The sequence below is a fragment of the Stenella coeruleoalba genome, assembly GCF_951394435.1.
Source record: "Stenella coeruleoalba genome assembly, chromosome: 1".
Taxonomy (NCBI): domain Eukaryota; kingdom Metazoa; phylum Chordata; class Mammalia; order Artiodactyla; family Delphinidae; genus Stenella; species Stenella coeruleoalba.
In genome coordinates, this window is record NC_137169.1 from 78,098,244 (window position 1) to 78,154,863 (window position 56,620).

General features: G+C 39.6%; 1 protein-coding gene and 1 pseudogene across 2 annotated transcripts; both read right to left on the reverse strand.

The window, feature by feature from the left end:
* Window positions 1-2,469: 2,469 nt before the first annotated feature.
* LOC307197742 (guanylate-binding protein 7-like) lies at window positions 2,470-20,311 on the reverse strand (the record flags this gene model as incomplete). The annotated part of the gene is made up of 11 exons (XM_079944024.1): window positions 19,613-20,311; window positions 15,989-16,184; window positions 12,660-12,787; window positions 10,728-10,837; window positions 10,327-10,523; window positions 8,696-8,941; window positions 7,533-7,813; window positions 6,081-6,293; window positions 4,104-4,206; window positions 3,583-3,776; window positions 2,470-2,709 (listed from the first exon to the last, which is right to left on the reverse strand). Exons 2-11 carry the CDS (start codon window positions 16,176-16,178, stop codon window positions 2,470-2,472), a joined length of 1,902 nt encoding a protein of 633 aa, XP_079800150.1. The 5' UTR covers window positions 16,179-16,184; window positions 19,613-20,311.
* LOC307192229 (guanylate-binding protein 2-like) lies at window positions 19,309-38,588 on the reverse strand (annotated as a pseudogene). Its single transcript has 11 exons — window positions 38,399-38,588; window positions 37,749-37,876; window positions 36,704-36,824; window positions 33,450-33,635; window positions 32,857-33,099; window positions 29,738-30,015; window positions 28,185-28,411; window positions 26,194-26,292; window positions 25,702-25,894; window positions 20,382-20,462; window positions 19,309-19,540 (listed from the first exon to the last, which is right to left on the reverse strand). The product of its transcript is annotated as a guanylate-binding protein 2-like (transcript).
* Window positions 38,589-56,620: the final 18,032 nt, after the last annotated feature.

Genomic DNA, 56,620 nt, shown 5'->3' on the forward strand with positions numbered 1-56,620 from the left:
GTGACACCAGAGGGCCTTTGGGGACTGGACCAGCTGCAGGACTTATTCCAGAGAAATGGCAACTGAGCATAACTCACAACCCTTAAGAAAGCAGAGCCGTCCTATAGATTCCACAGTCTGTCAGCCTGTGGGTGTCATGTTCAGTGAGAAATTGATCCTCGTACCGAAAGCTTAGCTTTCTTTCAACGGAAGCTCCTTGAACAGGTGACAATTATGGTGACAATGAGAGCTTTGCCAATTACTGGCTCTTTCTTTACTCTTTTAAACAATATCATTGTTCTGTGAGCCAAAGGTGCTGGCTTCATTGCTGGCTAAGTTTCCTGGGAGAAAAGTTTATGTAACTCAGAGCACATGGAGTGTCCCTCTCTCAAGGAGAAGAGCAGCAGGTTCAGACAGGCATGCATGTGCTTTCTTCCCGATTCCTCTTAGTACTAGTTCCTAAAACTGTGTACTTCATCTTGAGAACCCTAGGCAGCAGTTAATAGAGGAAGGAAATGGCAATTTGGGGCCCTGATGGGTGGAAGCTCATGTATTTATTCACGTGCATTGTTTGAACACCTGGGGCTTATGTGGTGGACTTTGTGGTGGGAGCTAAATATACAGTGAGGATCATCAAGTAGATGAGATCATGACTCGGTAGGGGAGACAAAATGTAAATAGGTCATTTCAGTTTCACAACTATATAAAAAGTCCTGTGGTCAGAGGGAAACATGGTACAATGGCAGCCCAGAGGAGGGACACCACACCCAGTCTCAGGAAATCAGAGACCGTAAGGAATAACAGATGTTAGCAAATAAGGGGCACAGGGGGAGGAAGCCAGGGTGTCTAGTGAAGTCTGTGTCCTGTGTGCAATATCCCTGAATCAAGAGAATTTGTCCAATCGTGGAATTATAAGCAGTTTATTCTAAGTACAAGCGTCAAGCATTAGACAGCTGAGAAGAATTCCTAAAATGCTGAATTGAACTTGAAGAGAAATTTTCCTTTGAAATCACCATCTTTATAAACCTGAGTATTTAGGGAACATTTTAGCCAACATCCCAGGGGACGTTTTATCTGTAAATAAATTAGGGACTAGAATTTCCAGGCCTTACCAAGAGCCCCAAATGACAAGAAAATTAGGATGCACATCTTATACTTTTTGTTTCTGGCTGTAATAAGTAGATTTTTCCTGTTGAGCTGGCATGTTATTTCTAGTAGTGTTTAATACTTTCATCCTGGGACTTCCCTGGTGGCACAGTGCTTAAGAATACACCTGCCAATGCAGGGGACACTGGTTCGAGCCCTGGTTATGTTCATGGATACCAATTTCTTTTGTATTTTCCAAAGATAGATGATAATATGTGCATATACTCATTATTATTATTTTTATTTATTTATTTTTATTTTTTGGTATGCGGGCTTCTCACTGTTGTGGCTTCTCCCGTTGCGGAGCACAGGCTCCGGATGTGCAGGCTCAGCGGCCATGGCTCACGGGCCCAGCCGCTCCGCGGCATGTGGGATCTTCCCGGACTGGGGCACGAACCCATGTCCCCTGCATCAGCAGGCGGACTCTCAACCACTGCGCCACCAGGGAAGCCCCCTCATTATTTTTTTAAATTGGTAATACAACTATACACACTTTCTGCATCTTGAGATTTTCTCATGTTAGCACAAATAAGAGTTTCCCTTTCCATTTCAGTGACTGTAGAGTATTCCTTTGTAAGTGTGTCTCAGGATTTACTTCACCAGTATGTGACAGAGAGACTTGAAAGTTGTTTCCAATCTTCTGGAATTACAACAATCCTTCAACAAATATACTACTACATAAGCCATTTTTAACTTGGGTAAATAAATCTGTAAGATAAATTCCTAAATGTGGACTTCTGTATCAGCAGTATTTGCATTTAAATTTTTGGTATATATTTGCATCAGTTTGCACTCTCCCTAGCAAATATCAGAGACCGCCAACTTCCTGGAACTCTTGCTAGCTGGTGCCCTGTCCAAACTGTACTTCCTGGCCCATCTGAGAGGCGACACAGGTACCTCCTAATTTTACCTTGTACATCATTTATAATCAGTAAAATTGAACACATTTATTCTCTTGGTATATTTTTGCACATTTAAAATATTGTGTTTGTTGCTCTTTCCTCACTGATTTATAAGGGCTCCTTATAACTTAATGAATTGATCTCTATGACTGTATCATAGATTACGACTGTTCTTCCTCTTACCATTTGTTTTTTAGCTCTTCTTAACACTTTTCTATAATTAATCATTATCCTCCAACTTGTTTTCCATTTCTTTAACTTAACTAATTCTCAAAATTGTTTGTTCTTTTTGCATTTCAGGCCCTGGTAATCACTTTAGTAATTCTTTGGTAATCAGTTTTTATTTTTAAACTCCTCTTCAACAAAACTGTCATGAAAACATATTTAAAAAATGAGCTACAGTGTTACACTATTAAAACATAAGAAGCCTTTCAAGATATACTTAATAGGGATTCTCAGCCCTTTTCATAGCCTCACTGAGAAATTTCGTTCCCATACCAAATAATTTATAATGCCCAGGTAGTACTGCAACTAATGCCATACTAGCCACATCAAGGACCTCTGAAATATTTATGGACTTATTATTTTTAGTTATGTCAATGGCTTCGTTTAGTTGTTCTATCTCTTTATTTAACTCTTCAGCTTGCTTTTTAAACCCTTCTGTAAGTAGTTCTTCTTGCATCTGTAAAAAGGAGAGTCCCTTTTGAAAATAGCCCAAATCAAGATTTTGTATCAAACAACTACAGCAGATAAGTACGTGTGTCTACTTCTATAATACCTTAGATGCTTTTTGACATTTGTCTAACATTTGCAAATGTTTGGACCTGGGTAGTGAAAGCATCCAGGGTTTAGAGCTTCCCAAGTTCCCTCAACACCATCTCCCTGGGCACAGAAAAGATGGGCCTAGGTCAGACCTGAAAACTACCCCAGGACTGTGTTCCAGCCCTAATAATGCACTTTGGGAGGGAATGTAGGTGAATTCTAAATATTTGTCAGTTTCATTGAGGTAGGATGACCACACATATGTCACAAAAATGGCACTGCTGACTGTCTTTAGGACACTGTCTATCAAACTCCAGGTTGAGGCAAAGAATGCATTTACTCTAGGTATTTAAAATGAATCAGGCAGACCTGGAAATGAATGCAGCAAATTTTAGAGCTTTCAGAATCCAGTATTTCATACCAGGCACAATCTGATACTTTCAAGAGCAGATGGAACTATTCCAGGTTTCTGATGGTTGTACCAAAATTTCTAAGGACTCTAGGACTGAGGTGCTATTCACTTGGGGGCAAATGCGAGCCTATAATCACCACAAACAGCAGTCCAGGAGCCTGGGCCATGTTATTTGTATGCGCCAAACCCTAACACTACAGAAGGTGCTGAGTCTTACAGAGGTAAGTCTTCAGTGCGACCCACATCTCTTTGATGTTACAGAGAATCATATGTCTTTGGATTTCCCTCTGGGATCTGACTTAAGGTCAAATTTCTGTTCTTTTATTCCTGAGAGGCTAGCATTTTGTCCATCAGGCCCTGCCCAGGCCCATCCAGACTTACCTTCAGCTTGTGGTTCAGCCTTGTTTCCAGCTCTCCTAGAAGGTATTCTTTTTCCCTAGCCATCTTCTCTTCCAGTTGGATCATGTTTTCCTTGAAGCTTCTCTCTTGTGCTGCCATTTTTTGCTCCTCTTCATTCTGTTTCTCTCTTAGCAGCTGCTGGTCCCTCTCAGCTGCATGCTTCTTAGCACACTCAACTGTTTCACAAGAGTTTTAAAGAGGGAAGAATATAACAGTTATGCTGAGCTGTCACCTCCTTAGCTCAGAGATAAAATGACTTTAAAATGGTGAGAAGGAATCTGAATATTCCTACTACCACATCAGAAAACATGCTTTAGCATGTGATGCAAAGGCACTGATTGGATGTACATGCAACCCAAACTCCCCTGGTTATTTCCAGATGTAGCAGAGAGGTTCCACAGAAGGAGAGGAAGCTGCCGTGTGAGGAAGTGTTTGCTTTCACACCTGCCAAAGGGAAGCACAAGAGCCACCTTTCCCTTTGTGAGCTCAGCCCTCCCCTGTACCTGCCAAGGCCTTGTCCCGATCAGTGAGGGCTTTGTCTGCCTGCAGGATGGCTTCCTCTACTCCTGCCTGGGACTGCAGGAAGCTCTGGAGGACTTCATTTGCCTGAGGACACAACAAGGAGCAAAGACTTGTCAGGCAGCAAAAGATGTAGTGTCTTGCTGAGGAAATTATTGTTCAGTAAACCTACAGATTGGACCCTTTAACTTCTCCATCCTTTGTAGGATCCCAAAATGGTTACAGACGCCAGAATTATGTGCAATTCTACAAACACCCACCCTCCATTGTGTGCAACTCCTATATCTGCACATTGTTTGGCTTCCGACTAATGCTCATCTACTCTTTCTTTATTACAATTTCATTTATGGATACTTCAACTTGTAGCTTCTATCGCCTCTTCCAGGAAGCTTTCCTAAGCTTTATTCTGAGTTTTGAATGACTGCCAAGACCTTACATTTGCCCTATCAGCCCTACCACTTGATGACTGTGTGATCTTAGGCAACTTAGTAAATTTTCCACACCTCATATTTCTCAGTTTTATAGTGGGGATGACAGCAGTACCTAATTCATTTTTTGGGGGGAACTAAATTGATTATCTTGGCAATATGGTAGAGCAGAAAGATCCTGAGCTCTCCTCCTCTCACAGGCACACTGAAGTCACAACTATTTGCAGAACAACCATTGGTGAAAAAGACAGAACCTATCAGAAAAGATCTCCTACAATTGAAGATATAAAGAAGGAACCACAGTGAGATGGGTAGGAGAGGTGGAGTCTCAATATAGTCAAATTCCATACCCCCGGGTGGGTTATTCACAATCCAGAGAATGATTACAACCTCAGAGGTTCTCCCAGAGAAGTGAGAGGTCCGAGCTCCACACTGGGCGCCGCAGCCAGGGATCCAGCACCAGGAAGACAATCCTCCAGACCCTTTGGCTCTGAAAGCCAATGGGGCTAACTTTCAGGCGTCCCAGAGGGCTGTGGGAAATAAAGTCTTAACCCTCATAGGGTGCACTCTAAATCTCACATGCTCCGGGACCCAGAGAAGAAGCAGTAATTTGATAGGAGCCTGCGTCAGACCTACCTGCTGACCCTGGAGAGTCCCCTAGAGAGGCAGAAGGCAACTGCCGCTCACCCCAGAGACATAGACACTGGCAGCAGCCATTTTTGGGAGCTTCTTCTACCACATGGACATTGGTGCTGGCATTCGCCATTTTGGAATATTTCCCCTAGCTTATTAGCCCCAAGACCCAGCCCTGCCCTGGTCCAGTGGTCTGCAGGCGCCAGTGCTGGGATGCTTCAGGCTAAGCAACTAACTGGGCATGGACAGAGCCGCACCCACCAGCAGACCTCCTGAGCCCACCGTCGCCTCTGGACATGGCCTTGCCCACCAGAGGGCCAGGGACCTGGTCCCACTCACCAGGCCACAGGCACTAGGCCTGAAACCCCCAGGGCCCTTTAGCCAGAGACCCTGGGACCCAGCTCTACACACCAGGAGGAAGATACCAGTTGCAATAAAACCTCAGTTTCAGTCTGCAGGGCCAGCCCACCCACTAGCAGGCTATATCCTGCCTTGGGACCAGCTGGGCTCAGGCCTGGACCAACATGAGGCCAACAGAAGCTTCAAGACACCCCAGATCCAGCAGCCCAACTGGCTGTACCCAACTGTGATCCAACACATGCTCTTGGACTCCTGGGCCCTGCAACTGGACTCCAGGATCTGGCTCTGTCCTCCAGAAAGTTGGCACTAGCCCTAGGACCTGGCCTCACCCACCAGTGCGCAGGCAACAGTCCTGGGGTCTCCTGGACACTTACTCTGCTCACCAGAAATGCAGCACTAGACCCAGAGCCCCCCGGGGTTCCACAGTCAGCCTCCTTGTGACCAGCAGCCTCTGCACAAAGCAGGACCTGGCAACCAAATGAACCAAAAAGACCCTCTGACTCCAATCTCCTGTTCTTTCCCACTCCCATTACCCCTCACCTTAACTCCTTTCCTGGGAACCAGTTTATAGTCCTGTTCAAACTTGCTCCTTGCTTCTAAGTAGAGACTGTGTCCTCCAGGGACAAAGAAAGTTCCTCCTGAAATACTTGTCATCAAGGATTCTGAAAGCTTCTTAAGCTCAGCCTGACAATGTTTGACAGAGGCCTCTTCATTTTGGATCATGAAAACGTCCTTCTTTTTCTCCATGATGTCCTGTCAGGGAAATATGGGGAAATCCAATAGAAAGAAGCTGTTAGAGGGAAGGTCCAACTGTGATCCTCTTGGAAGAAGTAGTCTGACAGCATCAGGTACATGAGACACAGAATAATAGATGTGGAGTCAGGAGTCTAGTTTTAGTTCCAGTTCTGACAAACTCTTTGTGTGATTTGTATGAAGTCCCTTAAATCCCCTGGGCTCAGTCTCAACATGTGTGCAATGATGCAGTTGGCAGAGGCAAACTACTACTTTGACAGTAGTAGCACTAATAGTGATCCATCCATCAACAATGAACAATGAAAGTACAATTATGAATGGAAGTAGGGTTTCCTCTTCAAATTTGGGTGCTATGGATAAAAATATGTACCTAGCAAATCAACTTCCTACTAATGAATTAAGTATACACTGAACAGAGTTTTGAACTCTTTCTGAATTCTTGTTTCATTGAGGATTTGAGTGTGTGAAATTATAGGAACAGAAATTTTTTTGCTTGTACTTCTAAATTACAATTGAGCTGGTTTTACTCTGTATGTACTAAGAGATCTTTGTAAATTATAGGATGGTCAAGGGAGACTGAAAGTCAAACTTTCAGTGAAGGTGCCAATGGTAAGCAGAATTATGATCTCCAAGAGCTCTCTCTGCTGGTGTCCACACTCCGCATAGTTCCTAGACTTGTGAAGATGATGAACAATTATTCTGTGTTTAGACTATATTACATGGAACAGGTTGACTTTAAGAAATGGAGATTACCTAGGTGGGCCTTACCTAATCACAAGCCCCTTAAAAGATGTTTTCTCCAGTTGGTGGCAGAAGAGGTAGTCGGAGAGATTAGAAACAAAAGAAGGAAACCATGCACCACTGCTGGGTTGCAGATGGAGAGGGGTTCCCCAGAGCGTCCATGTGAGTACCAAGCCCACTTGAACCTTGTTTTCAGCTATGGTACAGGGAGCAGAATACCCATAGACCCTGGGCTGGTATCTGACCTGAAGAACTATAAGCTAATAGATGTGTGTTGTTTCAAGCTGCTAAGCACAGTGTAATTTGTTTTGCCACAACAGAAACTAAAAGCCCAACTTTTAGAAAAGAGATGGACTGTAGCCTGTAGAGCCCTATCACTCACTAGAATCTAAACTCCTTATATGATGAGAAGCACATGAACCATGGTGTCAAAAGGGGGAGTCTAGGTATCATTCCAGAAGAAAGGAATCAGGAAGGATATATTCCAGAGCACATTACCACCAGCTTCTTCTGGAATGTCTGCTTGTCATCCTTGAAGGAGCACTCCATGAAGATTGCAATGGCTTCCGTCTCACAAGCTGCGTGCACCTCCAGAAGCTCCTGGAGCGTGTCCGTGGGGAGCCTCAGTCGCTGGGCCATCTGCTCACTGTAGTGGTCGGCTGCCTTCTGCACGGCCGCTGAGTTCTCACGCTCAGCCAGAGTTATCACTGCGTTCTCCAAACAAGGAACTCCTCCACTGTTGATGGCATCTATGTAGGCCACCACCAGAGTCCCCAACCCTGATTGAGACATGATATTTATGAAATGGAGAGAGAATTCTCACCTGTTTTAATAGCTTTAGAGATTAGCATTCTAAAAATCACTAAAATTTTATTGAATTTGAAGTTTTCTTTTCTTCTATCTATTCTTCTCCTCATTTTCTTCATTCTTGTAGCCTCCTCCTTTTTGTTCTATGAACCCCTTCTTTATAATAACATCACTGTGTCTCCTATTCACTCTACCTTTTATGGTTCTCAAATTCATCCCATTACAATATTAGCCAGATGATTTCAAACGATATGCCCAAGGGTCTCCCAGAACACTTTTCCCATTTTTATACAATAAACCTGTAAGTAAATTACATTACTTGTGGGCACTATTTGTAAATGAAAATGCCTTGATGAAAATGTCATCAAGAATTTCAGGGCAGTGACACAAACATTAAACCAAGCAGGGCCCATCTCAGCACATTACACTGTGACTGTCCAGGTTTCATGTCCGTGAAGCCAGCCCTGTACATAAGATTGTATTTACATTTGTTTCTCAGACTCTCAATGAGCTTACATGGATTCATGGACTACTATTCATTTTCCGATTCATGTAAATTCACAAAATATCTTGCATATCCTCACTCGAAACACTTATCCCGTCAGACACCTCATCACCATGAAGATTTCAATCTTTAACTTTTACATCGTTAGTGTAATACTTTCATGAGATTTGGTAGCCTTACATAGGCTTCTTTTAATGAAGAAACATGCATTTACATGTGTTGCATGAACATACATCTTTCCAAGTTACACAGAGAAGAAATCACAATTGCTGACAAACCCAGAGTGCAATCACAACTTCATCACACACACTGAACCACAGAGAGACATGCTGTAGCAAAGGAGACTCACCTCCTCCTGTGACAGTGATTCTTTCTCTTAGGGTCTTGGGCTTTGCATGGGTAAAGATATATGAGCAGAAATGGTTTGATTGCTTCTGGAAATTCTCATCCAGTTGTTTATCTGGCACTTCCTCAATATGGAGTAATAATGTTTTGTCACTTGTAGGCCGGTCAAAGACAAAGCACTTTCTTTTCGGAAAAAACTTCCTGATACATTCTCTGGGCATGTTGGAATTTTGAATTTGGGGACTCCTGCCTGCAGGAGTGGAAAGAGAGCAATCACTGAAGGAACAGCTTTCAGGTGAGGGGGCTGAGGACTTTCATTTCTGTGGATCTTTGCATCACTGTAACTACTGTGCCTGTGTATCTCCTATTATTGAATCACGCAAATCAACCTTATGCTAATCTATTCAGGACATGGAAAATCTCCCGCCTCCCGCTTTATTTTTGTACAGAGCTAAGAGTGAAGGAAGTACTTCTGAGGACGAAGGGGAGGAATCCATTCCAAGTGAAGAAACTACTGATTATTTTCCTTACCCTTCCATGGCGTGCAGTGTATCAACTATTTATTAGATGTTTCTTGAATGATAGACTAATCCAAGAAATTGTCAGAAATATTTTTCTGACATTACAGTCCCCATGTCAGAAATGGCATGTAATGTAATGTAATGTCAGTAATGTAATGGTAGACATAAAGATATTTATGATATTGCTGATAAAATAACCCGTGGAAGACAAATGATACTCAGGACAGTAAAGAGAAGATTTATATATCAGAGTAAAAATGTACACATACTATGAATATGTTTGGAGATTACTTTAGCATACACCATCTCATGGTAAGGTTAGCTTAAATGAAACTAGGAGACCTCATCCAACCTCTGCATCATTTTACATTGGACGTGACTATCATACAAAGGGATTCTGGGCATATATCAGTAGTTCAACAAATATTTCTTGAAACAATGAATAAATGATTCAATTTAAAAATGAGTATTGCTTCTAGGTATCACCCATTATCCTCTCTGCTAAAATAATCTGAGTAACTAATTTATTATATTAACATGACATATACGGTGTTAGGTTCTAGAATGAAGAGTGTGATACTATGAGGAAGAACATATTATGGGTCTGACAGTCTTACTGGAAGGACATGGCAATGCTTTTTTTTCTGAACTCTTTATTGTATAAATAGCCTATCTATCAATATGAAGGATGTAGCTACGTATGCTGGTAAGATACACTGTGTTAAAGGTATTTCAAAAATTAGTTCTTTTGTTTATCTTGTGATTCTGTGTTTCCAATTTGATGGGTTATATTTCTCAAATAGGAAAGGAGAAGCACTTAGACTTAATATGTAATATAAGTATGTGAGCCTTTTTTTCCCATGGTGTCCATTTTTCTAAAATCATTTGGTCTAATATTGGATTATAAATTTCCTCTGTGAGCTTAAGCTCTGGTCACTGGGGTTTTCCCAGTAACAATAACGACTGAAGCCACACCCACCAGTCATTCACCAAGCACCATTAGCATGGCCTCAATCCAACCCCAAATCAAGATTGACATCAAGTGCTGAATGTCAGAGCTCTGTTGATCCCATCTCCTACTGAACCTTCCCCCACCCTGGCCCTACTCTGATACCTGGAATCAACTTCAAGGCGTTCTCCAAGTACTCATCTTCAGTGATGGGGTATCCATCTAACTCCAGCTCCAGCATGAAATCCCGTACAGCCCAAACAAAGTCTGGAAAGAAACTCACAAACTGGGCTGAGTTCTGTACTTCATCAGAGCTGGCAGAGGCTGTTGTCCTGATTAGCTCTGTTAGTTCAGTCACGTAGCTGGGATCTTAGCTAAGGAATGAGAAGTGCCCTCCAACACAATTTCCAGATCTCAACCCCAAACAAGTTTTATCAACATTCCCTTTTGCTCCATTTTCCCTTCTCATCAGCCATGAGAAAGGAGTCATGGGAAAGAAGAAACAGTGTCAGTTGCTATTCCCATAAACTCAATGAAACATGGTGGTTCAGTTCCTGGAAGGATACTGCAGCTGCTCCAGGGCCTGGTGGTTGATGGTGTTCATGCTGTTGTAGACAAAGACGCTGCTCAGAAGCACGGCCAGGGCAAAGATCCACGAGTCATTCTTGGAGTCACCCTAGAAAGTACATTGCATCAGGGGACTGAGGACACCCTTCCTCATTCTCTCATTCAGTTGTTCATTTACTATAACATCTGTCTTGTAACTCAATAGTAAGGCAAATAACATACATTTTCAAGACAGTGCTAAATGCAAATCTTTCTGGTGTTGACACTGACACCTCTCAGGGCCTCAGTTTCATTAGCTGTTAACAGAAGGGAGCGACGTGAAATGTGTCAACTGTTTAATACAGTGCCTGGAACACAGAAGTTATGCAGTAATAAGTGGGCCATGATTCCTTTGCACTTGTTTTCTTGATCATGGGCTATAATAGGGACTAGTGCTATTCAATTAAATTCATCATCTATTCTTTGTGCATTTAGAAAACAGCAGATACTGCATCTGCTTGTGTGGATATAGAGTTTCATATGAGAGTCCCTGCCCTAGAGAGATGGAGGGGCAGATATACCTGGGAACATTTAAATACATTCAAGATGATAAACCACCAGGCATGGAACCAAGTATTATAATGTAAAAGACAAAGGGGCAATTCCCAAAAAACAGAAAAAGTACTCTGTGCATTCAGAGCAAGAAGTGAATATGTCTGACAGTGATACGATGGTATTAAGACGAAAATAGCTGGGCTTTAAAGATTTGACAGAATGTGGATTTGTGGAGCTATAGGGATCATGCAGGTAGAAGGACCCACCGAAGCCAATCACAATTGCCAGAAAGTGTGGTCATATAGAGGTATTATAAGGTTACTTTATTTGACTGAAGTAGTGGTTACCCATGTGGTAATCGGTGATGAGGCTGAAAATGTGATTCAGGACAAGTCATGAGTGACTTTGGAACAGATGATATATACTACCAAAATACACTACATGTAGTAAGGACAGCACGCAGTTCCTCTCTGTCAGTTTGCAATCTGGTGTGCTTTAGTTCCCTGACAAATGCAGTTAGATAACAAGAAGAAGATTATACAAACTAAAATCTAGTAGGAATCAGTAGACCATCTTGGGCTGACACTGAGGTGATTATCGAATATTTCAAATCTGGATTTTAAAATTCACAATTTCTTGATGCATGCCCCAACCCTTGCCTGCAGTGATGAAAGCCAAAGATTCACTGCTACTACTTTAATTTAGACGCAGATTAATAGAAATAAGGAGAAAAGACTGATTGCAAGTAACACTGTGAAGACAAAATACCTACTATTATCCCATTTACATTTTTATGGTGGGTCTAGCTCATGTTTTTATAGAATTCATTGAAGGATTCATCTTCAGAGCCCCGAAACTCAGAATAAAATGTTCCTGGTATAGTGGAAGCTTTTCTGGAGATTTTAAAAATAGTTTATTCACTGAAAACATATTTTCATGATTCCTACCTCTAACCCCATATACCTTAACCTGTAGAGCCAGTGGACTCCATGGATTATAGCTTCTACCAGGATGTCTTCCTGAACCTGAACAGCTGGGGTAAGGTCTCACTTTTTTTGTCCATGGCTCCCTGTACTGATACGACTGCATATTTCTTATGTTCCCAACTCAGCTCTGGGCCCATACCTCACTCACTGTGGTAGAAAAGCCCTGGAATTCAGATGCCCAATAAATATTTGTTAACTTGTATCTTTCACCCCACTGTTAAAAATAAGGCGATCTATCCCCAATAACGAAAGTATTGATCTTATTAAAGAATAAATTCAAGGTAAGAGATTTTAGCCTCATTATTCTTAATTGGATTTGCAGTTTATAGGAACATGTTATAAAAGTTGAATTGAGGTGGGAAATTGAGGCGTCAGTGGAGTATCAAGAGCTTACTGGACTCCCCGCCTTACCTTTTCCACATCACCCAGGCCCTCGGTGTCCAGAAGGACCAGGGTGTGGCTCTCCTTGGAGGGGTGGGGCACGCACCACATCCAGATGCCCTTAGTTTCAGACCTCACTGTGGAGCCCAGACGGAAACCTGCAAAGAAAGAAGAGAAAGCAGTACACAGTAAGAGCAGATAGTCCAGGCTGCCCAGCGGTTACTTTGGGTAAACTTGTCGGAAGGTGAGTGCCTGTCTCAGAGGAAGGTGCTTCCATTTCAACAAGGACAGAAAATCCAACCTCTGTACACATTCAGAACCTTCTCAAGAAGCACTTTGTGTCCCCTATTCACCTCCTAATATTAATGGCTCCAACTGTGTCACATTCCAGAAATAATGTTAGCTCTATTAACCTTTCTATATTTATCTGCCACTGAAGAGCTCCCTTCTCCCCCACTTTCTGATGGACTTTTGCCAGTGAGAGGTACAAGCAGGAGATCAGAAGTCAGCCTCCTGTCCCCCTGGCTTCCACCCTGGTGAGCCACAGTGTCCCAGTGTCTCTGTTCCTCTACTTTGGTCACATGTCCTTTCATTTAGCTCCAACCGGTAACTCTGGTCTCTGCCACATTCTGGAATCTACACATTGCCTCTTCACACTACAGGAGTTATAAAGGCTACCTGGCCATTGCTCCTGCCACTCTCTGGCTACTCTGTACCTTCATTGGTTCCCTCTGGCCTGCTGGTGCCCTTGTAATTGTCCCTCCGTTAAACATCTTCAGTTATCCTTTAAATGGATTATCTGTGTCCTTTCAGGACGTGGACTGATAGATCAGTTGTTTTTAGTTTCTTTTCCTCCACTTCCTCCTTGTATTTTCCTCCTTTCTGTTCTCCTCTTCAAAAAAGGATGAATTCTTTGTTCACTGACTCACGTGGTGATATAATAGAAGGGAAAGCAGAAAAGACCTGTGAGAACTGCTTGCTTTTCTTTCCAAAGGCTTAAGCCCACAGGGGAAGAGGATATGAGGTATGTGCCTTGGAAGCTGCAGGTAATGGATCTCGTCCAACAGTCCAAGATTTTGACCATATGCCATGTGCCAATGCTCCCTTCAACTGAGAATGGAAATGGACATGATGAAATACCTAGGGGAGCATTGTTCAGCATGGCTCAGGCCCCTCGATTGCCACATCCTGTGCGTTCTGCTCAGAGAGGGTGTAAGACCTGAGATGATCTGCACTCTTCTACATCGTGATGGTATTTGACTGCTTGCTGATTAATACAGAAAAATCTGAACTTCCCCAGGTAGAAAAGACAAGGTGTAACTGGAGCTCATCAGTGCAAGTTATGTGGGGTGAAGAACAGGCAAGAAGTCATCACAAGGAGAAAGAGTAGTGACCTGGTTCTGCTAGCCAACTTTGGGTGCTAACTTTGTTTGCTTGTTTTTGTTCTTCCTGTAATATGACTGGGGTGGTGAGTCACAATTCAGGTGTTTTAAAACAAAACTAGGTTAGGTATTTCCTCAGTAAGGGAAATCACCTCCTTGTTACCTGATGTAATCTCAAGTAGAAAAACAAGAATGTTGTCGAAACCCCTTGTATGTATCTTTTTCTTAGAGTTCTCCAATCTTTAATCCCTCCAAAAATGACCCATTTATTAATTTAGGCTGTCAAGGAAAAGTGTCCTCCCTGATTGGTGATCAAGTTCCTCTCAAAGAAAGACAAACATAAAATGTTTTGTTTGAAGCCAATAAGAGATTACGAAGCAAAAAAGAGAGAGGGAGAAAGAAAGAAAAAAGAGAGATGGGGGAGAGAGAGATACAGAGACAGAGATAGTTTGAGGGAGAGAGACAATGAGATATTCCCAAGGATCCTTAGAGTTTAGTGGACTGAGGTTCTACCCACTAATTGTGCTGAGCCGCTGGGCCACAGAGGAAGGCATTAAGAAAGAAATGGTGTGTGGTCTTCTTAGAACTGCCCAACAGGACATAGGCGGATTGTCCTAAAAATCAACAAGAAACAAGTCAGGCAACTTGGTAGGAAAAAAAAACCCTTTTGAAATAGGAAATGCAAATAGCAAATATGTGACAAGGTGCTTAAGCTTATCTGTAGTGAGGCAAATAACATGCAACTACACAGACACCAGATCAGCAAAAGTTAAAAAGTGTTTTTACCAAAATTTTGGAAGGATGTGGATAATTCTAAATTACTGCTAATAAGCATATAAACTGACATAAAGCATAAACGGCTTTAAATGTTTGATAAAGCTTAAAAGGTTTAAAAAGCTTAAAAGGTTTGATATTATCTAGAAAGGCTGAAGACATAAATACTTCTTGATTCAGCAATTCCACTTCTGGGTATAACATAAGGAAGTTAGTGTACACGTGCACCAGGATATAGATGGAAGAATAATCATGAGAACACCATTTGTTGTTCATCAGCAACAAATGGATGAATAAACTGTGGTATCCTCTGTCAGTTGCAAAGTACAAACGAGTGAAAATAATTGCAGACACATAGGACAAGCTAGATGAACCTCATAAACTTCTTATTGAGAATATGAAGCAAGATCCCAATGAATATCAGAATGAAATTCCCTATATAAAGATTAAGGTATTTTTAAGAAATGTTTACATAGATTGTAAAACCATGTTTAAATAGGAAGAGCGAAAGAATGCACCATGAAAATCAAAACATTGGTGAGCTCTAGGGAGGGTGTGAGAGGGTGTGATTTGTGCTTTTGGGTGCTGGTGATGTTTTATTTTTTGATCTGGGCGGTGATTGAACAGATGATCGCTTCATATTTATCAACTTTATTATATGTATATATATTTTTATGCACTCTTCCATATGTTTTAGAGTTCACATATTACAAAAGACTAGTTAGACAAAGAGAAGGGGTATAGTTTATCAAAGTTTTGCTGTGAAATTAAGCCAAAAAGAATGCATGAGATATGGGATATAGGGATTTTACTGTCTGTTCTTCCTTCCATCCCTTTTTAAAAATAAGACATGTTGAACAATATTTGTGTGCTGCTTGGAATGACTCTGGTTTAAAGCCAAAGTGAGGAAGGAGAAAGGAAGGGAATAACGGTTGAAGATGAGCCCCTGAGCAGATGGCAATGGATCAGGACGAATGAGGTGGCTGTTTCCATGGGGTTGGGAACACTTGATTACTGGACAAAAGAGTGAACATTGTGGGGAGATGGGTTTGAAGTTATAAATTTGGTGGTGAGAATTTGAAGTTTTCTTCAGTGGGAGGGGTTAGGCTCTTTCTTAACATGACACTAGAGGAGGATGATCCACAGCCTGTGTTATCACTGCTTCCAAGCAAATGGTCCTGAACAACACTAAACGACACTCACCGTGGTTCTGCCCTGCCAGGCGGTTCATCAGGAAGGATTTTCCCGTCCGATACAGCCCTGCAATGGCCACCACCACCACAGGCTGAGAAATCTGGTCAAGAATCTTCAGTGCTTTTGGATTTACTGTCAGCTGATTGTTCTGGTTTTCCACCAGACGGATGGGGTCCATTATGGTGGATCCAGATGCCATGGGAAGCTGTAACCCAGAGGAACGACTCAGTAAAACACAAGATCCACAAGTTATCTCTCACGATGCACATCAGGCTTCTGCGTTTGGAACTTATATATCAATTTTCTATGTTTTGTATGCTTCTAAAAGGTAAGTATTTAGCCTAGTGTGCCAAGGTCTGTACAGATACATTATGTACATCATCTTATCGATCCTTACATGAACCCTAAAGCAACCTTATCCATGTGATGCAGTGAATAGAATGAGAGAACAAAGCATTGATGATGGAGCCATGAGAACACTAACATTTTGGGGGTATGCAGAGGCAGAATGGAACATGAAGGAGATGAGGAATGACCAGAGACAATTTCTGGAGTTCCAGAATGATTTGGTCACTCATCAGTTGCACAAACATTTATTGAGAACCTACCATGTGCTGGAGATTGCTTTAGGGGCTCAGTATCAAACAGTGAACAAAATAGGTCCAAATCCCTGCTTCATGGAGATCTAATCTAGTGGAGAAGACAGATAATATAGAAAGTGGAAAAGCAAAATACATGTATGTATATTAGAGGATGGTAAATGATCAGAAGGAAATGAGAGGGAATGGTGTTTAGAGTGTTGGGGGTTGAATTCACATAGAGGTGAATCAGGGAAAAACTTGCCAACAAAGGAAAAATGAATGTGATTGGTGACCTTGATGAGGATAGATGCACTGAATCGGTGGGAACAGGCTGGAAGAGGAGTTACTGTGAGGGAAAGGAGACACAAAGAATGCAGCTCTCCCTCAAACACAACAGGACAGACCTTAAAGGTACCTAACAAAGTTGTGCATGCAAGCATGAATTTATTAACTGAAATTACAGGACATTTCTTTTTATTTAAGCTGACAGGGAAGAGAGGCAAGCAACCAGGGTGTTTTTAAGGTCTGCCTACATATTTTCCAGTCTCACATCTGGGCCAGGCTCTACTTTAAATGATTTCGTCACAATGATTGGGTGTTTCATGATCTCAAGAGACAGACAGCAGTCAGAGAGTTTTAACTGTCCCTTTATTTTCTCAGACAATACTAAGCAACATCCACATGTTCCCATACTTTACTAGCTGTGTGACGAATGGAAAGATTAATTTCTCTGTGCCTCAGGTTTCTCTTCTGTAAAATGGTAACCCTAAAAGTAAAATTCAGTGTGTCATTAGGGTCATTAGGAGGGTTAAATATCTCATAATGCTTACAATGCTCTTAAAATTATGCTGGTACATAGTAAGTTCTATATAAGTATTGTTTTAAAATTAAGTGTCTCTGAAGACAGACAGGGTAATTTCTGAATGAAAGTGGAGGATTAACTTTGGCCTGAAACAGTGACACTTCCCTCCCTGGTTGCAAGCAAGTGGGAGGACACAGTCCATGAGGAAGATGAGCAGGTAGGGGAGGACCAGTGATAACAGCTGAGAAGTGATAACACGGATGGAGGGAGAGACAGGCTGGAAGAACTCAGAGCTGCCCTGGGATGTCCAAGTACAGGTTCTGGAGTCCGGCTGCCAGGGTTCAAACCGGAGGGTTTAAGTCACTATTGTCTGTTGAGACCTTGAAAAAGGAAGTTACCTCCACAGCCTGCATTTTCTTATCAGTTTATAGGTAAAGCAACAATTCTTGCCTGATTCATTACGGTATAGCTGGTAACAGATAGGCTATCAATTATGAAAAAAGAATTTTCCTGGATTCATGTACTATTTCAATAATCAGCAATTAGACATTGCATTATAAAGTGTCAATGAATTCTGTAAGCTGCAAATTGCCAAGAAATATAAGGTACTGTATCTAAAATCTTTTTATTAGAAAAAACATGAATTTATTTAACAGCCTTCCTCTGTACAATTTCTTGTCTTTTTCTATAGTGGATTGGGAGCAGAGATGGGGGAGTAAAACATGACCTTTTACAACTGTGTTATATGTTAATTAATAAAGGGAAACCTGGGGAATTCCCTGGCAGTCCAGTGGTTGAGACTCCGAGCTCTCACTGAGGAGGGTGCTGGTTCCGTCCCTAGTCAGGGAACTAAGATCCCACAAGCTCGGGAGGTGCCCCACCCATGCCCATCACAAGGAAACCTCACTCACATGGAGTCAGCAGGCCAGAAGGGGGAGGTCTCATGCAGAACTACTGCCTGGAGGTCAGTTACAGGAAGAATTGTCAATTACAGACCCCAGGGGAAAAATCTTCCACCGAAAGGAGTCATCAGGGACAGTCCCCTATAGGAAAAGGTGTACATTGCATCTCCTACAAGAATTGACTACGGGGCAACTCAGTCAATGAGAATCTGTCATCACCCTGAACTCTGACTTTTCTTTACAAACCAACCTTCCCAGCCCCTTCCTTTTCTCTATAAAATAATGTTCTTCTTTGTTGGACTTGCCTGTGGCTTTTTCTATAGTTTGCTTGTCCCAAGTTGCAATTCCTCTGCTATTCCCAAATAAACTCACTTTTGCTGGTAAAATAACTGTTTTATTTTTAAGCTGAATAGCTATAAGCAAGAGAAATTGTAGAGCTTATTTCTGAGATTGAATATTGATAAAGCTTTGTGTAAGTCAATGAGTCTACAAAGATTCTTTTTTAATTCAAAGTATACTGAGGTACCAAAACCAGAAGGTTTTAACTTCAAAACTAAACAAGTGGAAAAGAACAGTGCTACTAGATGGCAGAGGCAATCAACAGTTTCCAAAGGTTACTGTTCAGGAGAATTATCTAAAGTGATAGTTAACATACCCCAATCCCTGTATTTTCAGCAAGTCCAGAAATTATTCTGATGCGATTAATGTTTGGGCCACACATGAAAAACAATGTATAATAAACAAACATGATTAGACCTTAACAGTTATTAATCGTTTTTTTTTAGTGAGCGTGAGATTGAATTATTCCGTATAATACAGTTCTGTAGTATTCGGAAAATCAAATGTTAAGACAAAAATAATGCAGGGTCAGTTTAGGATTTAAATTGTCTCTACGTCAGGGACCATCTTTTCCCTGTTTCTCCAGTGCCCAGCGAGGCGCAGTCAGGATATGTCCGAGGAGGGGAGGAGGGGCTAGAGGAAGGGACCGCACCCAGCGCCCCTGCAAGGGGCCGGGGGTTTGGGCCTTCAATTCCGAAAAGTACTTCAGCCCCCTTTCCTCAGAAGATATAGCATGCACTCCTCCCTCTCCCATGCAGGGCTTTTTGCTGCAGCCCTGCGTAGATGCTCGAGGAGGAGCTGCGCATCCCGGCGACACGCCTGGCAGCCGCCCCGGATCCAAAAGGAGACGCTGAGCTGCCCAAGCAACGCGCCCGCCGGGGCGCACACCCTCCGCGCGGCGCTGGCCTCCGCGGCCTCCCCTCCTGCAGTGTGGAACCTGCGCTGGGGGATTTATTGTTGTTATTTAGTGGAAATGTGCTTGGAAGGTAAAGTTTAGCGGCAAACTTACGTGCCGCGGTTGCGTCCGGGGTCAAGTTAGCTGCTCCGGCTTGCCCCTAGGGTTCCTCCTGCGTCTGGCTCCTCTGGAAACCGACTCTTATTTAGAAGCTGAAAAACCAGCCGATTATAAAATGCCTTTCTGTTATGGGTTGGGTTTATGAGAAATAAAATCGAAATCGAAAGGACATAAGGACACGGCTTTTTTTCTTTTTTTTCCTTTAATGGAAGCAGGAACCCGAATGAAGTCGGGGAAAGACAGGGAGACAGGGATTCCTCCACACCTGGCTGGGTAAACCCAACTTTGTCCCTTCTCCACAGGTGGCTTAGGTGTCCTTGACCCCATGGTGAACGTGGCCCAAATAATGGTAGGATGAGAGAGTTCAACAGACTGTCTCTCAGGGGCGTCTTTGTGAGAGAAGAGGTTTCTTTATGAATTTTTCTTCACTTGAAAAATGTTTCATTTGTTCATTTCCTTTCTCTTTCCTTTTTAAAAAAGTGTTGTTTTTTTTTTTAACCGCGGTGATTTTTTTTCCTTAGCAAGAAAATTACGTGTGTGTATAAAATCCATGATTTTATAGCCCAGACATATTCACTATTATTTTGTTACAGTTCTTCTTTTCTTTTCTTTTCCTTTCTTTTACTAGGGTGCATCCAGATTTGGGGGTTGGGGGTTGGGGGGAGGACTGTTTATAATTTGAGGGTGGATGCAAATTTGGGGGTTGAGAGTTGATTCAGATTCCTTCCATCCTGTTCTGTATCCTTTAAGGCATTGTACTTACCTACAACTTAAAAACTTGACTGCTGCTGTTAGGGAACCAGGTTCTTTTGCTCGAGGAGCTGCAAGCCAAAACACTGAGACGCTGAGGTTTGCAACAGGGAAAAATTTTATTTGTGAGGCAACCCAGTGAAGAGGCAGGAGAACAAGTCTCAGGTCTGCCTCCCAGAAGGAGAGGTGTTTGGAATACTTAGGGGACAAAGAAGCAAGGTGGTCTTAGACCTTGGGGAAAGGTGATCGGAGGTAGGGAAAAGGTGAGGTAATTGGAGTTCTGTGCAGGCTTATCTGAGTTGCATGCTTCTTCATGGGATGCCTGTGCAAGTTCAGGGAGATTTGGTTTGAAATAGGTTGGAGAATTTGGGGCTGTGAAATAGGTTGGAGAATTTGGGGCTGTGTTGACAAAATTCACCTATGGGACAAGCAAGTATATTCTGTGCAGACTCTGGTTTCACCTTGTTTCAGCCAGTTTTGTTGTATTACAAGAGGAGGGATTTTCGATCTGTTCCCTTATCTGCTGTTCTGTAACATAAGCTCAAGAATTTGTTAGTCACCAGTTTCTGTTACAGGTTTTTAACCCTATGGAGCAGGGTTTCACTACCACATCTGTATTTCAGACTGTAGTGAGGGGAAGGAAGGACAGCGAGAGTGTAGTCTCAAAGTTCTATGGCCAAGACTCCCCAAGAGCAAGTGCTTTGACGCATATTCCATATGCAGACTTATCTAGCTTCAAAAGCAGCTAGAAAAGTATAATAATCCTTAGCCAGATTGCCCTAAGCTTATTCTGTAAAATAGAATGATACCCTATTTGAAGGTGTAAAGCATGTTATAATTCTAAAAGTATATGCAACAATATTGGGGACAGATTTTTCTAGAATCTTGAGATGAAACTTGGCAGATTCAAGACAAACCCAAGCTGGGAAAATTAGCGTGACCTCATAATTCCTGAGCCACCGAGATTGATTTAGGGGGAGATTGAGCACATGACCTAAGGCCAGATAAAGTTAATCCTTTCTCAGTTACCTGGATCCAAGAAATTTCTCTCTTTTTCTGTATCACTCTTGGTCTTCTTCTGACTCTCTTGATCTCCTGTCTTCTGTTTTCATTAACTTTTTGTTGTTGTCAATGAGGGTATAAAGACGTGTGTTTCAAGATAAAGACTGTAAGGCCACTTAGGTATGTTTGGCTCTGAAACATGATATATATTATTACTTACAAAGGGGTAGAATACATTTGGAGTCTCACTTCCAGCTTCCATGATTGTAATTGCTTCAGGAAAAATCCAATAATATTGGAAAAGGAAGAATGATTAAAATGGGTTCCTAAACTGAAGGCAGTCACTGAGACTTGATTTAACTGAAATGAAGTGTTTTTCAGTTTCTATTAATTTAACTCCAGAAAAAGTGGTCTAGCATCTTGTTTTCGAAATTGTGCTTATTTGTCACCTAGTGTACTCAGCTTTGGGTCTAGTGAAAACTCTGAGAGGAAGAGTCTCATTTTCACATCCTGCTACTCAGATGTTAGTGAAAGACCACAGCTGTGGATGGACCAGAGTTCTAAGCAGCTCAAACAAAGGCCAAGCATACAATAAACATGGAGTCAAGCAAAAAACAAAACAAACAAAAATACATACCAGTTAAAACTATGCATTATAATGAGATAAGACAAGGAACAGAACAAAAATCAGGGATAAACCTAATGTTGGAACAATCAGACAGGGCGTTTGAAATTGCTATTATTATTATGTTGAAGGATCTAGTGGAAAGGTGAATAACACACATGAACATATGTAAAATTTTTCAAAGAATGGACACTATTAATAGAGTTAAATGGAAATGCCATAAGACTAAAGCACAGTATAAGTGATTAAGACTTATTTTAATGGAATTAATGCCTTCTCTAACTATCTCAGTCCCTCTGATTAATTTTTGTAAATGATAAGATTTAAATTTTATCTTGTTTATGAATGTAAAATTCTGGTATCCATTTTGGAAAAATACCAGAGACTTTATTTCCTATTAATATAAGTGAAATTAAAAGTAAAAGTAGAGCAAGGCTACTTTGAAATAGGACTAAAGTTCAGAGTCAGCTCCTTTTACTCTGACCAAGAAAATCCAGTTATTATCAGGGAACCAAAATTAGTTCCGGGGACAATTGAACCTCAAAATTTTTTTGTATGAAGTAACCAAATTTCCTGCTTATCTTTTTTTTATATAAATTAATTTTTGTTGGAGTATAGCTGCTTTACAACATTGTGTTAGTTTCTATTGTACAGCAAAATGAATTAGCCATGGGCTTCCCTGGTGGCGCAGTGGTTGAGAGTTCGCCTGCCGATGCAGGGGACACGGGTTCATGCCCCGGTCCGGGAGGATCCCACATGCCGCGGAGTGGCTGGGCCCATGAGCCGTGGCCACTGAGCCTGCGCGTCTGGAGCCTGTAAAAAAAGAATCAGCCATACATATACCTATATCCCCTCCCTTTTGAACATCCTTCCCATTGAGTTCACCACAGTGCTTTAAGTAGAGTTCCCTGTGCTATAGGTATGTAGTCTTTTGTTATCTAATTTATACATAGTATCAATAGTGTGTATGTGTCAATCTCAATCTCCCAATTCCTCCCATCCTCCCTTTCTCCCTTGGTATCCATACATTTGTTCTCTATGTCTGTGTCATTATTTCTGCTTTGCAAACAGGATGATCTATACCATTTTTCTAGATTCCACATATATGCGTCAATACACAATATTACAATACATTGTTGTTTACTATAGGAACGATGCCGTACAGCAGATTCCTAGAATGTATTCCTCTTGCTCACCTGAAACTTTATACTCATTGGTTGGTAACTTCCAATTTCCCCCTCCCTACGGTGCATGGCATCACCATTCTACTCTTTGATTTTATGAATTTGAATATTTTTGATACCTCATATAAGTGAATCATGCAATCATGCAATAATCATGCAATATTTGCCTCACTGTGACTGGATTATTTCATTTGACTGGACATTTCATAATGTCCTCAAGATTCATTCACGTTGTTCCATATTGCAAAATTTTCTCCTTTTTTAAAAGACTAAATAGCATTCCATTGCATGCATATACCATCTTTATCCACTAATCTGTTTATGGCCATTTAGATATTTCCACAATTGGTTATTGTGAACAGTGCTGCAATGAACATGGGACTGCTGATACCACTTTGATGTCCTTATTTCTACTCTTTCAGGTAAATAATGAGAAGTGGGATTGCTGGATCATATGGTAGCTCTACTTTGAATTTTTTGAAGGTACACCACACTGTTTTCCATAGTGCTGAGACATTTTGTATTCCTGCCAATGGTGTGCAAGAGTTTTCTTTTCTTCACAGTCTCACCAATATTTGTTGTCTTTTGTTTTTTTGATAACAGCCATTCTAACAGGTATAAGGTGATATTTCATTGTGCTTTTGATTTATATTTCCCTAATGATCTGTGATGTTGTATATGTTTTCATACTTGTTGGCCATTTGTACATCTTTGGAGAACTGTCTACTTAAGTTCTTAGGCCATTTTTCTATTGGGTTAGTAGTTTTTTTGCTATTTAGTAGTAAGAGTTCTTATATATTTTGGAGGTTAACCCCTTATCGGTATATTGTTTGGAAATACTTTCTACTATTCTATAGGCTGCCTTTTCACTCTGTTGATTATTTTCTTTACTGTACAGAAGCTTTTTAGTTTGATGTAGTCCCAATTATTTATTTTTGTTTTTGTTGCCTATGATTTTGGTGTCATAGCTATGAAATCTTGCCAAAACCAATGTTGTGAAACTTTATGTTTTGTTTTAGGAGTTTAACAATTACAGGTCTCCCATTTAAATCTTTATTTCACGTTGAATTGATTTTTGTTTATGGTGTAAGAAAAGGGTCCAAATTCATTCTTTTAAATGTGGTTCTCTATGATCTCCAACATCATTTGTGGAAGAGATTATCATTTTCCCATTGTGTATTATTGGCAACCTTGTCAAAGATCACTTGATTGTATATGTGTAGATTTATTTCTGGGCTTTCTATTTTGTTCCATCGGTCTACATGTTCTCTTCATGCCAGTCCCATACTGTTGTGAATAGTGTAGCTTTGTAATATGTTCTGAAATCAGGAAATGTGATGCATCCAGCTTCGTTCTTCTTTCTTAGGATTGCTGCGGCTATTTGAGGTCTTTTGTGGTTGTATATGAATTGTAGAATTGCTTTTTCTATTTTTGTAAAAAATACTATCAGAATTTTGATAGAGATGACATTGAATCTGTAGATCAGTTTGTTTTGTAAGAATATTTTAACAATATTAATTTTTCCAATCCTTGAACATAGGATGTTTTTGCATTTGTGTCTTTTTTACTTTCTTTTATCAATATTTTGTAGGTTCCAGTATTCAAGTCTTTCACCTCTTTGGTTAACTGTATTCTTTTTGATGCTATTATAAGTGGGATTGTTTTTTTAATTTCATTTTCAGGTAATTTATTGTTAGTGCATGGAAATGCAACTGATTTTTTTTTTTTTTTTTGCAATACGCGGGCTTCTCACCACTGTGGCCTCTCCCGTGCGGAGCACAGGCTCCGGACGCGCAGGCTCAGTGGCCATGGCTCACGGGCCCAGCCACTCCGCGGCATGTGGGATCTTCCCGGACCGGGACACGAACCCGTGTCCCCTGCATCGGCAGGTGGACTCTCAACCACTGCGCCACCAGGGAAGCCCCACAGCAGATTTTTGATCATGGACTTTAGTACAAGTCTCCAAAATTTGGTGGCAGAGGTAACAGAAATAAGCTGAGAAGATCAAGCCTGCACTGGTTGATACTGTATTACTGCGTAGACATCCTGACTCAGCATAGACTTGGAGTAAGGCCTGGAGAACAGGAAGGTACTGGCAGCCTAGGTATTTAATTATGTGGTTAATTGTGTAGACGGTCATGAAGTCTTCCTACTCATTAGGACGCTTCCAGACATAAAGTTATATCTCTGAAATGACAATTTCCTCTTTTGAAAAATGACAATATAATGGTACCCATAACATAACGTACGGATTTGCTCACAGAATATCTGTAAAGCCACTGTTCAGTGCCTGGCAATGAATAGCTATGGTTTATTAGTGATTTAATTCTATGAGATTTTATCCTGCAAGTAGATAGCCTTTAGTAACCAGAGATGGTCAGGGGTAGAAGCAATAAGAGAATGAAATGTCTACTAGTGTTCGGGCTAGAAAAGTCCTTCAACTGACCTAATGCTCTAAATTCTAAGCAGTGCTTTTTATTCAGCACAATGGTAGAAAGAATGGAGATGACACAATTGAATACCTGAAGTTTAGGGCTAGAACCCTCTCCTGCTCTGCCATTAACTGGGCCCTCTCCTTTTCCATCTTCTCAGTCAGTTCTTTCACATGTTCCTGATAACCGTTTTCTCTCTCTTGCATCACCTGGTCATTCTTCTTTTGCATTTCCTCCAACATTTTGTTTGCAGCTTCTGCAGATTTAGACTTTATACATTCCACGTAAGAAGAAAAATAAGCGGAGAAATATGAGGATCTTAATTTATTGTTAGAGCTTTATTTTCACACTTTTTGCTTGTTTGTTTGCTTATTTCATGAAGATAACTTCTTGTGGTTATTTTTGCACTGAGGAATCAGGGGACAGATTGACATAAATATTAGTTAAGAAAAGAATCCCCTAAAACTAAGAACTATACTTGCTATTTTTTGCTCTATAGTAATATTCCAGGTGGACTAATGTGGCTAACATTAACATTTCTAGCGCTTTCCAACTATGTAGAGGGTTTTCAGTTATTCTCACCTTCAATCTCTTTTTCTTTTTCCGTAAGTGACTGATCAGTATGTTGAAGTGCATCAGCCACATCTTCCTTGGAATCCAAATATTTCTTCAGTGTGTCTTCTGCTTATTGATGCAGAAGAAGTTAGAATTAGGAAATAGAGACTATGGGTTAAAGTAAAACCTAGCAGCACATCTCTTAATTCAACTTCATTTTACCACCCATTTTAAAATTTAAATACCTTTTCAAACTAAGCTTTCTTATACTTCAAAATAAAACTAACCAGGGCCCGTCAATTGTCACCTGCTCCTCCCAAACACCCTGGTCCAAGACATCATCACTTCTTGCCTGGACCACGGCATTAGCTTCATAACTGGTCTCCCTGCTTCCTTCCACTCTTGCTCCCCTATAGCCTGTTTTCCTCAAGGCAGCTAGTGTTGTGTTATATTACTTTAAGAAAGATCACTTCAATTTGATGCACCAAATCCTCTGCTGATTTTCCAACTCCTTCCAAGTAAAATTGAAACTTCTCTCAGTGGCCTCCAGGATACTACTTTGTTTAGCCTCTGGCCCCTGAGCATCTCTCTGACCTCACCTCCTGCCACCTCTTCCTTTGCTCACTGCCTTCTTAATGCTTTTCCTGCCATTCCTAGAACATCAACCAATTTATCCTTCTGGATGTTTCTGTCGTTTGAAATTTTCATCCTCTAGATGCCCACTTGGCTCACTCCCTGACTCCTTTGAAGATTCTGCTGAAACAGTACCCCACGATAGAGGCCTTCTCTAAAAACCTACATATAAAATAGTACCACATATCCTTCCTCTCCCATGCCTGTAGTCTACTTTGTGTTTCTTCAGGGCACTTTTTTCACTGTGATAGTGACTTCTCGAGTCACTGTAGTAGTATTCTCTCCTTTGCCTTAGTAACAGGACGCTTAATTTTTTCCACCAGGGCACATTGTGGGCCTTGATACAATGTTGCACTTTCTAGTCAACCTCCCGGTAGCTGAAGTGACCATATGATTAAAATATAGCTAATACCACTTATGTGGAATGTTACATAGTACTTTTTGCAGATCGCCTTAAAGAGAGTTGACCCAGAGACTTTTAACTCTTCTGTTTTTCCCTTTTCTTTCCATCTGTAATATGGAAGTAGTGGGTGAAATTCCAGTAGCCATCCTAGACCGTAAGTTGACCTTGAAGATGTAGGCTGGGTGCTAAGGTGCTGGAGCAGAGCAAAGAAGTGGCCTGGGAACAGGGTGATTGTGGAGTTGTCATAGCAGCATGGACTCCCTCTGCCATACTTCTTGTACATAAGACAGAAAATTTTGTCCTTTTTAAGCCACTCTTGTCTTGTTTTATTTTATTTTTAAATAATATGTACCCAAACCTAATTCTAACTGATATAACCTGAGTATACCAGCACAGAAGTATAGTTAAGAGCAGAGAGTCTGCTACAAGGATTTCTATTCCAGCTGTACCACTTATTACCTGTACATCTTAGGTGAGTTATTTTACTTCCCTGTGCCTCAATTTTCTTATTTATAAAATGAGGACATTAATAACATGTACTTCATAGGGGTGTTGTGAGGATTGAATGAGTTAAGCCCATTTGTTTCCTGAAACAAAATAAGGTCTATATGTGTTAACTCTTATTATTATTAGTTTTTTCTGTAAGCTATAATTTGTTGATTGCTGATACTTTGAAAGAACTTGTTTTCTTTTAATTGCACTAACCACAGAAATTTGACAAGGTCTAGCATATAGTTAGGACTAAGTAGATAATTGTTGGATGATTGAATGACTAAATTATTGAAGAAATTCTACAAACATTTTGGGGGGCTCCATCTGTGCTTCCAAGAAGGAATCTGTTATTCATCCCATGGTAGTCTCTCCTATTGGATAAATCAGTGAATGGATCAATGAAAAGCACAGGCACTGTTTACCAATCACATTTTGGTTGATTCCACTGTAGTTTGAAAGTGTCACCTCAGCAAGTCCCCAGAAATGGTACTCAGTAGGTAGTTTACCTGTATCCCCTTTCTGGGGGACTGGTAGTACTTATTCTTTAGCTCCTGCTTCTTCCAAATAGAGATGATAACCTCCTGGTTTAGAAAATATTCCTTGCTTCACATCTTCATATACAGGGCCAAAAATATCCTGAATTAAAGCCATGCAATAAACTGAGGATGCTTTCATGTTCTGCTTACAAAAGTCATCTCACTTTGCTTCTAACCCTTCCTGTGAAGTGAAAAAATAGTACAGAAGGTACAGTAAGCCATTATGAGGTTGTTAACCACACACAGATTACTGGAAATGCTGCTTCTGCAGAGAATGTGGCATATAAACATTACACACCTCTCATCATGCTGGGAGATTCTAGAATACCCCTAAATAGAGCGCTGGTTTAAAAAAATACATCTACTTCTCTTTGTGATTATCTGAAGCTTTTTCCCCATGCTTTTTTAGCTTCAGAGAATGATTCTCAAAGCATAGACGCTGTTCCATATAGAAACTTCTCTTTTCAAGTCCCTAATTTAGGAATAGTTTACCACACAAATGTTCAGTAAGACAGGCTTGCAGGGAGTTCCTGGTTCCACTACTTCGTGACTTAGTGACATTCAACTTTCATGAAATGAGGTTTCCTTTTTGTAAAACACAGGAAATTTTATCTATGTCATAGATTCCACGTCAGGATTATATGCAGTGGTTCAAAGTATTAAACCAGTGACTTTTTCATGAGTGCTCAAAAGGGTCAATGATTAGTGGTACATTCTTTAAAATGATAATACTTTTGCATATTTTCTCAATACAAGACTAACGAAGGTAATGGAGATTGTACTGCAGGTATTTTCGGTATGGAGAAAGCTTAACAAACAGCATTTTCACCTACATCAAATTATTGAAGAGAACTTGTATATCAAGTGTTTCTTTAGTCTAGAAAGATGTCCATTGTCTGCTGACCTTCACTATTTAGTTTCATCAGAACCCCTGAAAACAGGAAGGTGTAATTTGAAAACTCCTGCCCTTCAAGCCAGAGAAGGGATTGTCATCTGTCAAGTGATTATTTGTCATACAACAATCCTTCCTTAATTTGAAAGGACTCAGACTTGAGTCCTCAAATAGCATTCTTATAATCGATTTCTCTTCCCTGTCTTTCTGAATATTTTACTGTTGCTTTACATTAAACACAATACGTTTTTAGGGTTTTCACAAAGAAGTGAATCCTCCTGGATAATTAGCAGAGAACATGAAAACACTGTGTCTTTACTAACTTTAAATGAAAAAATAAATTAAAATAATCTTAGGTAAATATAATTTTACAGTTTACTTTTTGCTTAAAATGTGGCATCCATAGGGTGGAAATTAACAGAAGAGGGTATCTGTAATAACCATAGTTGGTCATGGTACCATAGTCTCTAGGACTAAGTCTAAAGGAAGTCTATTCTTTCAGTAAAGATTGCAAATGAGTACACATAACGGAGGTCTGCTGTCTTTGGGAGGACTACTCATATCAAGAAAGGCCCAGATTTTTCTGCCTCTCATTAACCAGAATAGCAAATATACCCCTAATTTTTTCTGGAACACTCAGTCCACATCCTTGAAAGAGTTCTTCAAGATTTCAGTGACCTCTTTCTCACTGACCCTGTGCAGGTCCTGCAGCTCCTGGAGGGTTTCCGTGGGCAGCTGCACCTTCTGGCCCATCCATTGGTCATAGTGGGCAATGGCCTTTTGCACTGCGGCCAAGTTCTTAATCTGGGCCAAGGCCAAGACTGCATTCTCCATGCAGGGCAGATCCCCACTACTGATGGCATTGATGTAGGTCAGCACCAGGCTCTCTAGACCTACAAAAGAGAATTTTAAAAAATAGTGACTATTAGTTGGTGAGAGAGAGAGGAACAACTGTATTCCGTTTAGTCCTGAGCATATAAATTTTATTATTTTGTATCAACGGCTAGAGTATTTTTTTTATGCTTTTCAAGTGTCACAAACAATAGTTTTAAGGATTTTTTGAGAAGAATAGTGATGGAATATTTTGTTAACCTCTAGTTTCAGAGGAGTTTAAAGCTTCCCTTTCCTCCTCCTTCCCTCACCCAAATGGAAGATGTTGGAATGAATGGGTTAGAGTAAGGATATTTTGGGGACAAGATAGTAAGTCTTGATCTTTTCTTAGCCTTACTGTATCTCTCTTTTATATACTGTACTGTATCTCCCTTCTAATATATAAAAAAGATCAAGAAGACAATTTAGCATACACAAGCATTTGTGTGTGTGAGTGTAGGGGTACACGTGGTACCGGCCACTAGTCCTGGGTCTGGCCTAAATAAGAGGATCTTTCTAGATAGTCTCTCATCCAAGCTCCATGCAGTGTGATCAGTTCATCCACATTTGCTAGGGATTTATGGTTTTAGCATTGAAAATCTCATATACCAGGAAATGCCAGCCTCGGGCAAACTGTAGTTGTTGATCACCCTACAACTACCAGTTTTTGGCTACAATAATGTATCACCTCACACTGATCAGAATGGCCATCATCAAAAAGTCTACAAATAATAAATGTTGGAGATGGTGTGGAGAAAAGGGGATCCTCCTACACTGTTGGTGGGAATGAAAATTGGTGCAGCCACTATGGAGAACAGTATGGAGGTTCCTTAAAAAACTAAAAATAGAGTTATTTTATGATCCTGCAATACTACTTCTGGGTGTATATCCAGAGAAAACTGGAATTCAAAAAGATACATGCACCCCAATATTCATAGTAGCACTATTTACAATAGCCAAGACATGGAAGCAACCTAAATGTCCATTAACAGATGAATGGATAAAGCAGATACGGTACATATATACAATGAAATATTACTCAGCAATGCAAATGAAATAATGCCATTTGCAGCAACATGGATGGACCGAGAGGTTATCATATTAAGTGAGGTAAGTCAGACAGAGAAGGACAAATATCATATGATATCACTTATATGATGAATCTTAAAAAATGATACAAATGAACTTATTTACAAAACAGAAATAGACTCACAGACAGAGAAAACAAACTTATGGTTACCAAAGGGGAAGGGAGAGGAGGAATAAATTAGGAATTTGGGATAAACAGATACACAGTACTACATTTAAAGTTGATAAAAAACAAGGACCTACTGTACAGCACAGGGAACTGTATTCAATGTCTTATGATAACTTATAATGGAAAAGAATCTGAAAAAGTATACATATATATATATATATATATATATATATATATATAACTGAATCACTGCTGTACACCTGAAACATTGTAAATCAACTGTTCTTCAATTAAAAAAAGACAACTAGCAATTTTGGGGCACTCAATCCTGGGCCTTCTCTTTCTATAGTTTTAAGTAGTGCCATCTATGTTTTAACTTCCTGCTTTGAGTTGATTTTTAAGCTTTCGATTTGTATATTGAAATATCTGGATGATACTCCTTCTTGTATACATCAGAGAAAAATCAATACTAAATGATCCAAATCTAAACAACTTCACCAACTCTGGAAAACTATTCTTCCTCCAAGTATTTCTTTTAGTAAATGACATCTGTTCAAGCAGTTGCTTAAGCTCAGAACGCTGGAGTCGGACTTGACACTTCCTTATCATTCCTTCCACACACCACGCCCATATGCCCTCCATCATCAAGGTTTATGGATTTGACATTCAAAATATGTGTGGATTCTGTCCATGTTGACAATCTCAATTGCCACTATCTTAGCCTAGCATAATCCCTATTTATTATTAAAATATTGCAGTATCATTCATCTTCTCATTGCTTCATGTACATCCCTCCAGCATGGTATCTACAAAATACTCAGAAGGATTTTTTTAAGTATAAACATAACCAGTCCTTTTAGGTATGGTTCCCTGAATACTTCTCCAACCATGACGCCGCTCTTATTCACTCTACTCTTGTTCAAATCGCACTTTCTTTTACATTCTTGAAGTCGCAGAGATCTTTACTGTCTTCGAACTTCTCACGTGGTATTACCTCTGTCTGCAAAGCTATTCGAACTGTTCTTCTAATTAACTCCTACTCATTTTCAAGTTCTCATTTTACATGTCACTTTCAGAGACAAATATTCTCTGTCTTCGAATCCAAAGCAGCTATCATTTTAATTTATTGTGCTTATCATTGTTTATCATTAGAGTTAAATAAATTATTTTAGTACCTTTTGATCCCACCGTGCTAGAATGAAGATAGAGCTAAAATATTTTAATCCACCATTACGCCCAGTGGTTGGTGCATTGCAGGCACTCCTAATCAATTCACATATTTTTTGCATTGATAAACAAGAGAATTGTGTTAAGGTTAGTGGCAAAGCTTTGCAAACATGGAGTATTTGCCTTTTCCTGACTTTGTCAATCATACAACTTTCCTGGAAGGAAATTTCATAAATAAGGAGAGAAGTTGGTAGAGAAGGTTACTACACCAGGATTAGATTCTAGTTTGTTTCCTTTATTTACCTTGCTCATGTGAATATTAGATAACACCAGAAATACTTTTAGTTCCCATATAAAATTCACAAAGTGACACTTGTGGTGTGTTTTCCTTGGCATCATTAGACTCTGTATTTGTCAGAAGTAACCCTCATGGTTCCCACTTCTATTGTCTACAGTGGGCAATAGGAAAGTCCAAGTATGGACAGTGAGAGGGACTCATGAGGCCCATTGACTGTGATGCCCCCTGAGAGAGTCTTGGCCTTGGAATGGCTGAGGATGTAGAAGCAGAAGTCTTCAAATTGTTCTCTGAATTCAGGGTTCAGATCTTCCTCCTGTAGCTGCTCCTGGCGGGTGAGGTACTTCCTCTGAGAAGGGTGGTCAAAGATGAAGCACTTGTTCTCTGGGAAGAACTTTCGGATACATAACCAAGGTTCATTAAAGCTTTTAGTTTTTTTATCAGTACCTGGAGGAATGAAAATTTGAGGTAGTACAATTTCAGGCTGATTGCTTCAAATATATGACCCTTCAACTTAGTAATTTGCACAAATCCTATATTAAGAGGTAAATATTAACTAATCATGGATCAGACCAAAAAAATTAAAGGGATAGAGAAATGAAATTTCTTTTCTTCTCCAAGAAGGAGGTAACTTAAAATTAGACCCAATTGATTCATCTAAAGAATGTTTCATTTCCTCTAACAGAACAGCCAGGATAACAAAGTTACGAAATTATAATTTTCAGCACCTACATAGAAATGGTCATTGTGATATTGTTTTCTCTTTTTTTTGTTAGCCAACCATCAGGCCCAGTAACCTTGCTTTAGCTGCAGTGAAAGCTTCCGGTACTCATCAGCAGTGATGGGTTGCCCATTTGCTTCCAGCTCCAGGGAGAAATCTCTCAGAGCCCACACCAAGTCTGGAAAGAAGCTCACAAAGTCAGCTGAGTCTTTGGCCTCACGTTTACCAGGTGAGGATTTTGCCCTGATTCAATCTGTCAGTTCTGTCACATAGCTGAGATGATAACATAGGAAAACTGCAGAAAAGGAGTAGCACCTTTTATGCTGTATTTTCTCCCAAAGCTTATCTAAAATAATTTTTCTTAATCAGTTTATTCATTCATTCCACAATTTATTGAGCAACTGCTATGAACCAGGCACTGTCTTAGAACCAATAACATTGCAATGAGTGGGACAATTCTACCGTACACATTCTAGTGAGGGAGATAGATGATAAATGAATAAACAAAAATGTAATAAAATCTGAGTCTTGTTAATAATTGTCTTGAAGGAAAATGAACCCAAGCTAAAGGTTAGAGAATAACTGTGTATGTCTGCATGTTGTACTGGTTTATGTAGTGGTTCAGGTAAATTCATCCTGAGATGATCATTGAGCAGAGATCTGAATGAACTGAGGGAGCCAGCCATGCACTAATTCATTGGAGGAATATTCCTGGCAGAGGAAATAGCTCCTACAAACGCTCAGATAGGAAATCACTGAGTGTGTCAAACATATAGCAGGGAGACCAGCATGGCTAGGGCAGAAGTCCTAGAACGGATAGGGTCCAGACTATGTCAGCCCTGTAAGCCATAGAGAGTGTTTGAATTTTAATCTAAATTTAATGGGAAGCTATTGAGAAGCTTTGAGCTGAGAGGGGATATGACCTGATGTTTGTTTTTAAAAGATCATTCTGGCTGATGTTGTATCTGTAAGAGACAAGAGTATAAGCAGAAGCATTAGGCAGTTAAGAGGTAACCCAGAGGAGAGAAGATGGAAGTTTAGACTGGAGTTATCACTGAGGAAGTGGTGGAAATTAGCCAGCCTGGGAAAATACCTATGACAGTGGAGCTGACAGGACTTGTGACTAATAGTTTGCAGGTTATAAAGAAAGGAATCATCCAAGATGAATCCTAAGTTTTTTGAGGTTTTTTTGTTTGTTTGTAGTACGCGGGCCTCTCACTGTTGTGATCGCTCCCGCTGCGGAGCACAGGCTCCGGACGCGCAGGCTCAGCAGCCGTGGCTCACGGGTCCAGCCGCTCCGCGGCATGTGGGATCCTCCCGGACCGGGGCACGAACCCGTGTCCCCTGAATTGGCAGGCAGACTCCCAACCACTGCGCCACCAGGGAAGCCCGAATCCTAAGTCTCTGATCCAAAACTGTGATGGTGAAGGAGTGCTTTTGGTCAAAAAAATTAAGAGTTCTGTTTTTTGACACACTAAGTTTCAGTTGTTTCTTATACATCTAAATGGAGACTTGTAACTAGATACACAATTTTGTGCCTGAGAGCAGTGGTCATGATTACTTATACAAATGTTATGGTGATTGACATAAAGGTGTTAGTGGACTCCTTGAGGCTAGAAGAGATGGCCTAGGGACTGAGAAAAGAATAGAAACCCAAGAATCAGAGAGCTATAATACTTAGAAGCCAATAAGAGAAAGAAGATGCAACAAAGTAAGCAGAAAAGATATAGCCAATAAGGAAAGTGGAATATTAGGTAACTGTGGTGTTTTAGACACCAAAAGAACCAAGTGTTTCAGAAAAGAAAAGCCATCAACTTTATCGAACGCTCCTGAGAGGTCAGTGAGTATGAGAGCCAACCATTAGATAGAGGACCATGAAGGTAACCTTGACAAAAGCTAATTTAGGACAATGCTTGAAACTCAGTTTATGGAAATGTTGGAGTTGTTGATAATGACCAGAGCTAAGAATGCAGGAGAGTGGAGGATTAAGATGAGGAGGTGAGGGAACTGAGAGACCAGAGTGTTAGACGAATGTCTGTTGGGTGTTTTTTTTTTTTTTTTTTTTTTTTGCGGTACGTGGGCCTCTCACTGTTGTGGCCTCTCCCGTTGCGGAGCACAGGCTCTGGACACGCAGGCTCAGTGGCCATGGCTCACGGACCCAGCTGCTCCGCGGCATGCGGGATCTTCCCGGACCGGGGCACGAACCCATGTCCCCTGCATCGGCAGGCGGACTCTCAACCACTGCGCCATCAGGGAAGTCCTGTCTGTTGGTTTTTAAAGTCTCTAAGAATACAGTGAACTAGGAGCTAGAATATTTAACAGATGAAAGTTTGTTTACAGGGAAGTGGGTAGATGACTTCGCCAAAGGATAGTGTAGTCTCAGTACATGTGCTTCGGAGGAGTTTCTCTTTTTAATGGGAGAATGAGAAAGTCTCTGGAAGCTGTGATAAAGAACAAGGAGGTTACCTAAGTTTTCTGGGACCTATGACATGCAAGGTGTGGGAGAAAAAAATCACCACTTAAGACCACTTGCGAAGTCTGTGGGGGAAATACTGTCCAGAGAGTATAGATAGAACTCAGTCAGAAGGAACTATTTAGAGATGATGATAAGGATCTAAAGATTTGCTGAATGAGACATGAGTTCTAGAGGATGCTGAGGGTTTGGCAATGGAGATTTGTAGGGAGAGGTCATCAAACATGACTGCAGTTTTGACCCCTGGGCTGGACCCAGGCAGCTCACCCTCTCCCCTATCCTTGGAATGTGCACTCTGCTTGCCTTCCCCATGCACAAGGGGGAACTTCCCCAAGTTGCACAAGGACACAGTCTTGAGATAGTAATGGGTGCTGAGACCGTCTGGACTATGTACTGACTGAGCCCAGGTAAGGTCTCTATAGAGACTTTTAAAATTTGGTGGGTGGGTGTGGAAATCTATTTGTCTTCCAGCCACCTAAGACAAGACTTCAAAGTAAATTCCCTTGCTTATTAAACCTGCCACCTGCCGGTCTGATCTGCCATTTTCTTTGGTCTCTCCCTGCCCTCTGGGTACTAAGGTCAGTTTCAGATTACACCCAGGAAGCTCCTGAGGAGATTGTGACCCAACAGGATTAAGTCAGATAGGGCTTGTACAGAGCCTTGTGCAGCTAAGTGTCTAAGGATAATGTGTGACCAGAAAGGCTTGGGCTTCTGGCGGTGATTGAGGTAGACTGGGATGGTGAGCATAATGGGATTCATTAAAGAGGAGACTCCGAAATTCTTCTGCAGTTGCCCACAAATGTAACTGGTGACAAAATAAAGCTGTTCTTTCCTAGATTTCATGTTGTCTGGACCACAAAATGGATTCTGCAGCTGGTCCATGGCCTGCTGGTTGATGGTTCCCATGCTGTTGTATAAAAATGTGCTGCTCAGGAGAATGGCCAGGGCAAAAATTCAGGAGTCATTCTGGTTGTCTCCCTAGAAGTCATTGTAGAAACCACATAGAGTGACTTAGAACACATGATTTCAATTCAGATGGACAGAGACTGATCCCAGATGTCTCTATTTAACTCCGGAAACTTAGGTTAGTCATTTCCCTATGCAAATTTTTATCCATCTGTACATGAATTTATATAAAAACGTTAAATTCATGGTGTAGTGAAATTTAAATTAGGCATTGTACATAACTGCGTATGACAGTGTAAAGCAAATAAGCACTTGATAGTGGTGGCTATTATGATCATGTAATAGAATTCAAACCTATCTCCTGAACTGAGATTGTGATCCTATTTCTGTTCTCATGACATGTCATGGTGAGGAACTTTTTAGACAATAGTTAAAATATGCCCCTTTAGCAAGAGTAATAATGTATTACAAAGATGTTGTCATCAGATCTTATACTTTGCTTCTCTTACAAATAGCACAGCTGTGGATAACACCATTCCCACCACCTTTCTGGGTTCTCATTCTGAAAAGTCAGATATGTTTGTAAACTGTCTATCAGATTTAGAGACCCCTTCAGTAGCCTCACCAAGACATTTTCCTACAATATGAAAGAAAAATGACTTAAAAAGTCATTAGCCATTATTTTATGGGTTTCAAACCTACCAACGGGCCTTCCTGACCACTCTCAATGCTTATATGTGTGGCCAAGGTATGCAACAATTCTTAAATTAGCCCATCATTCTCATACTCAGTGTTTACTTTTCTCCCATAAGGCTCACTTTGGTTTGCTTCAAACTGGATCTGAGGTCAAATCTTGAGCACAGCCAAGTAAATAAAATAAATGAAAATAAGACATTAGTATGATATACTTGAAGCACAAATCCAGGAGTGGGAAATGATAATGCAAAGAGGGCTATTGATCTGACATAAATAGGATTTAAAAGATTTATTTTTTACCTTCTCCACATCTCCCAGGCCCTCGGTATCAAGCAGAACTAGAGTATGTTCTGGCTTCTTGGGATGAGGCACACACCACATCCAGATGCCCTTCGTGTGAGATTGCACCGTGGAGCCCAGAGAAAAACCTGCAAGGGGGCATGGGGTTAAGAAAGGGTGGAGTTTTAATAGCAGATGGATCTTGAAATTGAGATAATAGTTAACAACATCAAGGTTTAAAGAGACCAATGAAAACGTAATCAGTATTGATCTTAACTGCAACCAGAAGAAGAGAGAAATTAGAACATTCAGTACAAACTGAAATATTTATTTTACCTTAAAGATCAGTATAAGCTTGATGTTAATCCACATACGTTTTAGTAAATGTTTTATTGTTTATTATTATCTGTATTAATTTTCTTTATTACTACCTTACCCCTTCCAGAAAGGCATATTTATACTTTAAAGAGAAAATTAAGGCAAAGTGGTAAGGAAGAGTTGACTCTTATCTTCTAGCACAGAGTAAATGTAAGATGCCCATCACTGTATTGAAAGTTAGCTTTCAATATTCCTCCCAGGTCTCTAACGTCCTCTTTTCGCATCACTGAACTTGATTCTGGGAGTGTAGGTGGACCGAAGGGAATCAGCTGGGCTTTGCTAGTGCCACTCACCCTTTTTCTTCCCAGCCAGCTTGTTCATCAGGTAGGATTTGCCTGTGCAGTAGAGGCCCACGATAGCCACCACCAGAACGGGCTGCTTAATGGCAGACAGGATCTTCACAATTTCTGGATTAACTGACAGTCGCTCATTAATGTTCTCAATAAGGCACTCTGGGCCTGGCATGTGCATCTCTGAGGCCATGTCCAGAGTGCCACCTGATCTGCAAGGGAAGAGATGGGATGGAAAGCAATGTCTAGTCAGTTAGCTGATTGAGGACTTTGCAGTTAGGACTAAAATTTGGTTTTCTCCTTGAACTTTGTTCCTTGTATGTTTTAAAAAGTCCTGTGGCCTATTTAAGCCTGTCCTATAGACTAGTCCACTGGTTCTTTTTAAAAGTAACTTGATTTTGAAGGAGCTTAGCCTTACACAAATTCGTATATACAGTGGATACAGAGTTTCCATATTCCATTTCCCCAGCTTCCCCTAATATTAATATCTTATTTAACCATAGACAATGGTTGAAACAGGATTTTAACATTGGTACAATACTATTAACTAATCCACACACCTTTTCCCCATGTCACCTGTTTTCCCCCTGATGTCCTTTTCTGATCCAGGATCCAATTCAGGACCCTTCATTGCATTCAGTCATTACCTTTCCTTAGTCTTCTCTCATCATTGACAGGTTCTCATTTTTATTTTGTCTTTCATGACCTTGGCATTTTAGAAGAATACTGGCCTGTCGTTTCGCAAAATATCCCTCCATTTGGGTTTTTCTCATGATTCCTCATGATCAGGTTGAGGTTATGGGCTTTTGGCAAGAATACTGTGGATGCAATGTTCTGCCAGTCTCAGTGTATCATATCAAGGGATGCATGATGTCCGTAGAACACACTCTGGTGCTGTGATGTTAACTTTGATCACTTGATTTATGTGGTGTCTGCCAGATTTCTCCACTGTAAAGTTACTATTACCTCCTTGTAATTAAAAAGTACCATTCGGGGAGATATTTTTGAGACTGTGCAAATATATTCTCCTTAAAGTTTAATATCATTTTTCTTTTTCTTTTTTTTTTTTTTGCGGTACACGGGCCTCTCACTGTTGTGGCCTCTCCCGTTGCGGAGCACAGGCTCCGGACGCGCAGGCTCAGCGGCCATGGCTCACGGGCCCAGCCGCTCTGCGGCATGTGGGATCTTCCCAGACCGGGGCACGAACCCGCGTCCCCTGCATCGGCTGGCGGACTCTCAACCACTGCGCCACCAGGGAAGCCCTAATATCATTTTTCAATGCTAATTTTAGCATCCATTAATAGTGATTCTTGCTTGTAACAATTATTACTGTAGTGCTTGTCTGTAGGTGATTTGTACTTGCACCATTCCTTCAACATTTACTAACTGAGGTTCTATTGTAAACAAGAGCTGTTCCTTCTTTATTTATTTTTTTACTCATTCAATTATTTAGTTGTATCAGTATAGACTCACAGATATTTATTTTATTTTATTCTATGGGGTTTAATACTTTACTATCATTATGTACTTTTTGCTTAATTTGCCCCAGATTTGTTCATTGAGAACTCCTTTAGCCTGGCTCCTGGGTCTTTTGGGCATGCTTCCATCATATTCTGAGCACTTCCTTACTTTGTGGCACCACAGGGTATTCCTGATCTGTCTTCTATGTTGCCTGCTTCAGCTCTAGAATTGGCCATTTCTCCCAGCAGCCCTGATTCCATTCTTTGGGTAACAGAACTTAGATGCCAAGATATCACACTAGATATGTACATTACTTCTAGGTCCCCTCAGTGAGCCAAGTTAAGAAATGTGTGTATGAATACTAGTATAAGTGTACATAAATCTATATTTATCTATTTATTTCTGTATAAAATCTTAATTTCCTGCTCGTGTTTCTAATTCCAATTCAACACAACAGGAATTATTCAAGTTTTTCCCCTCTCTTTAAACTCCTTACTCTGACTATGAGAGCCCCGGCCCTAATTATCAATAATAAATTTGCTTAAAGCGCCCCGGCCCTAATTGTCCATAATAAATTTGCTTATGTGCTCAATCCTAGTATATGCATAAAGTATCAATAGTTTCAAAATTGCTAATCTATGCCTCTGTGATAAATAAATTTACTAACTAAAGTACATTATTAGGATCCAGTGGTTTTTGTCTTTAGCCTGATATATATATATATATATATATATATATATATATATATATATATATAGTCAAAACACTGTATTCCGAAATTCTTAGATTTGTTCTTTCCTTTCTCCTCCTCTTCAGCATAGTTATTCATTTGTAATGCAGTCACTTTCATTTGTTACTGTTTATGTTTCATTTAGGCCTCCCCCAAGTCTTGGTTAATTTTAAGTATGTGTTTATTTTTTGAGTATGTAAAACATTACATGGGTCTAAGAGTCAGAGTTTTCCGAAAAGGTGTACTCAGAGAAATGTCACTTCTTCTTCATCTGACCACTCCATTGCCATCCTACCTTTCTATTTTTACTACCCTATTCTCACCCATCCTCTGTGAATAAGTACCCAATCTCATTAGTTTCTGGTTGATACTTCCTAGTTACCCTTTTCATAAATGAGCAGATATATTTTCTTATTCACATTTTCTAGCAGGAAAGATCACATGGTATAGATATATGGACATCGCTCTATATCACTTCATAAAAAGCTTTCTCATTCTTTTTGACAGGTGCCTACTCCATTAAGTGCATATACCATAGTTTATTTAACCACTCTCCTACGTGTGGGCATTTAGATTGCTTCCAATTTTTTTCAGTTATAATGCTGCAATGAATACCCCTGCTAACTTTGTGTGTATTTATTTTCATATTGTTGCAACTGTTTCTTCTGAATAGATTCCTAGAAATGGGGTTGCTCAGTCAAAAGGTAAGAGTATATACTTTTGTTATATATTGCCAAATGCTTTTCCAGAAGAAGGGTATACCAGACTGCACTTCTACCAGCTCATCTTGTATCACATTTCCAGAAAATGGAGGTTCTTTCCCTCTGTGCCTCACATCTTCTGACTTCATTACAAAACTTCCTTTCAAAGCTTTTCACCTTCACATTTCCATCCTTGGACTGAACACCCTGAGCTGTCTGAGCTCAGGCATATACAATAGGCAGGCTGCATCTGGAGCATGTTGTGTCAAACTTATTTATGTAATGTGGAACACACGCCATCCTAACCCAGTCCTGGACCTGGTCTCTCCCAAGTCTGTTCCTGTGCACAGTCTGGGACTCAGGTTCCCCAGTGGCTTCTTCCTCTCCCAGGCAGGCACCCCTGCAGCTCCCACAGCCCGTCCTGTCTACTCACTCACTGGTTCTTAATCTTTGATCTGCATCTGCTTTCACAGGTTTTTCACCCAAGACTGATATCTCTAATCTGAATCTGACTCTTGATGACAAATTGAAATTGTAACGGAGTAATCATAGTTCAGACATAACAAAACTGAAGTCGGGCGGCCATTGAGGATCTAGTCTCAGGCAAATCCCTGTACCACGGAGAACCTGAATTTTCTCTGAACTGTATCAAACAAGGACACCAGCAGCCGTATTTGGGGTAACATCTGCCAGCTGCAAATTTATGTCTCAAGGCGCCCCCTTGGAACTATACAACCATTTCAGACCCCAACCATTGTTGCTTAACAAAGGTCCTTACTTTTTGCCAGCGCCAATTATAATTCTTGACAAAGAACTCATGTAAATAACTATGGTGTTACAGTTTTGAATTTTATAAACTTCTATTTTGTAGTCAGGAGGAACACAATTTAAATGCTTCTTGAATCTGTGTCTCCCAGGCTGAAGTCCTAAGAAACTTCAGATAAACACCACTTATTTTCAATCAAGTCACAGTTTCTGAAATTTTGATCAACACTCTGTTTATATATTTACTCAATTATGTTATCAGATTTTAACTTCTTTGTGTTTAAAGATTGATTCCTTATTATCTGCACATATAGCAACTTGCATATTGCTTTTAATTATCTCAGGTAATGAAGCTACCACTATGAAGCATTATCTTATAAATCAAAGCTTGTTTTCTCTCTGAACTCTGCTCTATATATTTATTCACATGATTTTATTTATTTGAATTTTTGAATATATGAATTTTATTTTATTTTTTATACAGCAGGTTCTTATTAGTTATCCATTTTATACATATTAGTGTATACATGTCAATCCCAATCACTCAATTCATCACACCACCACCCCCACCCTGCCGCATTGCCCCCTTGGTGTCCATACATTTGTTCTCTACATCTGTGTCTCAATTCCTGCCCTGCAAATCAGTTCATCTGTACCATTTTTCTAGGTTCCACATATATGTGTTAATATATGATATTTGTTTTTCTCTTTCTGATTTACTTCACTCTGTATGACAGTCTCTAGATCCATCCATGTCTCTACAAATGACCCAATTTTGGTCCTTTTTGTGGCTGAGTAATATTCCATTGTATATGTACCACATCTTCTTTATGCATTCATTTGTCAATGGACACTTAGGTTGCTTCCATGACCTGGCTATTGTAAAGAGTGCTGCAATGAACATTGGGATGCATGTGTCTTTTTGAATCATGGTTTTCTCTGGATATATGCTGAGTAGTGGGATTGTTGGGTCATATGGTAATTCTATATATAGTTTTTTAAGGACACTCCAAACTGTTCTCCATAGTGGCTGTATCAATTTACATTCCCACCAACAGTGCAAGAGGGTTCCCTTTTCTCCACACCCTCTCCAGCATTTGTTGTTTGTAGATTTTCTGATGATGACCATTCTAACTGGTGTGAGGTGATACCTCATTGTGGTTTTGATTTGCATTTCTCTAATAATTAGTGATGTTGAGCAGCTTTTCATGTGCTTGGCCATCTGTATGTCTTCTTTGGAGAAATGTCTATTTAGGTCTTCTGCCCATTTTTGGATTGGATTTTTTGTTTTTTTAATATTGAGCTGCAAGAGCTGTTTATATATTTTGGAGATTAATCCCTTGTCCGTTGATTCGCTTGCAAATATTTTCTCCCATTCTGAAGGGAGTCTTTTCATCTTGTTTGAAGTTTCCTTTGCAAAAACTTTTAAGTTTCATTGGGTCCCATTTGTTTATTTTTGTTTTTATTTCCATTACTCTAGGAGGTGGATCAAAAAAGATCTTGCTGTGATTTATGTCAAAGAGTGTTCTTCCTATGTTTTCCTCTAAGAGTCTTATAGTGTCTGGACTTACATTTAGGTCTCTAATCCATTTTGAGTTTATTTTTGTGTATGGTGTTAGGGAGTGTTCTAATTTCAGTCTTTTACATGTAGCTGTCCAGTTTTCCCAGCACCACTTGTTGAATAGACTGTCTTCTCTCCATTGTATATCCTTGCCTCCTTTGTCATAGATTAGTTGACCATAGGTGTGTGGGTTTATCTCTGGGCTTTGTATCCTGTTCCATTGATCTATATTTCTGCTTTTGTGCCAGTACCATATGGTCTTGATTACTATAGTTTTGTAGTATAGTCTGAAGTCATGGAGTCTGATTCCTCCAGCTCTGTTTTTTTCCCTCAAGACTGCTTTGGCTATTCAGTCTTTTGTGTCTCCATACAACTTTTAAGACTTCTTGTTCTAGTTCTGTAAAAAATGCCATTGGTAATTTGATAGAGATTGCATTGAATATGTAGACTGCTTTGGGTAGTATAGTCATTTTCACAATATTGATTCTTCCAATCCAAGAACAGGTGTATCTCTCCATCTGTTAGTATCATCTTTAATTTCTTTCATCAGTGTCTTATAGTTTTCTGCATACAGGTCTTTTGTCTCCCTAGGTAGGTTTATGCCTAGGTATTTTATTCTTTTTGTTGCAGTGGTAAATGGGAGTCTTTCCTTAATTTCTCTTTCAGAGTTTTCATCATTAGTGTATAGGAATGCAAGAGATTTCTGTGCATTAATTTTGTATCCTGCAACTTTACCAAATTCATTGATTAGCTCTTGTAGTTTTCTGGTGACATCTTTAGGATTCTCTGTGTATAGTATCATGTCATCTGCAAACAGTGACAATTTTACTTCTTCTTTTCCAATTTGTATTCCTTTTATTTCTTTTTCTTCTCTGATTGCGTGGCTAGGACTTCCAAAACTATGATGAGCAATAGTGGTGAGAGTGGACATCCTTGTCTCATTCCTGACCTTAGAGGAAGTGCTTTCAGTTTTTCACCATTGAGAATGATGTTTGCTGTGGGTTTGGTGTATATGGCCTTTATTATGTTGAGGTAGTTTCCCTCTATGCCCACTTTCTGGAGAGTTTTTATCATAAATGGGTGTTGAATTTTGTCAAAAGATTTTCTGAATCTGTTGAGATGATCATATGGTTTTTATTCTTCCGTTTGTTAATATGGTGTATCACATTGATTGATTTGCGTATATTGAAGAACCCTTCCATCCCTGGGATAAATCCCACTTGATCATGGTGTATGATCCTTTTAATGTGTTGTTGGATTCTATTTGCTATTATTTTGTCGAGGATTTTTGCATCTGTGTTCATCAGTGATATTGGTCTGTAATTTTCTTTTTTTGTAGTATCTTTGTCTGCTTTTGGTATCAGGGTGATGGTGGCCTCATAAAATGAGTATGGGAGTGTTCCTTCCTCTGAAATTCTTTGGAAGAGTTTGAGAAGGATGAGTGTTAGCTCTTCTCTAAATGTTTGATAGAATTCACCTGTGAAGCCCTCTGGTCCTGGACTTTAGTTTGTTGGAAGATTTTTAATCACAGTTTCAATTTCATTACTTGTGCTTGGTCTGTTCATATTTTCTATTTCTTCCTGGTTCAGTCTTGGAAGGTTATACCTTTCTAAGAATTTGTCCATTTCTTCCAGATTGTCCATTTTATTGACATGGAGTTGCTTGTAGTAGTCTCTTAGGCTGCTTTGTATTTCCGTGGTATCTGTTGTAACTTCTTCTTTTTCATTTCTAATTTTACTGATTTGAGTCCTCTCCCTCTTTTTCTTGATGAGTCTGGCTAATGGTTTATCAATTTTGTTTATCTTCTCAAAGAACCAGCTTTTAATTGTATTGATCTTTGCTATTGTATTCTTTGTTTCTATTTCATTTATTTCTGCTCTGATCTCTATGTCTTTCCTTCTGCTAACTTTGGGTTTTGTTTGTTATTTTTTCTCTAGTTCCTTTAGGTGTAAGGTTTGATAGTTTATTTGAGATTTTTCTTGTTTCTTGAGGTAGGCTGGTATTGTTATAAACTTCCCTCTTAGAGAAACTGCTTTTGCTGAATCCCATAGGTTTTGGATCATCGTGTTTTCATTGTCATTTGCCTCTAGGTATTTTTTGATTTCCTCTTTGATTTCTTCAGTGACCTCTTGGTTATTTAGTAATGTAGTGTTTAGACTCCATGTGTTTGTATTTTTTACATTTTTTTCCCCTGTAACTGATTTCTAATCTCATAGCATTGTGGTCAGAAAAGATGCTTGATATGATTTCAATTTTCTTAAATTTACTGAGGTTTGATTTGTGACCCAAGATGTGATCTATCTTGGAGAATGTTCCATGCACACTTGAAAAGAAAGTCTAATCTGCTGTTTTTGGATGGAATGTCTTATAAATATCAATTCAATCTATCTGTTCTATTGTGTCATTTAAAGCTTGTGTTTCCTTATTAATTTTCTGTTTGGATGATCTGTCCATTGGTGTAAGTGAGGTGTTAAAGTCCCTCACTATTATTGTGTTACTGTCAATTTCCTCTTTTATAGCTGTTAGCAGTTGCCTTATGTATTGAGGTGCCCCTATGTTGGGTGCATATATATTTATAATTATTATATCTTCTTCTTGGTTTGGTCCCTTGATCGTGATGTGGTGCCCTTCCTTGTCTCTTGTAACATTCTTTATTTTAAAGTCTATTTTGTCTGATATGACTATTGCTACTCCAGCTTTATTTTGATTTCTATTTGGATGGAATATCTTTTTCCATCCCTTCACTTTCAGTCTGTATGTGTCCCTAGGTCTGAAGTGGGTCTCTTGTAGACAGCATATATATGGGTCTTATTTTTGCATCCATTCAGCGAGCCTGTGTCTTTTGGTTGGAGCATTTAATCCATTCACTTTTAAGGTAATTATCAATATGTATGTTCCTATTACTATTTTCTTAATTGTTTTGGGTTTGTTTTTGTAGGTCCTTTTCTTCTCTTGTGTTTCCCACTTAGAGATGTTCCTTTAGCATTTGTTGTAGAGCTGGTTTGGTGGTGCTGAATTCTCTTAGCTTTTGCTTGTCTGTAAAGCTTTTGATCTCTCCATCGAATCTGAATGAGATCCTTGCTGGGTAAAGTAATCTTGGTTGTAGGTTCTTACCTTTCATCACTTTAAATATGTCATGCTACTCCCTTCTGTTTTGTAGTTTCTGCTGGGTAATCAGCTGTTAACCTTATGTGAGTTCCCTCATATGTTATATGTCATTTTTCCCCTGCTGCTTTCAATAATTTTTCTTTGTCTTTAATTTTTGCCAATTTGATTACTATGTGTTTCAGTGTGTTTCTCCTTGGGTTTATGCTGCCTGGGACTCTCTGTACTTCCTGGACTTGGGTGTCTATTTCCTTTCCCATGTTAGGGAAGTTTTCCACTATGCTGTCTTCAAATATTTTCTCAGGTCCTTTCTCTCTTCTCATTCTGGGAACCCTATAATGCAAATGTTGTTGCATTTAATGTTGTCCCAGTGGTCTCTTAGGCTGTCTTCATTTCTTTTCATTCTTTTTTCTTTATTCTGTTCCACAGCAGTGAATTCCACCATTCTGTCTTCCAGGTCACTTATCCGTTCTTCTGCCTCAGTTATTCTGCTATTGATTCCTTCCCGTCTATTTTTCATTTCAGTTATTGTATTGTTCATCTCTGTTTGTTTGTTCTTTAATTCTTCTAGGTTTTTATTAAACATTTCTTGCATCTTCTTGATCTTTGCCTCCATTCTTTATCCGAGGTCCTGGATCATCTTCACTATCATTATTCTGAATTCTTTTTCTGGAAGGTTGCCTATCTCCACTTCATTTAGTTGTTTTTCTGGGGTTTTATCTTGTTCCTTTATCTGGTACATAGCCTTCCGCCTTTTCATCTTGTCTGTCTTTTTGTGAATGTGGTTTTTGTTCCACAGGCTGCAGGATTGTAGGTCTTCTTCCTTCTGCTGTCTGTGGTCTGGTGGATGAGGCTATCTAAGAGGCTTGTACAAGTTTCCTGATGGGAGTGACTGGTGGTGGTTAGAGCTGGGTGTTGCTCTGGTGAGCAGAGCTCAATAAAACTTTACTCCCCTTGTCTGGTGATGGGTGGGGCTGGCTTCCCTCCCTGGTGGTTATTTGGTCTGAGGCGACCCAACACTGGAGCCTACCCGGCTCTTTGGTGGGGCTAATGGCGGACTCTGGGAGGGCTCACGCCAAGGAGTACTTCCCAGAACTTCTGCTGCCAGTGTCCTTGTCCTCACGGTGAGCCACAGTGACACACACACACACCCGCCGCCACTGCAGGAGACCCTCCAACACCAATGGGTAGGTCTGGTTCAGTCTCCTATGGGGTTACCACTCCTTCCCCTGGGTCCCGATATGTACACTACTTTGTGTGTGCCCTCCAAGAGTGGAGCCTCTGTTTCCCCCAGTCCTGTCAAAGTCCTGCAATCAAATCCCACTAGCCTTTAAAGTCTGATTCTCTAGGAATTCCTCCTCCCATTGCTGGACTCCCAGGTTGGGAAGCCTGACGTGGGGCTCAGAACCTTCACTCCAGTGGGTAGACTTCTGTGGTATAAGTGTTCTCCAGTTTGTGAGTCACCCACCCAGCAGTTATGGGATTTGATTTTATTGTGATTGTGCCCCTCCTACCATCTCATTGTGGCTTCTCATTTGTCTTTGGATGTGAGGTATCTTTTTTGGTGAGTTCCAGTGTCTCCCTGTTGATGATTGTTCAGCAGTTAGTTGTGATTCCAGTGCTCTTGCAAGAGGGAGTGAGAGCACGTCCTTCTACTCTGCCATCTTGGACCAATCTATTCACATGATTTTAATCATGACTTCTTTAACCAGGGCTTGATAATTTGATAATTTTGATAATTTTATAAAGTTAAAAGAAATGAAAGTCTTCTTTTAGTAATGCCCTATCATTATCTTTTTAACTTCAGTGTCTCAATCCCTGTAACTTGAAATGTTTATGATAAAACATTTGTTAATTTTTTGAGATACTAGCAAATGCAGAATACAGGCATGCCAGTTTTTATTCTTATCCTGTAAGAAAGCACTTCCACTTCCACTATGGTTGATTATTTCTAACTTGCTCTGGCTGAGGGCTTAGATCTAATAAGATGCCAGTCTTGCCTGCTATCTTGCTTCCCATCGCTTCAGGGGATAATGGCCAACAAAAAGCCTTTTTTCCTATGATCAGGACCTGTTTCCTTTTACAACAATGGCTCACTAGGACTGCCACAAGAAGATAGTCTGTCCGATTTTATAACATGAGGCATAGCACTTTTATAAAAGGGGAATCAATGATTGTCTCAGAAAAAGTGGCTGCACAAAGATTTCATAAGCTCCCAAATTACAATAATGTGTTGCCTTTTTTGTAGACCCCAACTTCTATTTACCTAGAACTAGAAAAGTTTGCAATAATGAAAGAAATGAAGTCTGAGCTTTATTAAGTGGGTTTTATCAAAGATAAGGTATTGGGCTTCCCTGGTGGCACAGTGGTTGAGAGTCCGCCTGCCGATGCAGGGGACACGGGTTCGTGCCCCGGTCTGGGAGGATCGCACATGTTGCGGAGCGGCTGGGCCTGTGAGCCATGGCCGCTGAGCCTGCACGTCCGGCGCCTGTGCTCCGCAACGGGAGAGGTCACAACAGTGAGAGGCCTGCGTACCACAAAAAAAAAAAAAAAAAAAAAAAAGATAAGGTACTTTAAGAAAGTGTCAAGAAAGAAATAATGTTGAAACATTCCTGGTTCTCAGTTTAGACTCTACCTCTGCTGGAACCTAATTCGACACAGAGCTGCAGCAGTGGGCACTTAAAGGACAGCCTGCTGCCCCAAATCAGACTTTCATATGAACTCATTTGCCAGATCAGGCTCAGCTGCAGCCTGTCTTGGGCTGGTCATTTTAGAGAACATTTACTGCCTCTTATAAATCTCTTCCCACCCAGCCTCAATTTTAGCTGGTGGAGAGATCCTTTAGAGGTGAGAAGAAAGCAGCTTCAATGGGAAAGTTAGAAGTGTCATCCTCTTTGTTTTTTATCAGAGTTTAGCTTCACTGATTTCACTTTTCTCTCTCACTAGCAATTTGGATTTGACTTTATTCCTCCAATGTCCTGAGACTTTCCAGATTTTCTTCTGAGACCCAAGGATAAAAATCAAAACTAGCAGGCGACATCTGCAAAGAAATAGACTGAAATGAAACTGAGAGTCCAAGGCTATCACTCAGCAGAGGAATCACTGAGAGCTATGCTAGTGAGAGAGTTTGACGTGATTTCTCAACTGGAAACTTTATTTTTTTTTAATTATAATAGCCATTTTTATATTTGACAATTTGTTGGTATTTATTTGTGTTTGACATTTGACTGACGTTTTTTAAATTCGGAAATACTTAAGAAATACTAATTACAGTTTTGATTTGTTATTTAATTATCAGTAAAGTTATATGAATATGACAGTTATATTCATATCATTAATCTATTTTTCCACTTGTTTGTCTTCTTTATTGGTTTATTTGTTTCTTTATAGACCTTTACACAGATGTAGAGAACAAATGTATGGATACCAAGGGGGAAAGGGAGGGTGGGTGGGATGAATTGGGAGATTGGGATTGACACATATACACTATTGATACTATGTATACAATAGACAACTAATGAGAACATACTGTATAACACAGGGAACTCTACTTAATGCACTGTGGTGACCTAAACGGGAAGGAAATCCAAAAAAGAGGGGATATATGTATATGCATTGCGGTTTCATTTTGCTGTACAGTAGAAACTAACATTGTAAAGCACTTGTACTCCAATAAAAATTAATTAAAAAAATAAAATGTTGTTAGGGCAAAAGGAAACATAAACAAAGTTAAAAAGGAAACAACTGAGAAAAAATATTTGCAATCTAGATAACAAAGAGTAAATTTCAACTGGAAGCTTTAACTTCTATTATTAGAAGACATTTTAGAGACTGCTTATAATAAAAATGAAAGAAAGGTCCATTGGATCAATTAAAATAATGTTATTTGCTTCATGTTTGGGGCTAGTTTGAAAATTATTAGGATGAGAAAACCTAATATAATAATTTTCTAGGTCAGGTTAGACTCAATCACAGTGGAGCTTGTTACTCATGTTTAGTGAGTGAGGACTGTAAGTTCTTTGAGGGAATGACTATGTCATACATTTTGGAATTCTCTTTACCTAACCCAGGTACTGGCACTTAGTGCTCAATAAATAATAAAAAATAATGAGGATAGATTCCATTTTTTTGCACACTTGATTCATACCCAGTGACAACTTCTTTACAGAGATTAGCCCCTCTGAGTCTTATTACAAATGCTTTTACCACAATATTAGAGCGGTTTAATAATTTGTTAAAATCACAAGGCACTAAGTATGATTTGAACCCCAAAAGTTTTCTCCAGAACCCATGCTATCAACCACCTCACTTAATACCTCTGTGTTTGCTGAGTGAACAATAATAACAGTAATGTTTCTTATTTATCAATTGCTTCCCAGGCCAAACTCTTTACATATATAATTTGAGACTCATAATAATGCTTTATGATATGGGTAATTATTATCCCCACTGTCCCAGGAGGAAAAGAATCAGGAGGTAAGAAATATGTCTACCTAAATGTTCTTTGTTCAGTTTAAAGGATTATGTACCCTACAAATGTTGAGTGCAGTGTTCTATGGATATTTAATAGAACTCAACAGAATTCAGTGGAATTCCTTTCTTTGCTCTTCATTCCATTCTCTGTCTCTGAGTTTCTATCTGGGTATATATACAAATATATACCAATATAATATAAATATGAATAAAAGTAATCTTTACCTGAAATGGGACATACTCTTTAGTTGAAGAGAGAGTTACATAATAAAGTACTAAATGGGAAGATTAGAATCGGTGGGAATAAGAAGGGCGAGTGTGGACTGAAAAAATTGTAATGCTAAAGCTATAGTGGATGCCCATCTAAAATATTATCTCAGACTTATGGTTAAGCGTTATGCCCCAACCGGGAGCAGAAGGACCATCCAGGGAACATTTAGAACTGTTACAGGCAGAAATGATGAGTTTTTAAATGAATGGGCCTGGGTCAATGAATACCCATCAGGAAAAACAAGGAAATGACTTCTACCTCATACCATACACAAAAAGCAAGTCAGCGAGATTGTGGGATTCAAAATAAAAGGCAAAACAATAAAGTCTCTAGAAAATAATATGGAAAAATATTTTCAAGTGTTTGAGGATAGGGAAAGATTTTTTTAGGACACAAAATGTTCTAAACATAATTGTAAAGACTGACGGATTTGACTATATAAAATTAAGTTGTTTATCATAAGACACCATTAATAGAGGAAAAAGGCAAAGCACGCATGTGAGAAGACATACATAAATGATAAATGACCATATATAAATATATAAATAACTATATAAATAACTTCTATAATGATAGGTACTCAATAGAAAAAAGGATAGGATACTTAGACTCTGCAAAAAGAAGATATCCAACTGATCATAAACATTAGAAAAGGGTCTAGTATCATAAATCATAAGAGAAATCAAGTGAGCATCACTAGGATATTGTTGTTCACACCTACCACAATGGCTTAAATTAACAATACTGATGATTGCAAATGTAGACTAATATATGGAGCAACTGGGATGCTCAGACATTGCTCCTGAGTAAATTTAGTACAACCACTAGGGTAGCCTTTGATTTTGATATTGATGGCACCAGGAGATGTCTCCTGGTGCTTATGCCCTTGTGTAGTCCCCTCCACATTAAATACAGGCTTGGTCTTGTGACTTGACAATGATACATCAGCAGATATGGCCCAGAGTTGTTTAAGTCTCCTGAATGGAAACTTGTGCTTTTGGAGTTGAGCCTCTATAAAGATCAGGCTAGACCACTGAATGATGAAAATTCCATGTAAAGAGATTGGTTTCTGTCTTCCAACAATCACCACCAAGACCCCATAGATGTGGATGAGTCCACCTTGTATCCTCGACCTCCAGCTATTCACCAGTAGAAGGTAATAGCTACATGAGGGTAGCAGGTGAGTCTAGCAGAACAATTCACCCAATTCACAAATTTGTAAGAAATAAAATAATTGTTGTTTTGAGCCACTAGGATTTGAGTGTTTATTATACAGCAATAGAAAATGGAGTCAACCACTCTGGAAAACTGGCTGGCATTATATACTAAAGTTGAATATAAGTACTCTATGGACTTGACCATTTCACTCCTAAGTACATTACTATCAGAAATATATGCACATGCATATCAGAGACATATATAGAATGACCGTTTCATAAGTATTTATAATATCGCCAAACTGAAAATTATCCAAATGTAAATCAACAGTAAAATGGATAAGTGGTATGTCTGCACAATGGAATATCGTATAGCCATGAAAATGAACATACTACACTTATACCCAATACTGAAAATTAATCTCCAGATTGTCATGAGTGAGAGGAGTTGGACCCAATAATATTCATTCCATTTATGTGAAGTTCACAAACAAGCAAATCTAATCTCTGATGTTATAAGTCAGAAAGTAGTTATTTTAGAACTGGAAGGAGGGGTTATTGATTAGAAGGGGGCACAAGAAGACCTCTGGTGTATTGGTGCAAAATGAACAGGGTGGTTGTATTCATTTTCTGATATTTCACCTACTGTGTACTTTTGAGCTGAGCAATTTTCTGTTCCTGTCTTATACATACACTAACATTTTTTAAAAATGTTATGGGACATGTCTTTACCCTTATAAAAAAGCCAGCTGGGGCCTATTTTATGAATGTGTTCTCCCCACAACAAAGAAAAACAAAATGACTATGCCCTGCCTTGCTTCTTCCCCAATGTCACAGTCATCTGACAATATTTAGATGACTTTGTGAAATAACTGGAAAATGTAAAGCCTAGTCCAAATTAAGTTTCTTACCTGCACTTTCAGGAAAATTGGCTCAGATCCTAAAATGATCGGTCACTGTGTCAACAGAGTTTGGGGCCACATCAACTCTAATCTGAGAGAAACTGGGCAAGGACCCTCCTATCCTACCTGTCTCTTTTCTTGCCTTCTCTAACTTACCCTGATCAATATTTTGCAAATTATAAGGTCTATAATTCATCCCTATATTTTTCATGAATGTAAAATTCTGGTCAAAGGTAAATTTGAAACTTTAGTTACTGTTACTACAAGTGAGATTGAAAGTGCAAGTAGGTCAGGGCTGCTTTGAAATAGGGCTAATGCTGAGAAATCACTTGTTGCTTCTCCTGACCAGTACAATCTGTTGTTTTTATCAGGCAACCAAAAAATAATTCCAGGAACAGTTGAATCTTCTTGTGAATTGTGTGTAATATAAGGTAAATAAAAGTGAACAACACCTGCTGGAAAAAGCTCATTTCCCTATCCCCTTTTCAGAGGGTCTCTTTGGTAACAAAGAATCAGTGTCTTTTCTCTAAACTTATGAATGTAAATAAAACTCCAGGGTCTAAATAAAACCATTGGCAGCTATACAAACCGGAGGAGTCTCCAAGTGTTTGGGCTTCACCCCTATTGAAGTATGAACACCCAGAAACCTAGAGCTTCAGGTTTCCTGACAATTGAGAACTTAGAAATGTTTTATTATTCTTTCAGATGAGGACAATTAACTGGACAGTAGCTACTTCAATTTTCAAGTGAGATTAGGGTGAATTCTTTAAAAGATAGTATAGGAAGTTCAGGATGTCACAGCAAACTGTGCTGCACAGTACTCATGGGAAAACAGGATACCATTGATCCAAGGAAACATGTCACATACTGGCTAAAAACAGTGCAAAAGGATGTTACCTGCTTGACTATAGAAGAAGTGTGAAATTTTATCCTGACTTTCTAGTCACTTTCAGCCTACCTATATGCATATACTTGGTTCTTTTTACTCAATAATAAAAGTCTTCCTTCTTTTCGAAATTGTTATGGGGAGGATGTTCTCTGTTGATTAAAATTTTAATTCACAACAATATGAAGCAATTGAATTTGCTCTCTACCCCCAAACCTTTTTCCAGATGAACTAAAGTTAATATTCATAATAAATTTGGCATGTTGGTTGAGAATAATTCAATTTATGGTAGGTATAAAATTATTCTATCAATGAAATACTTATAAAGCAATAATTAGTATAGAAAAGCCTGGAATAATATATTGTATACTCCAAAATCAACCTTATTTCTCACTAATTGAAGGTATTAGAGATTATTTTTTATTTTTATACATTTCTGAATATAGTGGATTTTTTTCAATGACTACAAATTATTTTGTAATAGTAGAAAAACATACCCAACAAAAAGTAATTTTCCTTTTGAAAAAGAAAATCATTTTTTCAAGCAATATTTGTTTTGAGTATCACAATCTGTTGGTCATTCATTTTTTAGAGAAGTATTTAATAAGCAATGGTGCCATACCTTAATGTTCAACTGTGTACAGACAGGGAGTTATTATATTAAGGTAGGTCATGTAGGAAAGATGGCTTGGAATGAGGGATTGTACTGGTCTCCTTGGTTTGGACCAAAACCAGTCTCATTTGTTATAGTTGCACCATCCAATGTTTTTATCCTAGCGGGCAAACAAGAAAACAAATTATTAAATTATCCATGTGGTAATTTAAAGTATTTTTCAATAAGCAGTGTGCTGTGTGCTTCCAATCTGCCTCTGGTTTAAACCTATGGGGTCATTAATGAGCATGTGAATTGCCCTAATCTGGTATCATCACCTTAGGAGTTAGCAGAGGAAGTATTCATTTCTAATTTACAACAAGGAGTTTATTAATTGACATAAGGGTTAGCAGAAATAATGAAGTCATTAGTGTTGAAATTATATGATAGCTTCGGAGAAGTGATCAGAACCTGATACCCTGCCAGCTATGCATATTCCAGGGCTAGAACCTGAGGTCCTGCTTCTCGCCCCAGAGAGAGAATCCTGTCCCTGCCACAGAATCTCACTGCCTCCACCTGGAGATGAATCTTTGCTGCACACAGAGGGACCTCCCCAGGCTGTAGAGAGATTATTTAAATGCTCTCACCTTCTTGTTATTTTCAAGGTACACATATGTTGCAGAATTTAATCTGAGACTGAGGAGGCCACAAGAACCCACCTGACACTTGCCAGCTCTCCTGAGCTTCCTTAAGCTCTTTCCTGTGTTCTTAGAGGGAGGCCTCCTCTCTCTCTCTCTCTTTTTTTTCTTTTTTGCATTTCTCATAATTTCCTGCCCCTAATCCCTACTTCATCACAGAAGTATTTCCTTAAGAAATACCCTGTTTTGAGACCAAGCTGACAGGTGAGAAGACAGCATAAGCTGTCTTCAAGCTGAAGATAAGGCTGAGAAGTAAGGAGAGAATTCTAGGAATGGCAGAGCTGCTGACTTAGTGTATAAAATACCACGTGCAAGGATGGTTGAGAAACTGGCTTCCAAAAAATTTGTGCAAAAGTTACTTGAAATAGATCTTTTATTCCTGCAATGTCAATAATTATTAATTAGTTTTCAAGTATGTGAGAGGCCTTTTGCCTGGAACTTTTGCTTTGTGTATATAAAATATGACAACAGATGACAACTTATGCTTGAACTTCAAAATGGGTGAATATTGCTTTCACTCAGCTTCATTGTCCTTTGTCTCACTCTTGACCCCTTTTTAATTGTTAAACATCTCTAATTGCATGTCAACATTCTTGTGTTGAATGTTGCATATTCCATTTACTGGTCATGTATACTGGGCAGATTGATGGAGACACAGCACTTTTCCCTGCCCCTTTATCCCCTTTCTAGACCATCCAGACATGCAGTATGGAGCATATTTCTCTAGATGAGACCAGTGGGCTTCAGGACTTGCTCAACTCTCAGACTTCTCATTCCAGTGTTGGTTGGAGAAACTGCAAGGTGACTAAGAATTACCTCACCTCCCTCAGGAAAGCAGAGCTGTGCTCCTCCGCCTTTAGAAGCAAAGAAGAAATGAAGACTGATTACAGAGTTGCTGTTTCATGGCTCAATGGATAACGTTC